The sequence below is a fragment of the Pinus tabuliformis genome, chromosome Q (assembly GCF_031772625.1).
Source record: "Pinus tabuliformis cultivar Carrire ecotype Pingquan chromosome Q, CPIR1, whole genome shotgun sequence".
Classification (NCBI taxonomy): domain Eukaryota; kingdom Viridiplantae; phylum Streptophyta; class Pinopsida; order Pinales; family Pinaceae; genus Pinus; species Pinus tabuliformis.
The window spans coordinates 1,123,286,692-1,123,358,780 of NC_142296.1; positions in this window are offsets into that span (position 1 = coordinate 1,123,286,692).

The window sequence follows — 72,089 nt, forward strand, 5'->3', positions numbered from 1 at the left end:
AGCACAACATTGGCCAATATTGCACATTCATCACCATATCATCAGTTAAATAGTCAACATGTCACATCATCTATTTTCCATGTCACCCACTGCCACATCACTATTACACAGTCACCCTCCATCTTCTAGCTCATTTTTCAACACTGAAAATGGATCAAGAAGAATAACGATAAGGGTGCTTCATCTACAGGATTACTGTTTTGCAAAATACCTTGAAGATAATCCTGTAGATGGAAGATTGAATCTTGTAGACATGCGTTTTCGTTTCATAAAGTATTTGTATATGATCACGTTTCTTTGAATCTTGTAGGTACAAAAGCCAACGACATCACAAATAGGAAAATTTTATGTCATGACTCAGCTGAAGAAGATTGACAGGATTTTTAGATACAATAAGGGCACAATCCTGCAACTGAGAAATCTCATGACAATCTTCATTATTTCACCCAAATTTCAAATCAACCTAACTTTCTCATACGACATCAGATTTTGGCAATTCAAGCATCATTGGAAATATCTCGACGAGATATACATATTGAGAAAGCTATCATTAAAGTTTGAAATAGAAAAAGAATGAACAAAATGCTGACAAGACACAAACGGTAACCTGAGGCACTAGTTTGTATATAGGTAAAAATTCATTTGGTTTTCTTTCGTGAATTTGTTTTATTAGTACCGATTATCATTTTTTTGTGTAAATTTCATTAATAGAGAGTTTTATTGCCTCTCTCTTTTGATAATCTTACATTCCATTGCAGAAGAAGTACTAGTTTTTTTTTGCAGGTTCCAGGAGGAAGAATAGATGACCATAACCGAACATTGTCTCTCTCAAAGACCACATTTATTTCACAAAACCATGATCAAAGAAACATCAAAGCATGAGCATATGATGTCAGATCATATCCAACACTGGAGAGCTTTCAGATGCTAGTCTCACCATCACATTCCTCCTTTTTCAGTAAATAAACATTCATTTCATTTCCACTTCTTCAGTCAATAAAATTTTCATTCCATTTTCCTTTTCATGTTTTCATATAAAACCTTGATCCACTATTCATTTTCCTTCACAGTCATTATACATTCCTGCCTCTCTTTCACTAAACTTTAAACCCAACAATAAAACCATTAAGCTCCCCTACAAAGCTGATTCATTTCATTTTCCCTTTTCGTTTTTCAAATAAACCTTGAATCCACTGCAAAACATTTTCATTCATAGTCCTTCAAAATCATTTTTTTATGCTCACATTAGATGATGGAGGATTCATTAAGGCCTTCCTTCTACAAGTCTTGGCCTATCGACATCATCATATTATCTAGGTTCAGGGCTAGAGTCCTTATTAGTACCTTGAGGCTTGTATGCATCAATGACAAGTTCTCTCGCTGAAAATCATGGGAATACATCAATGTCCCTTGATCGTTAGATCTTGCAAGTGGCTTGACATCAGAGCATTTATTCACACTTTACAAGATGTACATAGGTACCTTGGCACTCGTTGACATTAATGGTGAGTTTTCCTCGCATTGGTTAGCGACATTCATCAATGGCCGGTAATCCAATGACTTCTCTTCATACTCAACAACAACACATTTATTTGCATGACTAGAATTGTACCATCGGGTTTTGTAGCAGGTGAAGACCATATCATTTCAGCATTTTGCAGCAAATACAACAAATTTAGTAGTAGCAATAAAGAATCCACTTTCACCACCTCATCTACCATTTATGCTACCAAGAAGCAGATGAAATTCTACATTCTATTCCATGATCCAGCAACAGCTACAACTTCTCTACATATGCACAGTTTGTCCACTTCCTAGGTAAGTAAAGGTATGTCCTTTTCTAGATTTTAATCATAGAATTCCTTGAATACTAAAATTATAATTTTTGGAAAATACTTCACCATATTTCCTTTCTCATTTGAAAAAAATTGTAAACACCTTTAGTTGGGGGGATGGGAGATCCATTTATGTTCACTCTTCATATCACTTCATTTCATCTAACATACTTGTCCTAATCATTATAATTTCATTATGGTTCAAAAGTTATATGATTTGCAAATAATGTCTAGATGATGAGCATATTATATGGCTGATTTAAATATGCATTCTTAAATATGTTCAATAAATCTTGCTGTAGGTTTTAACCCCCTACATAAAGTACCTGCATACAAATTCTAAAACATAGAAAATAAACAATGCGAGAGCATAACACATAAAACACAGATACAGAGAGATTTTCCCCTAGATCCCAAAAATGGGACTACCAGCTTGATTTTTCATTATGTTCCTTTCATCGTTACAATACATATTTATACATGTTGAAGCATCCAATACCATGGACCGAAAAACCATCACATCCAAAATCATGTGTGAAAAGCATGCACAAAACCATAGGTAGGTCTGTCCAACCTAATATAGGGTCCAAAGCCAAAATTTTTCGGGGCGCTACCCCAGACCCCATAGAGTGGGGTTACCTGCACCCCTCAAACCCCCTGTGACTCCCCCCGCTACGCAATCAACACAACGAAAGGGGGGCTCTTCCCCCTTCTAACCCCCCGGTTAACTACGTGGGCTAGTCGTGAAAAGAATATAACACAACCCAAAATTCTCCCACTTGTTGTTTTCTTTCCATAGGGGCCACAAGAGAGCTTAGTCATTTATCTAGCCCTGCAATGCCCATTGTTTTTCTACACCAAGAGAACTTCTCAGAGCTCACAGATTTTGTCAATGCATCTGCAGTATTCTTCAAAGTGTCAACTTTTACCAGCAACACCTTTTGTCTTCTATCATATCCCTTACAAAGTGATATTGAACATTAATGTGATTTGTCTTTGAATGATATGCAGGGTTCTTTGCCAAGAAAATTGCACTTTGGTTGTCACATTCTATCCTTATAGCTCCCTGTACTAACCCCATACTTGAACACAATCTCTGCAACCAAACTACTTCCTTGCTTACATGAGTTACTGCCATGTATTCTGCCTCTGTAAATGATAGTGACACTATGGATTGTTTCTTACTCATCCAACTGACTGCACCTCCAAATAGGTTAAACACATACCCACTTGTAGATCTTCTCTGATCCAGATCTCCAGTCCAGTCTGCATCAACAAAGCCACAAATATCCAACACTCTGTCCAATCCTGGTCTTCCTTGGTAGCACAAACCATAATCACTAGTGCCACACAAATGCCTAAAAACCCGCTTCACTGCTGTCTAGTGCTCCTTCCCTGGTTTTTACATAAACTTGCTCAATACTCCCACTGCATGTGTCATGTCTGGTCTAGTACAAACCATCATATACATCAGGCTACTAACTGCACTTGCATATGGAACATGGGACATGTCCTCTTCCTCTTCTTGTGTCTTGGGACACTGTTCAGCAGATAACTTTACACCTACAGGAATAGGAACCTTCACCGGTTTACTATCCTACATATTAAACCTCTGCAATATTGTCTCGACATACTTCCTCTGGTTTAGCCAGAGCTTCCTCTTTGTCCGATTTCTTTTAATTTCCATGCCCAAAATATAGTTTGCAACACCAATATCTTTCACGTCGAATTTGGAGGACAAATAGGTCTTCAAATCTTGGATAATTTCTTTGGCATTTCCAACCAGCAACATATCATCCACATACAAGACCAGATAAATAACACAGTCACCAATTAATTTAAAATACACACAGTGATCTGCTTTGCTTCTAGTGAATCCAAGTCCCCGTATAAATGTATCGAATTTCTAATACCACATCCTTAGTGACTGTTTTAACCCATATAAAGACTTCTTTAACTTACATACCAGTTCTTTCTTACCCTTCACCGCAAAGCCTTCAGGTTGCTTCATGTAGATCTCATCTTCTGGATCCCCATGAAGAAATTTTGTCTTCACATCCATCTATTCTACCTCAAAATCAAAAGCAACAGCAACAGATAAAAGTAATCTAATAGAAGTTACCTTGGCAAGAGGAGAAAAAATATCACCAAAATCAATTCTCGGCACCTAGGAACAACCTTTGGCTACGAACCGAGCTTTGTATTTCTCCACCTTTTCTTCTGCATTTGTCTTCTTCTTGAACACCCATTTGCTGCGAATGGGTTTCCTTCCAGTCGGCAACTCCACCAGATCCCAAGCCTCATTTATGTGCAAAGATGCCATTTCATCAACCGTGGCCTCCTTCTAGAGTTTTCCATCCTCTAAATCTACTGCTTTCTTTATAGTTCTGGGATCATCATCAGTAATAGATAAAGCAAAATTTGAACAGAAAGTATATGGAATATACCTTTCTGGCTGCCTTCTTTCTCAAATTGATCTTCTCACACCTGGAGTTTATGGCTCTTCATCTTCTGATTCCTCCTCTACTATAGAGTATGATTCTTCCTCCTTTAGCTCAAACTCTATCTTCTCAAGTTCCTTTGGTTGGACTTCATGTTTAATAACATCTTTTACCTTTCTGAACACCACATCACGGTTGTACACAACCTTCCTTGTTACTGGGTTCCAAAGCTTATAACCCTTTAAACCATCCTTATACCCAATAAAGATGCACTTTTCATATTTACTATCCAACTTGGTTCGTTTCTCCTTTGGAACATGTACATATGCATCACATCCAAATACCCTCAGATGTGAAAGAGAGGGTTTCTTACTAGTCCATACCTCTTGTGGAGTCTTATCCTCCAATGCTAATGAAGGTGATCTGTTGACTAGGTAACATGCTATCTCCACCGCCTCTACCCAGAATTCCTGTCCTAACCCGACACCACTGAGCATGCTTCTTGCCCTTTCCGTCAACGTCTTCTTCATTCTTTCTGCAACTCCATTTTTCTTAGGTGTGTATGGAGTAGTCTTCTACCGTGCTATACCACACTTCTTACAAAATTCTTCAAATTCCTTACAGCAAAATTCTCCACCGTTATCTGCCCTTAGCAGCTTTATCTTCTTCTCTATCTGGTTTTCCACCAGAGCCTTAAATTGTTTAAACCTATCAAAGACTTCATATTTCTTCTTAAGGAAATATATCCATGTATTCCTTGAGAAGTCATCTATAAAGGATACATAGTACATAGACTTACCCAGTGATGGAACCTTCACAGGTCCAAACACATCACTGTGTACAAGCTCTAATATCTATTTCACCCTCTTACCACCAGAGGGGAAACTCACCTGATTTTGCTTCACATATACACAATTTTCACAGAAATCAAATTCCAGAGGGCTATTACTCATAACTTCTACCATACCTTTACCATGAAGTATTCGAAGGCCCTTCTCTCCAATATGTCCAAGCCTTTGATGCCACAGCATGGTCTTCTCTCCAGAGACCACTAGATTTTCTGCTCCACTTTCAGGAACCACAAAATTGTTGCACCCATCAACAACAGTGCTAGCTTGCAACTTGTACAGAGTTCCAATTCGAACTCCCTACATCAATACCAGTGCCCCCCGAACCATCTTGCAGGTATCCTTCTCGAACACTCTTTTTACACCTGCATCATCCAACTTGCTTACAGAAATCATATTTTTGGCTAATGCAGGAATATGCAGAACACTCGGAAGTGTTCTAACCCTTCCACCTTGCAACTTCAACTTTACTTTTCCGTGACCAACGATTCTAGTTTTCTTGTCATCCCCCAAGAAGACATCACCACCATCATATTTCTCATACTCGCAGAACCACTCTCTATGGGGAGTGAAGTGAAAGGATGCACCTGAGTCAATCAACCATGCCTCATGATCTACATGTGTACTTGAAGAAGCAAAGTACGCATCCCCACCTTCATCTGAGGTGGTTTTAACCTCTGCAGAAAGAGCATCATCAGATTCCTTTCCTTTATCAGGAGCTTTAGATTTACACTCCCCTTTTTAGTGCCCTTCCTTTCTGCATTTCCAGCACACCACCTTTACAGGTTTTCCTGGAGATTTAGATCTCCCTCTAGATTTAGACCTCCCACTCGATGACTTATTTTTGTTTCTATTCTGGGACCATCCTCGTACAAATAAGGCATCACCATTCTGGCTCTCCATATTTTTCCATCTCATTTCCTTTGTCAACAAGGATGAGACTATTTCATCAAACTACAAGGCAGTTGCATTGCTACCTATTGCAATAACCAGACTATCCCATGAATCTGGTACAGAACACAACAAACTGATGCACTTATCTTCGTCTGAAATTTTAATATCAACAAATAATAACTGACTTACCATAGTATTAAATGCGTTTAGATGCTTTGTCACCGAGTCTCCATCTTTCATCCTTAGGTTATATATCTTTTTCCGTAGGAACAGTTTATTCACCAGAGACTTAGATTGGTATAAATTCCCTAACTTATCCCACAAAGCCTTCACCGTAGCTTCCCTTGATACATTCAACAATACTAAATCTGAGACACATAATCATATTGTGCTCTTTGCCTTCTGATCCAACTTCTTCCATTCTTCATCGGACACTCCCGTTGGTTTAGTACCTGGATCTACCGTGATCCACTGATCTTTATCCACCAACAGATCCTCCATCTTGAGTTTCCATAACTCAAAACTCTGACCATTAAATTTCTTGATCTCTATCTTTCCACTGCTCGCCATCTTCTTTCACCACCAAAATCAATCCCACAAATCTCCCACTGAGCAAGGTCTACTGCAGGCCCGAGCAAAACCCCTCAGCAACAAAGGTGTCCCCTTGAAGCCAAAACAACTATGATACCAAATGTAGGTTTTAACCCCGTACATAAATTACCTGCATATGAATTCTAAAACACAGAAAATAAAAAATGCAAGAGCATAACACATAAAACACATATACATAGAGATTTTCCCCTGGATCCCAAAACTGGGACTACCAGCTTGATTTTTCATTATGTTCTTTCAATGTTACAATACATATTTATACATGCAGAAGCATCCAATATCATGTACTAAAAAACCATCGCGTCCAAAACCATGGACCAAAAACCATCACGTCCAAAACCATGTGCGAAAAACATGCACAAAACCATAGGTAGGTCTGCCCAACCTAATATAGGGTCCAAAACCAAAATTTTCCGGGCATTGCCCCGGACCCCATACAGTGGGGTTACCTGCACCCCTCAAACCCCTTGTGACCCCCCCGGCTAAGCAATCAACGTAACGAAAGGGGGGCTCCGCTCCCCTTCTAACCCTCTAGTTAACTACGTGGGCTAGTCATGGAAAGAATATAACACAACCCAACACTTGCTGCAACAAAAAGAAACAAGGTATTGAAACACAAGAGCCAATACCAATTAAGATTTGGTTGTCACACAAGAACCAACCAAACATGTTGCAATTCAATGTATGACAAGGAATACTTTGCAAAAAGAAATGAAATTTTCAAATGCAAAGTTTAAGGAAAATTGATATAAACCAAGCTCATTCAAAAGAAAATCATGATTAAGCAATGAAGTAGATTGCATGAGGACATGCAATAACGTCAGTTGGGGGGTATGTAGAGTCTCCAAAATGTCTTCAAAATATCATCCACTTTCACCTTTATCGCCACCATTTCACTCACATGTCGTAACTCCATAACCATATAACCTTTCATTAGCCTCCATTTTCATAACTATATGGGTTCCATTTGTGTTTTCCAAAAGTTAATGATTTATAGTATTATAAGTGAATTAAATGGTTAAAACATAGAAAAATGGCATATACTTTCTAATACTTAAAAGTGGCTTGAGTTTCATGACATGTGTAGGTCATTTGGAAACTTCCAAGGCACCCTTATGTGGCCTCTAATGATCAAATCCGAATTCCCTTCAAGATATGGAAGAAGATTGGATAAAGGTCAAAGAGGATATGTGTCTCATCATTACCTATTTGAGTTGTAACTCTATGAGGTTTTCTACGGATCTAGGGAGAGAATAATGGATCTCCATTAATGAGGTAGCTTCTTATGTTTTTGTATAAATAGGAGAGCCTCCTCCTTTCAAAGGCATGTGTAAAGTTGGGGAAATGCTCATGTTTTGAATATGGAATTTGGATTTGGCACCATGCTCATGAGTGATGTTCACTTTGATTTGGTTATGCTTGCATTTGGAGCCTCTCAACTTTCCATCCATCATGCTTTTGGATTGGCCACCTATAATGTGTGATATTTATTGTTTTTCATAGATTAAGATTTATTGCTTTCATAGATTAAGATTTATTTCTTTCATGTCTTTTCCTGTGTGAGAGGTTAAGAGTGATTGTTTTTATTTTCTTTCATATCTAGAGGTTAAGAATTATTGTTTTTGTTTTCATTTCATATCATGTGGTTTTGATTATTCATTTCATAGGATGCTGATTTGATAATGCACACATGATCCCTTAGAGTAGATTTCATTTCATGCAATTTCATTTCTGAAAGAGTGGTGTGCTTTTCAATTCCTGCAAGTGTGGTATATTAAGATTTCAATTCCACGCACTATACTATAATTTATTTTGAATTGATTATTGAATTAGAATAGATGAATTTGGTTTATCGTTATTTGGTTTCGTAGTTAGGTTGATCTAAATTGGAAGTTAATTTCTAGCATATACGGTGCACGCATGCTTCGTAAGTTTTACGAAACCCCCAGGTTGACAATTAAATGATAGGTAATTAATTTGCCTCAACATTTTGGCGCCGTTGTCGGGGAAGTGTGCATAGAAACTAGCTTTCAGCTTAGAGATCATTTTTTTCAATTTTTTTTCTAGATGCATGATTAAAGCATGTAGATGCATAAATCATTTAGTTGCAAATAATTTTTATATATATAAAAAAACCTTCAATCACCTACGACCCCCACTATATCATGTGGTGTAGTAAGAGCCACACATCCACATCATGAATTCTTATTTTTGTAGGTAGAAGAGATGAAAAAGGAGGATGAAGAAATGGATGGAGATCCTTTTGGATTTCCCATTCAAGAAATTGATGTAAATGTTCAAATGAAGAACATCCCTCCATCCGTACTTCCTAACTTTAAAGGTACGAGATCAGAAGAGTTGTGCGTGGATGTCTTCTTTCAATGGTCAAACTGTCTATGACTATGTGTTTTTCTATGTCATTTCTTTTGCTAAACATAGGAGAACATAGTATCGAAAATAAGCTTAGTGTTGTATAAGAAACATCAATAGACTCTTCGTTCCAACTATAGAAAGGCAAAATTTGGGAATATGATCTTGCAACAACATCTCAACAAGCCACACCACCTAAAACAACCCTTCATCAATTCATTAATAAAATATCCTAAATAAGTTAGATTTTATGTCAAATTACAAGAAAAACTAGATAATAAGGATGACATAAAAATAAAACTTACTTTAGTAAATAATGTATGACGAGGTGACAAGGCATGGATTTTAATGTCAAAATGGCAGGAAAAGATAGGGAAAACAGGTGCAAAATAATGTCAACATTGCATCCCAACATATACATCAAACTATAATTACAACCATTTTCATTTAGTGATCAAATAACGATATAAAAATCAAGCTTGCATAATATCGAGTAGTGTATGTAGATTTATGGATGAATTCAATAACAAGGTGGAAGTTTGACAGAGATATTAATGAAGATACAATATGATGCATTTGTAATAAAATATATGATGTATTTGATTTCCCATAAGGAAGATACATATAGATATTCTCTAGTATGAAAAAATAAATTATTTTAAACTAAACAAACATGAAGCATCATTAAAACAAAGATGATAACATTTGACATGAGTTCCAACCACAAGAAATAAATAAAAAGACAAGTTCATCTAATTTTTCCTCTATCACTACTAATGTATTCAAATGATATTAAATAATAGACTTAAAATTGTGATATTGAAAAAAATACGAAAATGATATAAGTTGGCCTTCAAAGGATGTGATGGGGTCTCACATAGAAAAATGTTAACAAAAATACTTGGAATGAAGAATTATAAGAGACTTTAATTCAATGTTGATATTTCCTAATGAATAATCAATTTGCTTTTCAATAAGTTTCCTTTTCAAGCTTACATTGTTTTTGATATGATCCCAAGGAGGCATATATGGTGTTAAATGTATGTTATGGTCCCATATATTCCTCCACTGGGGTCATATTAATTTTCCTCTTCAAAATTGACCTTTTCCACCCCATATTTGAAATTTTGTTATTCGTTATAATAGGGTATTCCATATAGGATGAACACCTTAAGTAAACATTGACAAAACTAGATCAAATATTATAACACTAATATTTTTACATGGTTAAAACCCCATAAGATGGAACTAGTCCACAACCCTAAGCAACATAGCCACTTGAGAAAATTTTATTAATGCAAAAGAAAATTTGTACATAAGAGACTTTCTCACAATTTGTTGATGACACTCCATTCTCTTTAAATATGTATCACAAACCAATAAGGTGTTAAGCCATGGGTCAATATCATTAGTATCTAGGAGAATATGAGTTGTCTAATCACTCTATGGTTAGAACATATTGTGATTATCATATTACAATGCAATGAAACTGTACTACAGAAACACACTAAGAAAGACACGTTTACATAATATACACATTAGTTCTAGTTGAAATTAGCCAATTCCTAAGTGTGTAAATATCTAAGCAATTACACTATGATGGAGTGATCTCCAATAGTGGCATTGATTTTGTTGAGATTTAATTAGGGCAATGAATAACTTAATTCTCTTAACTTGGTAACTGTTTGTGTTAACCTTTTTACTTATTAGCTTTTTTCTTTACTATTCTAATGTGTAATACATAAAACAACTACCAAAATAGTAAGAATAGTGACACAGTATATAGGCTGCAAGCCAGGGCCAAAACACCTCCTCTTGAGGGGAAAACCAATAAATCTCTTCTCTATATTTCAGATATTCTGATTGATGATTACCATGACCTAGACTCAGAAAAATACCCTCCAAGATCAAGTCTACCATGGCATCCAACGGCAATATCTCTGACCTCCTAGTAGATCTGAAAATTCTTCTCCCTATCAACTGCTGCTACTTCTCTAGGAGACTTCGATCTCCCTCTAATAGGGTTCCTCTTAAATTCACTTGCCTTGATTTGATTCCTAGGGCTATTAGTATTCGCCAAGAGACATTTGATTTCATTCCCTTCGCTTATCCTTCAAAATTGAACCCCATAAGATAAGTGCAGAAGAACCCTAACTTTGACCTTCCCAGAAGAATAGATAAGGCCCAGAAAAATTCGAATTCTTCGACTTCCTCTTCTTCGCACTTCCTTCTTGATTTCTTATTCTTCTGCTTCTTCACATAAGAGATGAGTGAGTGAGTGATCCAAATGGAGGACGAGTTCCTCTCATATATAGGCTTCTTCAAGGTTGGAAGTGGTTCTTCATTTAGGCCTGACTTAACAACTCATCAGGGAAACTTGATCTTGGAGGTATTTTGACACTTCAAAGAAAAAATAAATTTTTCTTTACACTTTACAATGTTCCCATAGGGTCTTCAATATATGACAATGACTCTTATACTTAGGACAAACCCTAGAAGAACTCAATGGGTGCTTCACCTATAAAATAAAAGAACTTGAGCATGAAACCCATGATCGCATAATAATAATAATTTCTTTTTTATTTTATATTTACAAGAATACATTTCATACTTATGAAGGCCGAACCTAGTTCCACATTTTCCAACACTCCCTCTTAACTAGGGAGATATTCATAAGAGGTACATGGTCATTTTCAATCTGAAGAGATATCATAAGAACAGTAGGATTGGTAACCCATTTGTCTAGCGCCATATTAACCATCATTGTTACATAGCAAGGCCTTGACTAACAACTCTATGTTCTCCATAAGATCAAAGAACAATGCTGGTGAGAACAATGATATATATAGACACCATCATCATTGTCTCCCAAGGTACATACCCAACCAGGGTGTTCACAAAGTATGACCTCTCATTGGACTATTCTTATCTTGGGTAGCTAATCCTCAAAGAATATCGGTCCAAGACTACTCTTGTCTTGAAGGCCCTACCACATTCTCAAAGCATATTGAATGCTAGACAGTTACCCAATCCTCCATTCTTTCTTCCCAAGTGAAGACAATAATTGTTGTAGTGTTTTTAGAGCACAAGTGTACCAAAAAGCGCCCCCTTAGCAGTGGATTGTTACCTGAAAATGATCATAGTCAAACATGGTGTTGTTAGTGGATAGACTTAAATAAACACAACGTTGTAAATAGTGGAAACAATGCATACATCAACATAAACTTAAACAAAAAGGTGCATGAATAAAACAATGCTCAAATGGAGAAAACACATCAATAATATATGGAAAAATATCCCTTTATTGATTGTTGGTGGTAGAGGTTGAATACAATTAGAATCTCAGACACTTGAAGAGAATTCTTTGAGCTAGGGAGCTCAAAAATCCTCAGCAAGGGGGTTTCTTTTCCTCAATATATTTGCAAGTTTCTCCTCTCTCTCAAAGAAGTGTGAATACTCTCCAAAGGGTGAATTAATCTTCGCTCACTAAGATGTTGGGTTGCTTAGAAGAAATTTGGCCAACATGCTAGTGATCTTCACTTCCTTGGTTTCAACAATATAATGGTGGTTTTCTCAAACAACAATTTGGCCAGCATAACAATGTCTCTTCTTTTTGGCTCTCCCATGGCCTATTTATATAGAGTTTTTTGAATCCCTCTTCCCTCTCTTGGTACATGTATGATAAATACACATGAGTAGGACAAGAGGATTCCATTGAGGGTTTCACTTCTCCAAGGCGACTCGAATTTGATTGTACTAGGCCAATTTCATATCAAAAAATGGCTCCAAGTGTGTAGAGTGGTCCTAGACTGTTGAGTCATCTTTTCTGCAACCGCGTGACCTTTTGAGGATATGCCACATGCGCATGTTTATCAAAGAAATATACACGTGACCTTAATTGATTTCCTTTATAAAATTTAGACCTTAGGAGAACTTTTGATTTTGAATCTTCATAATGTATTCAACTGGAAAAATGTCCACTTATGCATTCTGCTAGACACTTTTAATGTATTTTGGATTGTACTAGTAGGTGTACTATTTTTCGATGTTAATAGTTGCCCCCTGATGTATGAGGTTAGGAGAAAACGTATAGCCAAAATATATCATGTTTTCATTTCCTTTGGAGAGTCTAATTAACTTTTCAAGAGAGAGGACAACTTGTTTTGGAGATGAGCAGAGGAAAACCCCTTGATTGAGTATGAATGATACCCATGCTCTGGTGAAAAAAAAAAAAATGTCATGTCTATACGAGGTAGGCATGTCCCATGATCATTATTATGGATAATCAGAACTTATTACAATGGGACAAAAACTGATTTTTTGTCCAGCTAACGTGGTGGTTGTTGACGTGCTGATAGAGGACGATGAAAATTTGTTGATGCCCTCAAGGGCGCTTTATGGTCAAATACGTGAAATATTGTTTTCGTATGCATATCTTGGTGAAGCACTTTGTTGATGGGTGTTGTGGTATGCAAAGGAATTTGGCAGTTGGTACCTCCCCCACATCATAATATAAGCACTACTGAATGAGATGCTTAGTGATGTGGGGGTCTTCGATTATGTGAATGAACTGCAACAGTAACTAAGTATGGCACCACCTTGACATGAATGATTGAGTTGATGTTGAATGTCAAAGCTACCGATGACATCACTGGGAAATAATGGTTTCCAATGTGCCACTTGAGGATATCCCTATTAATGGAAGGAGTATCCAAGATACTACCTCTTTCCTGGAATATATCTATTGAAGTCGACATGAAAGGAACGTCATCTACTTGACATGGTGAGTTGGGAAATCAATGTGAAATATGAACAAATTGTAATAACTTGGGTTAGATAGTCATTATATCGAGGCCTATCAATATTGGAGGATACAGATAACTATTCTGAGGTCAGAGTTTTATCTGCAAACGACTGTGGTAAAAAATATGCTTTCTGATGATCCTGGAGTCGATAGGATTTCTAGAATGGGTGTAAGTATTTTTGATGGACATGAAAATGGGGATGATTTGATGATGAGCTATGACTAAAGGTGATTAGAGATTGTAGTCAGGTGAGGGCCATGAATTGTAAAAATCAAAATGTGGGTGGGAGATTTTTTTCTTTTTTTGAAAAAGTCTTTGTACATTTGCAAAAAGAATAGGGGTTGGTTTGGATATACAACCACAAAGATGGGTGCCCCATGATGATAGTAACCTGTGTGAAGGTGTAATGTATTTGCTGAGGGTGGTGGCCCCATTGGTTGGTCTCCATGTCAGGTAGATGAGGCGGGTGAAATGGTACACATGGTCTACTATAATATGGGTAGATGGTAGGCCCAATGTACGATGCATAGGTTCATTCGGTTATATCCGTTTGTGATCAAAGATGGAAGCCTGGGAATACTGGAGGAAATCATGGTGCAAAGAAGAGGAGTATGAGGTTGATCTTAGATACATGTGTGTAAAATGACTCTCGGGCCTAGGGGAATGAACATATATACCAATAGTGTGAAGGGGAATATGAACTATGGTGATCGATGTAGGTGAGGCTCTATCAACTGACATGGACACTTACCATGTGTAGGTAACAGTTGATGGTAAGTGTGGTTGAGATGGTGAACCCTATGGTTAATGTCAGAGATGTGATGGTAGGATATTCAAGGTAGTGGAGGAAGCCTATCACGATGAGTGGAGGATGATACTTTAACTATCAGTTGCCACCAGGGGAATGAACTTTTTGTGAAGGTGTTGATATCATACAAATTTGAAATAAAATACCCCAAGTGAAAACATTCATCTATCAAAATATGAAAATTGGAAAGAAGGATGTATCAAAAACAATGGAAGGTGCACCTAATTGGTTCTTTGAATGAGTGATGCTGACGTTGCTTTTGCCTCACTGGGTAAGCATCAGGCAATGTGTCGGTGTGGTGCTCCATGATCGAAGGGTTGATAGCAAGCCTCTCAGAATATCACCATGCAGAAATGTCCCTATATTCTCGAGACATGTCTTTGTAGGAGGTTACCACTTTTGGGGAGCATGTTTCTCCCAACGAGATCTCTTCAACAGTGCCAGGTTTGTTTGAAATATTCACCTTGATGGTAGGTGAAATGTTAGACATATTCCCTTCCTCAAATCCATCAAGTGTTGGGATGGGGTTTTTGAACCAATCCACTTTCCTGGGGGGAGAAAGTATTTTTTTTCAATGGTACAAATGTCATGGGTTTTCTTGTTGTTAGGGGATTTTTTTAATATTTTATTTTATTTTATTTATTTATTTTTGTTTTTTTTTTTTATTTTATTTTATTTATTTATTTTCTGGTAGAAAAAAAGAACGATGATGCATGACATACCAAGGGCATTCGGGTTTTGTCATGGCCTCGAGAATATCTTCATCCGAGTGGAAAATATTATCCAAGGTTGACTGGGAGTGGACCGAGTCTTCAGATGTAGACTTAATTGTGTTAGTGGAAAAGCACAAATATGAATCGTTGGTTGAAGTTTTAGAACCTAAAGAGGTTGACAAGGTGTAGATTGGATGGTTTTGCATCGTCAGAGTTGGTACCACTGTTGGAGTGGACTTTGCAGTCTCGACACAAAAAAATGATGATCAGACTGCATGAATAATGGTTCCTACGGATGAGAAAATAAATCATATATGATGTTGTGTGTTGTAAACATTGGGTTGTGGAAGAATCTCAGTTATTGGTGGTTGCGTCTTTTTTGGAGGAAGCTCTCACTCTCTCGTTGGTGTAGAAGGGAAAAGAGTATCTTCTTCTATGGGATGTTGATGTTGAATCCTAAGCTACTGAAATGTGTGTAACATGGGGCAAGCTTCATGGGTATGAGTAGTATTAGTAAAAATTCTTCATACTGGTCTCATAGTAAGAGGTGTTGATGCCTGGTTACCACATGGAAGATCTCATATGTTTTGGTGGTATTGAAGGGGGTTAATATAATAATGGTTTGACCCCATTGCTAGGAGTTTCTTTTCTTCAAACATGCATAGAATGGACCTTGATGCTTCATTCTCGGGGGGCAGTGAATTACTTGATGCTTCGGTCTCTACTCCAGAAAAATCTAAATTCTCCGTGATAAATCGCTGCATGAATCCTAGCATTGGACGTAATAGAGAAAGATGGGACAGTGTCATACATGATGGTTGCTGGCACAAATTTGGCAAGTGTGATGCCTATACCATGATCTCATTGGTTGGGTGACATGAGGAACTAGATACAATCGGTTAAATGCCTTCAATTCAGGGCATTGGTTGATTTAATGTTCTGATGCATCACACATAGCACAAGTAGGTGATGTTGAGGTATGTGTCTACTGAGATCGCCTCCAACCGTGGGTGGAGGTTGACAGACCTGTCACATGAGAGGAGCAAGAGGTTTCTTTTCTTACGACGTAAAAAATATTTTTGGAACTATCCTCCGTGGAGAGTAATGGGGACCTGATTTGAGTGAGTGCTACTAACACGTCTTTGTATCAAGGAATTTTAAGGAAAATATGGGTATAATGCCCTTACTCATTGGAGATGGCACATGTGTGATGGGTGCATAATGCTTTAATATGCGTGGGTGTGTGTTACACAACATTTTGTCACTATCCTTGTACTCCTCGTCCATGATCCTAGAGGACCTCTATGGTGAACTCGACATGTTTTCTCATCATGAAGAAACTCCCAGGAGGTCCCTCTTCATGAGTAGAATAATTCCCCTTTGCATCATTTCCCAATAATCTTCCTTTTATCCCAGTTTACAAGACTGACGTCTTTGACCAGTTTCCTCCTTGCGTCATTTTGCAGAGATTAAAACTATCCCTATCATCGTATGGAGCGATTGAGCCCTTTTCCAGTCACGCCGATCCTCTTTTGACAAGTTTTTTAAATATGCAGTCAAAGCTTCCAGCTCTAGAAGCTTCGTAACGGAAGTCTGGTAGATGGTTGAGTTGGATGGAGCCAAAGAAGTCAATTTGGGCTCCTTTCTCCTATTAGGATGGAACAAAATCAAGAGATAAGACCTTATCCAATGATGAGAGGAACCATCTCATATCCATCCAAGCTATATAAACCTCTTTTTTCCCAAGCTAAACTAGTTTTTGGAGTGAGTTTGAATAATCAGCAAGACATCTATAACTTGTAGCTTTCTAGTGTATATTTGAGGGAGAATAGTGTGTTTTGGTTTGGTTTGAGACTAGAGGGAAAAGGCCTTAAAACTTCCATTGTTGGGGTTATCCATGAAGTTCTAGTAGAAGTGTGGGAACCCGGATACGTCAGAGGAGACCAACAACATCAAGGCATCAGTTGTAATCTCTTTCTGATTTATATGAATACAACTATTGATTGATTTCCTACATGAAGTGTTGTTTTACATCTTTATGGCTTAATGTTCCTTGACCTATTAAGTAGGCTGAATACAATATTGTATGCTATCACGTTTATTGTTGTTGTTTGTTTGCTTGTTTCAAGTATTCAAAGAACGGAAATGGAAGATAGCTAGAGTGAGGAAGAATGATCATCACCAAGAGGAATAGCATATTAAGAGGTAGGCCCTCTTAATTGATTCTAGCTTAAGGAGATTTTCCATAGATTGTTTGTTTGTGGCTAGACTCACTCTCTCAGGCTAGAGGAATTGTTTGTGTCCACACTGAGAATTTTCCTACATAGCAAATTGGCGACTCCACTGGGGAACCAATCCTTCTGTTTGATTGATTGTCATTTTATGGTTTTGTGTGAACTTATCTAGTATAACCATTCCTCTTTAATGTTCTCTCCTTTGCCTGGTTTACTTCTCTAAGCCTAAAATTTACATTGGCAAGTCTGGTTTTAGCCTTTGCAATTTTTACTTTTTTCCTTGAATCCTCGGTCAACGCGTTTATTTTTTTGGCAGTCACGCCAATCAGTGTGAGTTTCTAAAAACAGTCGCGCTGACCCCCTTCTGGCGCTTGTTGTCAGTTAAGCAGTCACGTCGATTCTTGTAGGTGAAGATTAGGGTTTACCCTAGATCATAGCCAGTGTGTCTTGCCCTTCTAATTTCTATCTCTCAGCTTGTTTTGACTGTGTTCTCCTTGGTTGGAAAGCTCTTTTAGCTTGGTTTGTATGCTTGCTTGATTTGAATTTTCTTCGCTTGGTTTCTTGAGATCTCAGATGGTGTATAAACCTAGGGAATCTAGGTCATCACCCATTCACGTGTTTGCGTGCTCAGCAAGTCAAGTCATTAGTCAAAGTTGCTCCTTGCATTTCATTTGATTAGTCCTCTTGTTGAATTGATTTCTATTTAACAAATTTGAAAAGTTTCGTTTGTTGTTTGAACGTCTCTTCTCAAGCATAGATCACATTGCTCATATTGTTATTGGTTGAGTTTTGCTTCACTGGTTTGAAAGGAATTCTCTTTTGTGCTTTGCATTTGCTTGTGATTGATTATATTGGAAATGTTTCATTGAAGTGTGAAGTGTTCGTGAAAGATTCATTCCATCATTTCATTGAAAAATACTTAATTCTGGTTTGCTGAATCAATATGTTACATTAGTTAGCATCATTGAAGACTAGAGTCGCATCATCATTTGCATTGGAAAAGAAATGAATTCTCTTTACCAGTGAAAGATAGGAATTGGAAAGAGTTTTTCATCATTTTGTTTTCAAAAGAAAAATAGTGAAAAGGTCATTTTGCTTTCGATTTCTTGTTTTGTTGCATTTGAGTGTGTTTTCTACTCTCATTAGTGTAGACAATTCATCGAATCGAAAGGGTCTTGTCTCATTTAGCTGCATATATGTGCTTTTCAAGTCACATCGATAATGTTAGGATATTCTGACACATAGGAAGTAGTTAAGGATAACTTGGTCTAGTATAGAGTTAGGTAAAGTGTGTTTCTTTACTATGTATTTTTGTAACTTACAATCTGATGGTCACGATATGTAGTGATCTGACGGTTCATTCTCTCCTCGGTATTACCGACACTTGATTCGTGGCTTAACACCCGATTGGTCCATGATCTCTATTTAAAGAGCATGGAGGGTCATTTGTAGGGTGACCGTCCATGAGAGAAGCTTATGTAAATTTTCATTCTTTTATCAATAAATTGCATGAAGTGGCCGCGTTGGCTCAGGCTGTGGACTGTTTCCCTATATGAGGGTTTTAACCACGTAAAAAATACTGGTGTATTGATCTATGATCTGTTTGTGAGCGGTGTCCTTTGGTGTTCTGTCTGAGGAACTTACCCTGTAAATTCCTACATGGTATCAGAGCTATTTGAGGGCCGTGTCCATTGGTGATCGAAATCTAAAGCCGGTAGAACTGCATTCGACTGTCGTTTCCCAGATCTACTATTTCTGACTGCTTTCAGGCCGAGAGGATTGCTCTGTTGTGTTAGGAGCATCTGTTCCAGTGAGGAACCCCTTTCGTTTCACACGAAAAGGTTTCTGGTAGCCCTAGCTACATCATTTTTAAGATCTGGAGGTATACAATGTTTATTTGCAGTTTACAGTTATTTTCTCTCTGTTTATTTCGATTTATTTAGCTTTTTGTTTTTTTATTACCGGATCTATACCTTTCATTTGTACATATTCTCTTTGCCCCGTGACTTTGTGCGATCTGGGCAAATCAGAAACAGAAAGGAAGGATTTTTCTCATGCGTATTCTCTTTTCTGTCGCACCTTAGTGTGATCTCGGAAAATCAGAAACATTGAGGAAAATAGCTAGTTTCTAGCTAAAGCTAACTTCGAGCCGTAAGGTTTGTTTTTTTTGTATGTCCATGTTGGGTTTTGTGTTTTTTTTTTGGTAAGGAAAAAGAGCTTTCTCAAGTAAGGACGTAGCCCAAAGCTTCAGCGACAAAAAAAAAAGAAGAAAAAACCCTTCCTCTTTTCCAAAAATTACTAAACTATTAGTTTAGCTCACTTGGTCCAAAGCTACTTTATGATAGTAGAGGTCTTGAGTTCAAGTCTTCTTTTTGTTGAGCTAATTAGATTAAGTTTGGAAAGGGGGCGGATTTTTTTTTAACATTATCATTCATTTCTGCACATTCCCACACTTCGTCGGCATCTTCATCAAATTTTCTACAAAAAGCCATAACTTCTTCATCTGGAAGCCGTTTTCAGAGCCGTTTTTTTTAACCAACCTAATTTCTCGAGATCTTTCCATTGGAACACTTAGTTTCAGCGTCTATAGCTTCAGTTTCTGTTAAAATGGAAAGTCCATGCCAAGTTATTCTTGACAGCACCAACTACTTCCAATGGTGGTCCTACATTGTGGATTTACTTAGAAGTAAAGGTCTCTACAGAATAGCCTCAGGCCAAGAAACCAAACCGAAAGATGAAGATAAGGCAGCTAAATGGGAAAATAGGCAAGATCAAGCACGAGGGTTGATAGGGATGTCTATTTATCCAGATCTTAGATTCCATATTGCAGAACTTGATACTCCTGATGAAGCAATGAAATAGATTACTAAAGTTTTTGGAATTAAAAATGAACTTAAAGCCCATCAACTCAAAAATGAGTTGCTTACATTGGACCCCAATAATTTTTCTTGCATTGAAGATTTTTTGTCCAAATTCAAGACCCTTAGACTTCTCTTGGAAGGTGTTAAGGTTAAGAAATAAGATAGTAACCTTATCTATTCCATTCTTACTAAGTTGGGACCAGCCTACTCTATGTTTGTTTCCACCTTCCATTCTACAAGAGAAGCCTTCATTTCTCAAGGACAAGCCTACAAGTCCCCTTCCTTTGATTCCTTTTGTGATTCTTTAATAAGAGAACAGGAAAAACTCTTACACCTTGGTCTTCTTAATCTTGGAAACTCTTCTAAGAAAGCGTTAGCCGCCCAGCAGCAACCAAATTCAAAGAATCCTAAGAAGTTGTATCCTAAAAGGATTGGTCCTAATCCAAACAAGGGTCCTAAGCAATTTCAGCCTCAAAATGAAAAATCATTTCAACAAAATGATAAGACAAATAAAAACAAAGGGAAGAAGACTGATATACATTGCCACTTTTGTAATCGAGATGGCCACTTAGAATCCAAATGCTTTAAGAAGATGGAAGCCTTGGAAGCAACAATGAAGAAGCATAACATCCATTTGGAGCACTCTTCAATTTCAACTTCATCTTCAGGAATAACACTTTCTTCATGTGGTTGTCAAGCATCTCGGTCTGGCTATGCACTAAATGTATCTTCTTCTTCTCATTCTCATGAGTGGCTCATTGATTCTGGAGCTTCTTATCACATGGAAAAAAACAAAGCCATGTTTTCTTATTTAAATGATTGTAACACCAAAAATATATATGTTGGTGATGATAGATCTCTTAGTGTTGTAGGGACTAGAACTGTTCATATAGACAATGGTCAATTTAATGATGTATTATGTGTTCCAACCTTATCCTGCAACCTTCTATCTGTATATCAGATAACTCATTCAGGTGAAGGTAAAATCATTGAATTTTCACCTCACGATGTTGTAATTAAGGACCTAAGAGATCCTAGACAGATTTTAGCTACTGGCATTGCTGATGATTCTACAAGGTTGTATAAGTTTCACAACTTTGGGTCATCAAATCTTCCCTCAGTATTTGTTGCTCACAACGATGAAGTGAGAAAACTTTGGCATGAGCGATTTGGTCACTTAAACTATCGCTCTCTTCAGAATCTATGTAAAGAAAATATGGTGACAGCTCTTCCAACAGTATCTTGCAGAGATGGTGTTTGTTCCGGATGTGTACTCGGAAAACATCATCATGATAGTTTTGAAAAACGTGCCTCTTGGCACACCTCAGCCCCTTTACAGCTTGTGCATAGTGATTTATGTGGTCCACTTGCAGTTGTTTCATTCTCTGGCTACAAGTATTTCTTAACTTTCATTGATGATTTCTCCAGACGCACTTGGGTATGCTTCTTAAAACTCAAGAGTGAAGTATTTAACATGTTCTTGGCCTTTAAGGCCTTTGTTGAAAAATAATCTGGACATCAAATTCTTAAGCAAAGATCTGATAATGGTGGAGAATATGTTAACAACAAATTCATCAACTTTTGAACTGAGAATGGAATTCAAATGCAACATACTGTTCCATATACTCCACAACAAAATGGTGTAGATGAAAGGAAGAATCATACCTTAAAGGAAATGGCTAATTGTATGCTTCAATCTAAAGGACTTGGTCTTAATTTTTGGGCAGAAGCAATTAACTATGAAAATTACATAATAAATCGCACTCCTACTATGGTTTTAAAGAATATCACTCCGGAAGAAGCATGGAGCTCAATTAAACCAAATGTAAGTCACTTCCTGTTTTTGGAAGTGAAGCATTCTAGATGAGAAACATAAAGCTTTAGAACCTAAGAGTGAAAATGTATTTTTGTTGGATATTCTGAAGATGTCAAAGGATACAGACTTATTCCACTTAAGTCCAAGAATGTTATCATTAGAAGAGATGTAAAGTTTGCTGAAAATATATCGGCCTACGAGCCTAGTTCGGCGGATGTGCCACCTCTCCCTATCTCTTCTACTTTTGAAAATATTTCTTCTTCAGATGATGAAAGCGAGGATGAAAATCCTCCCCCACCTTCTCAGGATCCTCCTTCAGCTCCTCAGCTTCCAAAATGGGTCCGTGCTACTCGGGATGTAGCAGGTGATCTTGCCGATGATCCTACAGATCAATGATGTACACGTTCTCAGTTCGATAGAGCCTCTTCTTTACTGGCTCAATCTTCAGCGAATTATGATCCTGACACCTTTGCAGAAACTTTAGGCCATCCAAATTGGGACGCAACTATGAATGAAGAATATCATTCATTATTGGCAAATGACACATGGGATCTTGTTCCTCTACCAAAGGGACGAAAACTTGTTATATGCAAATGGGTTTACAGAACCAAGTATGGACCAAATGGGAACGTTGATAAACATAAAGCTCGTCTTGTTGCTAAGGGTTTTTCACAAGTTGAAGGCATTGACTATATTGAAACCTTCTCCCCTGTTGCCAAAATGAACTCTATCTGCCTTGTTCTTTCCCTTGTTGCCTCTTTCAAATGGGAATTCCATCAGATGGATGTTAAATCTGCCTTCTTGCATGGGGACTTACATGAAGAAATCTATATGGAACAACCTATTGGCTTTATACAAACAGACTCCAGCCTTGTATGTCGGCTTAAGAAATCCCTTTATGGTCTCAAGCAAGCTCCTCAGGCTTGGTATGCCAAAATGGATAGCTTTCTTTTACAATTTGGATTTTCTAGGTGTCATTTTGACAATACTGTCTACACCAAGAAAGTGGGCAAGTCTCTTATCATTCTTGTTATTTATGTTGATGATCTTATCCTCATTGGTAGTGATCCCAACCTTATCAACCATGTGAAGTCCAGCCTTAAAAATAAGTTTGAAATGACAGACTTAGGACACTTGCATTATTTTCTTGGTCTTCAAGTCTCACAATCCAAGGAAGGTATTTCCCTTTCCCAGTCCAAGTATGCCTGTGATCTTCTACGCCATTTTCACGTGGAAGACTGTAAGCCAGCCCCTTCTCCCTTTTAATCTAGAGCCAAACTTTCAGTCACTTGTACTTCCCCTGAAGTTGATGCTACCTTATACCGTCAACTTGTAGGAAAGCTTTTGTATCTAACCCATACTCGTCCTGACCTTTCCTTTGCTGTTGGCCTTGTTGCTCGGTTTATGAAAAACCCACATGAAAGTCATTGGAAAGCAACTAAAAGAATACTTCGTTATGTTCGAGGTACAATTCAGTTTGGGATTCATTACAATGCCAAAGCATCTCCTCTATTGGTTGGTTTCATTGATTCCAATTGGGCTGGTGACCCTGATGATCGGAAGTCTACTGGGGGTTATGTGTTCACTCTTGGTTCAGGACCTATTACATGGGCTTGCAAGAAACAAGGTGCCATTTCTCTTTCTTCAGCAGAAGCAGAGTATCGTGGTGCCGTAGAAGCTAGTAAGGAAGCCTTGTGGCTTCGTCAGATCCTGTCAGAGTTTGGCTTTCAGCAACAGCATCCGACTACACTTTTGTGTGATAATCAAAGTGCCATTCAACTATCCAAATATCCAGTCCAACATCAGCACAGCAAACAAATTGAACTGCACATGCACTTCATCAAAAAGCTCATTCACGACCATGTTCTTGAAGTGCAATATTTTTCAACAGATAATCAAGTTGCAGACATCTTTACAAAGGCTCTCACAGAGGCGAAGTTTACTAAACTTTGATTTATGGTTGGAGTTCAGGAAGTTGTAACTAAGGGGGGATAGGCTCTAGTGCCTCCTTCCTTCTCCTATTGTGTCATATTTGTACATCCTTCAATCCTATCCCAAGTTGTTCTTAAGGGGGGATGTTAGGATATTCCGACACATAGGAAGTAGTTAAGTATAACTTGGTCTAGTATAGAGTTAGGTAAAGTGTGTTTCTTTACTATGTAATTTTTGTAACTTACAATCCGATGGTCACAATATGTAGTGATCCGACGGTTCAGTCTCTCCTCGGTATTACCGACACTTGATCCACGGCTTAACACCCAATTGGTCCATGATCTCTATTTAAAGAGCATGGAGGGCCATTTGTAGGGTAACCGTCCATGAGAGAAGCTTATGTAAATTTTCATTCTTTTATTAATAAATTTCCTGAAGTGGCCGCGTTGGCTCAGGCTGTGGATTGTTTTCCTCTTTTAGGGTTTTAACCATGTCAAAAATACTGGTGTATTGATATGTGATCTGTTTGTGAACGGTGTCCTTTGGTGTTCTGTCTGAGGAACTTACCCTGTAAATTCCTAAAGATAAGGTCTGAGCACTGAGACATAATTTCAAGATAAACTCTAAAATGTATTCAATTAACCCAAGGTGCGTTTGAAACCTAATGATCACATTTTAGAAGGTCTAGGCTAGAGACATGTTCCAACGTCTTTGAAACCTTGCAGCTATCATTCGCTTCGGCACTAGACATCGCTAGTACGGACTTGTGCTCCCCGTACCATCGCATATATAATGGGAGAGCCCACTAGGTTGCAATCCTTTTTCCATAGGAAGCTAAGTTTGCCACCTTGTAAACGTGATACACTAAACACAACATCCGGGGAGATTGCCTGCCCGTACTTCTCAGTTCAACGGGAGGTATTCTATATTTCACGGTTACCTAGTAATCCTTTTTTCCTAGATCATTCTGAGTAGTCATTTTGATATTTTTGACTTCCTATATATAAAAGATCACCTGAGCGCTTCTCCTTTCGAGCTCGTTTCAAACCATAAGTGATAGAGTCACCTTTTCTTCTTTCTTGATTCTTAAAACATGAAAGAGCACCAGTTTGTTTTTGAGTCTTAAGAAATTGTTGCCCAAGATCTTATAACATCCATGTTAGTATTTTTTTAGACCACATCATGAGTATACCTTTAAATACATTTTAAGGCCTTGAAATCAATCTCTCTTCTGGTTATTTAAGACAAAATCATTGTGGCTGAACCAACTGGTTCGCCTAGTTCCTCTTCATCTCCTCTATCTGAAAGATTGTCTGAGGAGCCTTTTCCTGAATTGTTGCAGTCGCTTGAGGACCAAGGTGTTCAGATTTGAATTGTTTAGAGTATTCAACCTTTTTCATCTCGTCCTCCCCCTTCAGATACTGGGTCACTTTCTGACATTGGCCCGGAATCTCCAAATAATCCTATCCAGACTCCTGAGAGTCTGCCGACTTCTGAAGGTCAACTTGGACTTGTTGTTTATCCTCTGAATCCTTTGTTTGATCCTGTTGTGATATCAACTCAGCATCTGTACATTCCATATGATCATCCAAGTATTCCTTTGGAATTATCCCCTCGAACATCTTCGATCATCCATCATTTCTTTTTTTCACCCATGGAATCAGAGGGTGAAATCCCAGTCTCCTCTCTGGGTCACTCAGAGCTTTCCACTCCACGCACCGTCAAGGAGAGGGAATATCCTTTCCCTCCCGAAGGTTTCACTTACACGGGAAGCATGCTGACTAGTTTTCATCTTGAGTTACCGCGTAATTATTTGACTTTAGCTCAGTTGGTTTCCGACATGCCTACTGCCTCATCACTATATCACAACCCTATTTGGACATCTGGTGCTATGCCTAGCACAAGTCTATTCATTCAGAACCAAACCTCCCAATAGATGGTGATTTTTGCAGTTAATTCAGTCCCGATGCAACCCACCATTCCAAATCCTCTTGTATTTCAGTCCAGGTAACCCGTCTGGTTCAACTGGCGATCTTGAGTCATGTCGCTGTGAGTTCTCTGATCCCTCCAGTGAGTGGACAGGTTGTGCCACCACCTAGGGGGAAAAGTTTGAATGTGTCTATGATGTCTGGTACGACCAATGTGAGTGGTTCACAAGCTCACATGGTTGGAATGAACCAGCCCTCTTCGAGTTGCCATTCTAAACCCTGTTGGTTTTGCTGGATCGAGCAATGTCCAGTACCAACAGCTGAACCCTATTGGTTCGTTTAGGTTAGGTAACATCCAATAATAGCAGCCTAATATGGCTCAGGTTCATTACTGACCTTCGTATGTTCCATATTGTTCACAAGCAATGGTTAATCTGCCCTACATCCCTCAGCCTGAACCTTATGTCCAGCCTGGTCCATTCGTTACGCATGGTGGGTATGGCCAGATACAGTTCGAGAACTTTCAAGGTGTCATTCCGGGAACTGTTTAAGTAACTTTACAGCAGTAAGGACAACTCCTGCAGCACTAAGGGAAACCTTCATTGTAACAAGGGCCATCCATGCAACAACAAGGTCAAATGATGTTGCAGCAAGGACAACTATAACAACCGCAGGGGAAACCCTCACAACAGTTGTAGCAAACCATGTAGCTGCAAATGCAGTATGCGCCGCAATCCTCCCAGCCTATGCCTTCGGAAGGTCAACCTCTGCAGCGGCAGGGACAGCCTTTACAGCCCCAAGGTTATCCCTTCTAGCAACAAGGTCAACCCAGGAAGCAACAACCCTTATACTCATATCAACAAGGTCAACCCTTGCAAGGGCAATGCCAGGGGCAAGTCCTGCAGCAGCAGGTGAAAAATCCTTCTGTCCAAGGGCAACAAGTTCAACCTCCTTTTGTCCAAGGACAGCAAGTCCAAAATCCTTATTTCCAAGGGTAGCAAGTGCAGAATCCTTACATCCAAGGGCAGCAGGTACCCTTTGTCTAGGGGAAATAGGTCGAAAACCCTTATGCTCCGGGACATCAGGTGCAAGATCCATATGTCCAAGGCCAGCAAGCTCAATAACCTTTTAACCCATATGTTTCTTATCAATAGCCCATGGCCGGATAGTTTCAAGGCTTTCAAGGTTAGAATCCTCCGTACGGGCAAGGTAACCTATACTGGGGGAAAAATCAAATGCCATATGGACAAAATCCTCCACTATGGGGACAAAATCCTTAACAGCAGGGATGGCCCCTGCCAGTTGGGCCCCCTTATCGACCTCAAACGCCTATCAATACCCAATTGATGTTCTTGGCTACACTAGAACTGCCAGATGTGTCTAGACTCATGAATGACCCAATTCTTCATTCACCATATTGGCCTCCAGTTCTATCCAATATTTCGAGCGATTGTCTGAAGTTTGAAGGAAAAGTGAAAGAGGATCCACAAGCCCACGTGATGACATATCAACTCTGGTGCTTCTCAAATTCTTATGTTGATGATTCCATTCGTCTTCGACTTTTCCAACGAACTCTTATAGGTTCTGCAGCCAAATGGTATTTCAAGCTACCTTGAAATACCTATCATGACTTTAATACTCTTGCCATGACCTTTCTCACACATTTCCAATTGCCGGTTTGTTATGAAACTGGCACCCATCTGTTAACGTCACTCAAGAAAGACACTGCGACCCACATCTCCAATCGCATCCATGAATGGAGACGTAGGTGCCGTTTGATTAAGTTTGAGATTGTTGATCAATTGTTGACTGAGTGGTTCACCAAATCATTTGTCAACAAAATTATTGAGGACATTGCTATGAGTGGATGCGTCACTGAGGAACAAGCCATCATGCGTGCCCAATATCTATACCTCGTCTATTCACAATCTGGCACGTTATATGATGTGTTACCCAATGTGCCCAGACCGTCATCTAATCTAATGACATCTAAGTCTTCAACTACACCTCCTATTGATGGAGTAATTGGTTCAGTGACTTATACCCCTACAAAATCTTCTTCCAAACAGAAGTCGGTCTCCAACACTGCTCCCAATGATCCTTTTCGCAATTCATCTGACCCTGGTAAAACCTCGGAGGTTCATCTTGTCTAGTCTACTGCAACAGATAAATCCTCTAAAGGTAAGAAGAAGGGCAAAGGAAAATTGTAAAGTCGATGCCCCGAAACGGGGTCCTCCTAAGTCATCTGCTAGTGATACTTCCCAACAGAAGCCTAAATATCCATGCCTCATCTGTGAGGAGGATCACTATACTAAGGATTGTCCCAAATGGTCCGAAGTTAGTCATTTGCTCATAGGGACCCCTGCTGTCCCGAAAAATCCCTTTCCATCCCAGTAGACTCAAATGGTAGACAAGCCTCAGTCATCCGCTACCTCAGGTTCACAAGGGTTCATGATGAGTACCCCAATTAACAAGGCTACCAGGTCAAAATATTATTAAACTCATACCCCAACAATAGGGAAAGAGAAAGAAGGTACCCCTTCTTCTTCTTCCTTGTCTAGTTTTGGTCTTCTCCATATAGAGTGACCTAATCTTGATTCTTCCATTCGACCACCTTCTCGAGGTGTGCTACGAAAGTCCCTATACAATCCCAACGCTCGAGCTGCTCAAAATTATAACATTGTTTAATATTTGGCTCAAGTGCCATCAAATATGTCTTCTCTCGAGGTCATTCAAAGTTGTCCTTCTCAGCGTAAATCATTACTGTCGGCTATTGGGGGTATTGATCCAGTTGACTTAAATTGCATCTATTTTGAGCTAGAAAACCACATTCCATGTTTACCTCATCAGATTGCCTTTCTCATTCAGGTGATCATAAATGAGAAAACCATTCATAGTACCATCATCGATGAAGGTGCTTCTACCTACATCATGTCTGTCACTTGTTGGAAGGCAATTGGTTCTCCTACTTTGAAACAGTCCCCTAACACTTTGGAAGCTTTTGATGGACGCGATTCGCGACCATTCAATGTCCTTCCCAACCTTGCCATTACTTTGGGGGGCAAGACAGTACACGTCAAAGTAGAGATCATTGATGCCAATATGAACTACAATCTTCTACTCAAATGGAGTTGGACCCATGCCATGCATGCTGTAGCCTCCTCCCTTTTCCATGTGATTCATTTTCCCCATCAAGGGAAGATAGTCACAATCAACCAACTATCCTTCTTTGCCTCTTCCTCCTCGGATGACAATGTTTTGTATGTCAAGCACACCGGTGCTCCTTATGAGAGTGTGGGGGCAGGACTCTTCAAAAATCCTTCCTTGATGGGAATTTTTCCCCTCCCACCTCCTCATGTTGCCTCTGTCAACATGATTTCACTCAAGTCTGATCCTCAGGTCATTCCTTCGCCAGATCTTGTTGATACATGGTGCGAGGTTATGCCATTAAGTCCCCTCGAAATTGATTACATGGAAATTGTTCTGGCTTCGCATTCTGTATCCTCTGGCCATTCTATTTCGAGTTCATCTCTCAACGTGTATTCTCACTGCCCATGGCTTGGTTTTGGCCCAGTAGTCATGTCCATGTGTCTTGAGAAGTTCTCTTCTTTGTTGCCTATTGACATGACAATTTCTACTGACATTGTCAAGATCTTTCAATTGAGGGCACCTTTATCTCTTCATAGATTTAGGTTTTTTCTCCCTCCCTGAGTTTTTACCGATTTCCCTTTCTTGCAATGGGATTTTCATCTTATGCCTCGTAACCCTCCCTCGCCCAGGGGGCATGGGGGCACAACCTTATATGAGTTCTACTCTATTATTTGGTCGAGTCAATGCTTACTCGTCATGACAATGGTAAAACTCTGGTTTTCATCTATGTTGATTGATTACCCAAGTCCGAGCATGGACTCTCTCAAAACTACTATGCTTAGGTCATATTGCATGGCTACTTTTGTATAATAGTGTGTTATTCATTTTTGTACAATGTGTTTTGGTGTGTTGTTTGCAAGTAGCTTTCCTGTTTATTATGTTTCTGCCCGCTTTGCAAATGTCAGTGTCTCCTCAAATTGGTTTCGCTTATGGTGCTTACCGTAGTACCTAGAATCTATCATCCGTGGCATGGACCATTTTTGACCCTGTAGTATACCTAGGGGGATAATATAGGGTACAAAGGGAGGTACCCAAGGGAATAATGTAATAATGGGATGGGCCATAGTAATAAATAAGGTGGTTAACCCGTATCATGTAAGAGACCACAAGTAGTTAGTAATAATGTAATGGGCCCATGGTATTAGATAGATGGTATTGAGGGAATCATGGTAATGACCCATGGTATTGTATGTATGAGGTCTATATAGAGGTTAGAGACTCCCCATTGAGAGATGTCAAGGAATTATTGTATGAACATGCATATGGCTTGTGGAGTATTCTCCTTCCTTAAGGAGTGAATATATGGTGTTGCCCTACCTTAAGGGTTTTGATCAATAGAGAAGCATTTCTATCTATTCAAATCTTGTTATTTCTGGGTTTATCTGCATTGTCTTATATTTTCATATCAGATTTATAACAAGTGGTGTCGGAGCTATAACAAGTGGAATTAGAGCTCTGATGCTAATTGTTATATCTCTAACCCAAAAATATATAAAAATACAAAGATACCCAGAAATAATAAGATCTGAAATATAGAAAATGCTTCACTTTATTAATATCAAACCCTTAAGATAGGGCAACACCATACATTCACTCCTTAAGGAAGGAGAACGCTCCACAAGCCATATGCCTGTTCATACAATAATCCTTGACATCTCTCAATGGGGAGTCTCTAGCCTCTATATAGGCCTCATACATAAAATACCATGGGTCATTACCATGGTTCCCTCAATACCATCTATCTAATACCATGGGCCCATTACATTATTACTAACTACTTGTGGTCCCTTACATGATACGGGTTAACCACCTTATTTATTACTATGGCCCATCCTATTATTACATTATTCCCTTGGTTTCCTCCCTTTGTACCCCATATTATGCCCCCTAGGTATACTACATTTATATATCTAAGCCAAAAATATATGAAAATACAAAGATACCTAGAAATAATAAGATCTAAAATATAGAAAATGCTTCACTTTATTAATATCAAACCCTTAAGGTAGGGCAACACCATACATTCACTCCTTACAGAAGGAGAACACTCCACAAGCCATATGCCTGTTCATACAATAATCCTTGACATCTCTCAATGGGGAGTCTCTAGCCTCTATATAGGTGTCATACATACAATACCATGGTTCCCTCAATACCATCTATCTAATACCATGGGCCCATTACATTATTACTAACTACTTGTGGTCCCTTACATGATATGGGTTAACCACCTTATTTATTACTATGGCCCATCCCATTATTACATTATTTCCTTGGGTACCTCCCTTTGTACCCCATATTATCCCCCCTAGGTATACTACATTCCACCCCCCTTAACATGTTTTTTCTCCAAAACATGGAAAGAACACAAATAATAAGATCTACTCAAAAGAGCAGTCCACTGGTACCATGCACATGCATCTAGCCATCCAAGAGAAAGGTGAACCCTCAATCTCATTGGTGCCTCGCTCATTTGAGATGGAAGTTGACCGTGGCAGCTCTTCTGTGTTGATGTGTAGTAGGTGGATCTTCGCTCCTCTCTATCTATCATGCAGGGGTTGTTGTCCTTGTGGCTAATTTGTTTCCATCTTGTTGGTTGTTTTCTTGTGGGCTGATGTGGGTGGCGGTATGCTGAAGTGTTAACCGACGATGTATCTTTCTTTAATTCACCACCTAATGGAGCCTGATGGGTATCTGGTACCTATTGTGGTGCCTGTAGTTGTTTCTTATTTTTCAATATTACTTCAACCACTAAGTCTCCCTCTAATGTAACATTTTATACTTCCACCTCTACCTATTTTTCTGGTACCTGGTTTGATGTTTGTGTGTGGTTTTCGACCATCAATGGCTCATCATCTGATGTGTCAGTCCTTGGAACATCTTCTCCTTCAACCTCGATGGACTCTCCCTGTTATTAATGGAAATATATGTAATGTAATTTTCTTCTTTTTATACCAGAGTTTCAAGAATTTCTTCTGCACATTAATATTGATAGTACCCACGGATTCCATCCAAGGATGTCCCAAAACAACATCCATCTTATCCATATCTAAAGTATAAAAATCACCATGCAACACATACTTATCCATAGAAAGTTCAAATCTTTATAAACTTGAACATCCTCATCATCAACTTGTGTGTTTTCAATGTGTTTTGCTGGAACTTGCAATTTTTTGCCACATTAACATTGATAAAATTATGTTTGCAACTAGGATTTATAGACACAACGATCTTCTCCTTCTGAATCAATCCATGAACCTGTAATAAGGAGACACTAGTAGAAAATAACCCCTTATGTGTCTCATTCTCTTTTTTTCTAGCACGAGACCATTTGTCTAAAAGGACTCTTTCAAATTCTGCATCTGAAAGTTTGGGAAACTGCTTGTAGTCAAGTAAGAACCACCATTTGGCAACCTCATCTTTCATATTAATCCCCACTGAAATCTTCCAAAGTGTCCCATATGTGAACTTTTGTCTCTGTATGAATTCTTCAATAGTAGGGCTGTCATCTTTTCTTGTAAAATATAGCCTCTCCACGAAGAGGGTTTGGGAAAAACTTACTTACAATTTTAAATGGCCACAATTCGGTCAATATTGCTCTAAATCTCTATTATGACATTTTCGAAAATGGAACAATGATTCTACATCTTCTCATGTGGTAGAAATCCCGATCTAGGCACTGGAATTTCTGATTCACGCTGCAACTATCCCGCTGTTACAAAAATTTGCTGAAAAAAATAGCTGATTTTAAATCAGCGATATCTCCCTCATCTGGACTCCGATTCGTTTTTTTTTTTGTTTGAAATTGGGTATTTTTTCACAAATAATTCAGATCTGCAATTAGATTCTGCAAATTTTGTACCAGGACATCCAAATCTGATATGAAAACTCGCCGCCCCAGAAATTTCCTGCAAAAAAAAAAAATTCTCCACTTTTGCCCAAGAAAGTGCTCTGATACCACTTGTTATAGCTCCAATACCACTTGTTATAGATCTGATATGAAAATGTAAGATAATGCAAATAAACTCAGAAATAACAAGATTTGAATAGATAGAAATGCTTCTCTATTGATCAAAACCCTTAAGCTAGGGCAACACCATACATTCACTCCTTAAGGAAGGAGAGCACTCCACAAGCCATATTCATGTTCATACAATATTCCTTGACATCTCTCAATGGGGAGTCTCTAGCCTCTATATAGGCCTTATACATACAATACCATGGGTCATTACCATGGTTCCCTCAATACCATCTATCTAATACCATGGGCCCATTACATTATTACTAACTACTTGTGGTCCCTTACATGATACAGGTTAACCACCTTATTTATTACTGTGGCCCATCCCATTATTACATTATTCCCTTGGGTACGTCCCTTTGTACCCCATATTATCCCCCTAATATGGGGTACAAAGGGAGGTACCCAAGGGAATAATGTAATAATGGGATGGGCCATAGTACTAAATAAGGTGGTTAACCCGTATCATGTAAGGGACCACAAGTAGTTAGTAATAATGTAATGGGCCCATGGTATTAGATAGATGGTATTGAGGGAACCATGGTAATGATCCATGGTATTGTATGTATGAGGCCTATATAGAGGCTAGAGACTCCCCATTGAGAGATGTCAAGGAATATTGTATGAACAAGAATATGGCGTGTGGAGTGCTCTCCTTCCTTAAGGAGTGAATGTATGGTGTTGCCCTACCTTAAGGGTTGAATCAATAAAGAAGCATTCTTATCTATTTCTATCTTCTTATTTCTAGGTATATTTGTGTTCTCATATATTTTCAGGTCAGATCTATAACAAGTGGTATCAGAGCTATAATATGGGGTACAAAGGAAGGTACCCAAGGGAATAATGTAATAATGGGATGGGCCATAGTAATAAATAAGGTGGTTAACCTGTATCATATAAGAGACCACAAGTAGTTAGTAATAATGTAATGGGCCCATGGTATTAGATAGATGGTATTGAGGGAACCATGGTAATGACCCATGGTATTGTATGTATGAGGCCTATATAGAGGCTAGAGACTCCCCATTGAGAGATGTCAAAGAATTATTGTATGAACAGGCATATGGCTTGTGGAGTGTTCTCCTTCATTAAGGAGTGAATATATGATGTTGCCCTACTTTAAAGATTTTGATTAAAAGAAGCATTTCTATCTATTTCTATCTTCTTATTTCTGGGTATATTCGTGTTCTCATATATTTTCAAGTCAGATATATAACAAGTGGTATTAGAGCTATAACAAATGGAATCAGAGCACTTTCTTGGGCAAAAGTGGAGAATTTTTTTTAATTTTTTGTAGGAACTTTCTAGGGCGGTGAGTTTGTAGATCATATATGTACATTTTGGGAAAAATATAGAAAATCGAAATGTAGATTTGGATTCTTTGTGAAAAAATACCCAAGTTAAAAAAAAATCAGCCAAATCGTAGTCCGGATGAAGGAAATATCGCTGATCTAAAAATCAGTGGTGTTGTAGACATTTTTCGAGGCGGTGAGTTTGCAGATCATATCTGTAGGTTCTAGTGAAAAATCTTCAAAATATAATTGCAGATCTAGATTGTTTGTGAAAAAATACCCAATTTCAAAAAAAAAATCGGCCGAATCGGAGTCCGGATGAGGGAGATATTGATGATTTAAAAATCAATTGGGTTGCAGACATTTTTTTGGGTCGGCGAGTTTGCGGCGCAGATCTATACATTCTGCTACATAATATGCAAAATATAATTGCAGATCTGGATTGCTTGTGAAAAATTACCCAAATTCAAAAAAAAAATCAGTTGAATCAGAGTCCGGATGAGGGTGGTATCGCTGATTTAAAATCAACTCTTTTTTTCAGCAATTTTTTTGTGACGGCGAGACAGTTGCAGTGCAGATCTGCAATTCCAATGCCTAAATCATGATTTCTACCACATGAGAAGATTCAAAATTGTTGTTCCATTTCCGAAAATAGGTCACATTAGAGATTCTGAGCAATATTGACAGAATTGTGCGCATTTAAAATTGTAAGTAGTTTTTCCCAAACCCTCTTCATGAAGAGGCTATATTTTACAGGAAAAGATGATAGCCCTACCATTGAATAATTCATACAGAGACAAAAGTTCACATATGGAACACTTTGAAAGATTTCAATGGGGCTTAATATGAAAGATGAGGCTACCAAATTTTGGTTCTCACTTGACTACAAGCAGTTGCCCAAACTTTCAGATGCAGAATTTGAAAAAGTCCTTTTAGACAAATGGTCTTGGGCTAGAAAAAAGGAGAATGAGACACATAAGGGGTTATTTTCTACGGGTGTCTCCTTATTGCAGGTTCATGGATTGATTCAGAAGGAGAAGATGATTGTATCTATAAATCCTAGTTGCAAGCATAATTTTATCAATGTTAATTTGGCAAAAAATTGCAAGTTCAAGCAAAACACACAGGTTGATGGTGAGGATGTTCAAGTTTATAAGGATTTGAAGCTTTCTATGGACAAGTATGTGTTGCATGGTGATTTTTATACTTCAGATATGGATAATATGAATGTTGTTTTGGGATATCCTTGGATGGAATCCGTGGGTACTATCAATATTAATGTGCAGAAGAAATTCCTGAAGCTCTGGTATAAAAAGAAGAAAATTACATTACATGATATTTCCATCAATAAACAAGTAGAGTCCAAGGAGGCAGAAGCAGAAGATGTTCCAGGGACTGACATATCAGATGATGAGCCATTGATGGCTGACAACCAAACAAAAACATCAAACCAGGTATCAGAAAAACAGGTAGAGTCCAAGGAGGCTGCAGCAGAAAATTTTACATCAGATGAGGATTCAGTGATTGAAGTAATATTGGAAGATAAGAAACCACAGCAGGTACCACAACATGTACCAAATAACAATCAGGCTCCATTCGATGGTAAATTAAATAAAGATACACTGTTGGTTAAACCTTCAGCATATCACCACCCACATCACCCAGCAAGAAAACAACCAACAACATGGCAACAAATCAGCCACAAGGGCAACAACCCCCGCATGACAGATCGAGAGGAGCAACGATCCACCTACTACACATCAACACAGAAGAGCCACCAGGGTCAACTTCCATCTCAAGTGAGCAAGGCACCAGATGGATCGAGTGTTCACCTATCTCTTGGATGGCTAGATGCACGTGCATGGTACCAGTGGACTACTCTTTTGAGTAGATCTTATTATTTGTGTTCTTCCCATGTTTTGGGGACAAAACATGTTAAGGGGGGTAGAATGTAGTATACCCAGGGGGAATAATATGGGGTACAAAGGAAGGTACCGAAGGGAATAACGTAATAATGGGATGGGCCATAGTAATAAATAAGGTGGTTAACCCGTATCATATAAGGGACCACAAGTAGTTAGTAATAATGTAATGGGCCCATGGTATTAGATAGATGGTATTGAGGGAACCATGGTAATGACCCATGGTATTGTATGTATGAGGCCTATATAGAGGCTAGAGACTCCCCATTGAGAGATGTCAAGGAATATTGTATGAACATGCATATGGCTTGTGGTGTGTTCTCCTTCCTTAAGGAGTGAATGTATGGTGTTACCCTACCTTAAGGGTTTGTTCAATAAAGAAGAATTTCCTATCTATTTCTATCTTTTTATTCTTAGGTTTATTTATATTATCATATATTTGTAGATCAGATCTATAATAGACCCCCATGGTGAGTTGAATGATCTTCAAGGTATTCATTTAGGTCGAACAATTAATAACATCGCTGAGTATAGCGCAGTTATCGCTCTTGTCATCCGAGAATTGGTTGTCAACCTTGATTCATTGCTTGTTGTTCTTCAACTTAACGGGCAATATTCCATTAGAAACCCTCAGATATTGAGAATGTATCTACGTATTCGTCTACTAGAGAGAAATTTTTATTACATTACACATCATTATATTCCTAGACACATGAATACACTAACAGATGCATTAGCTAATTATGTGTTAGATAGACATTTGCAAAACATGTAAAAACTAAAAATAAAAAACATTTGTACCATAGTAAGCAAGGACGTATAGCATATATATATATATATATATATATATATATATATATATATATATATATATATATATATATATATATATATATATATATATATATATATAATGTTTGTCATACATCAAAACCCCAAAAAATAATATGTGTGTTCAAAATACATCGGTGGCTCACAGGCCTTATACATCCGTGGCTTGCAGGCCTAAAAAATGTGGAATGCTAGACCTATGCACTAAACAACATGATGCTCATGATAGCATGTAACTGCTTGGACTACGTGAGTCAGCAGTTGGCGGATCCGATCTGATACCCCCACTGTATGCCTCTAATATTGGCATGGAACATCACCCATCCGAGCATACTCTTGGATCCTATGGGTTAATCCCTCAAGGTTCCGTGCGATCTCATCCTCATTGTCACTTCCTTCCTGATAAGGAGCAACCTCGAACTACCGAGCAATGTGCCTGGCAATCACGGACATCCCGGCAGAGCGTTTTGGTCCAACATATACATCTATAAAATCAAAATGTCATGAACACATATATCTCAAAAACAGTAAAAAACATCAAAAATTAAAACTGTTTGTTTTTTACCCCCGTCATCATAATCCTCCCCCTCTAGGAGTGGCATATCCAGATCACTGTGGAAGTTGGTATCACTGTAAGGCCAATCTTCCACTACGATCAGCTATCGTCGTAGCCATGAGAAGAAAGTAGGCTTATAGGACATCTGTTGGCCCCCGGTAATCCTGGGCATCAATGCACTCTAGTGGACCATCTATGGGTCTCATGGCAATGGTAGTTCCACCTCATCTAGTTGGTAGTGGAACAATGGAACCTGCTCAAGGAAGAAGGCCACCAGAATAGACCCATAGCAAAACTGCTTCAGGTTTCCCACCTTAGATTTTGATCACTGGGGGTTCATGTTGACTTTCATAGCTTCCGCCCAGTTGAAGATAGTGGGCACCATATAGTCGATAGCATACTGAAACTTTGACTTGTTGGTCTCATGCTGCGCTTGGGCCCCAGTCACTCTGTTGATGGTCAACAATAACACTCTCAGCACAAGATGTCGAAGAGTCATGATCTTGACCTTACCACTTTTCAATTTGAGTGCTTTCGGGCAATGTTCTACAAGTAGCATGGTCACACTTTCCCCGATAGGCCTTGGTCCATATAGATTGACCGACTCCCCTCTTCGGGATAGTCCTATGATGAAATAAATGTATGAAGTTTCCAACTCCAGTTCTTGGTCACAGATCATGAAAACTTCCCGATTCATGTCCCAGAGACTGATCAGATACCGTAGCAATTCGGGTTGAGCCCATAGACTTGGTGTAAGGAAGAATTTGAGGAGCCCACAGTTCCTCAAAGCATTCAAGCAATTTGGGTCAACCATTGCTTGAGTGTCAATATCCTCATGCTTGCATTCCTTCCAATCCACCATATTTCACGATTTTTCCCCTACAAAAACCATATAATCAAGTCAATAAACATCTTTGGCCAAAAAAATTTGGATTTAATTGGACAAATTTGGCAAAAACTTGAAAAAAAAAATGTTCACAACACCGACGTGACTGTTTTAAAAATAGTAGCACCAATGGAGTGCTTGATAGTCTTCATAGCCCCCGATCGGTGCGATTTCGTGCCCAGAAATCACACCGACCAAGGGCCAATTTTTTTTTTTTTGACAAAACCTCCTCAAAAAATCCAAAAAATGGTTAAAAACATGTAAAATATGCATGAAAATGGAGCTTAAGGTATTGGTTCTTACCTGCAACTAACGGCTCGACGAATGTCCTCTCATATCTCTTGCAATATGCTCTAGAAAAACTAGGGCACAAGTGGGTAAAAAGCTCTTCACACAAAGTTAAAATGGTAAATGGTAAAAAATAATTACTTTTTCCTTCTTTTATTCATTTTTCATGAAAGTATTTTTGACCTATTTTGCCTCAGAAGCTGGATAATGCATTTACCTTTTTGTGCAATGATAGGTGATGGATTATCGATGATGGTATTGGAGTCACATTTCAGCTCTTTTCTCAACTCGTAAAATAAAATGAAAAGATTGCCGAGTATTTTTTTCCTTTTGGACTCGTAAAAGAGAATAAAAATGGGGGGTTTGCTTTAAAGCTCTTTTCCGACTCTTTAAACATGAAAATATTGCCAAGTTCTTGTTTTGAACTCATTAAAGGCTTCGAAACATCATTCGCCCAGTATACATTTACCCATTTTTCGGGCTGGGATGAACCATTTACGAAAAAGGTACTCCTTGACTAAAATGGTCAAGTGGTTCTCTCAAGTATTTTTTTCTACTTTTTCGGGTTCGAGAGACACAAATCTATGAAAAGGGACCATGTGGAGTTTTCATTTCCGTGTCTTTTCAAACTCTCTAAACATGAAAAAGATATCGAGTTACACCTTTGTTGGACTCGTTAAAACATTAAACGACATTGTATTCATCGCCACGATGAACGTGAGATTCTCCTTCCTAGGGCTCATTAAACTTACTACGTCGGATTCGTCCGAAGGATGAACTTACAGTGCAAGAGCATGCTATCCCCTTCAAGCTCGCAATAAAAAATAATTTGGGTACCTATAAGAAATGGTGGGGGAAAATTGGAAATCCTATTAGTCATGTCGGAAGCTCACTCTTGAACACGACACTTTCTGCTTCGTGTCAGGACGGGATATCCTCTTTTTCATCATTGACCTTCCTGGGTTGGGTCGTTCATTTTTTACTTCCATTTAAACTATGCCACATCATCATGACCACCGATCCTATGGATCCAAAGCTGCCAAACTCCGTAGTTGTGTCATTGATATGTTCAAGAGTTATTCCTTTTGAAATTACACTTACTCCTGATTCTCTGTATCATCTAAAATCATTTGCATCCCTTTGTCTCGTGTCGATGATGTTGGATACATCATGGCCCTCCTTCGACATGGTCGCTTCCTATCGACTTCAGCTCATTATCGAGGATGCTGGATGAGAGACTCCCTTCTAATGTCTTAGAGCTTGCATGCCCTAATGGCAAGTTCTTTGCACTCGATGACAAGTTCACATCATTAGCTTTCGATCGAGTGATTTCACGGGTGTTCGACTTCAGTTCCTTTATTCACATTCCATAAACTATGTTGCTAGTACCTTGAGAGCCATTGTCATTATTGGTGGTTTCTATCGCGCTTGTTAATGGTTCACATCATTAACCAGTAATCAAGCGATTTTATAGCATGTTCGACTTCAAAACATTCATTCGCATGTTAGGATTTGTACTTTGATCGGTTCATTTGGAGCGCAATACCCTGGGCTAAGATTACACAACTCTAGGTTGCGAGGTGATGTGACATGATCATGTTGATATACATGTCTCTTTCATATGGATGGCTGCAACCATACCATGAATTGTTATATGTGATCCTTCTCATTATTGGATGGTTGCAACCATACCTTGGTTTCGTTATGATCCTCTCCATTGGATGGCTGCACCCAGGCCTTGGATCCATTTACATGATCTTTCTCTAGATGGTTGCATCCATACCATGATTCATGTATCATTTCTTAGAGTTTTCAATGATGTATATGTATATATGCTTTCTTGCAAGTTTTTTGATGATGGACTCTGATTCCTCGCATCGGCATGTAAATCATTTCACTAAGTTCGGCCTTCATGCTTTAGGGGACATCTATTACAAAACATTTTGTCACTATCCTTGTACTCTCCATCCATGATCCTGGAGGACCTATACAGTGAACCTGACATGCTTTCCCATCATGAAGAAACTCCAAGTATGTCCCTCTTCATGAGAAGAATAATTCCCCTTTTCATCATTTGCCAAGAATCTTCCTTTTATCCTAGTTTAAAAGACCGACACTACTGACCAGTTTCCTCCTCGTGCTAAATTGCAGAGATTAAAACTAGCCCTAGCATCGTACTGAGTGACTGAGCCCTTTTCTAGTCACATCAATCCTCTTTTGGCAAGTATTTTAAATATGGAGTCGAAGCTTCTAGCTCTAGAAGCTTCGTAATAGAAGTCTGGTAGATGGTTGGGCTGGATGGAACTGAAGAAGTGAGTTTGCACTCCTTTCTCTTGTTAGGATGGAACGAAATCAAGAGATAAGACCTTCTCCCATGATGAGAGGAACCATTTCCCATCCATCCAAGCTATATAAACCTCTTTTTTCCCAAGATAAACTAGTTTTTGGAGTGAGTTTGAATAATCAACAAGACATCTATAGCTTGTAACTTTCTAGTGTGTGTTTGAGGGAGAATAATGTGTTTTGGTTTGGTTTGACACTAGAGGGAAGAGGCCTTAAAACTTCCATTGTTGGGGCTATCCATGAAGTGGTAGTAGAAGTGCAGGAACCCAAATACGTCGGAGGACACCAACAACATCAAGGCATCGGTTGTAATCTCTTTCTGATTTATATGAATACAACTATTGATTGATTTCCTACATGAAGTGTTGTTTTAAATATTTATGGCTTAATGTTCCTTGACCTATTAAGTAGGTTGAATACAATATTGTATGCTATCACGATTGTTGTTGTTGTTTGTTTGCTTGTTTTAGGTATTCGAAGAAAGGAAACGGAAGATAGCTGGAGTGAGGAAGAAGGATCATCACCAAGGGAAATAGCGTTCTAAGAGGTAGGCCCTCTCAATTGATTCTATCTTAAGGAGATTTTCCATAGATTGTTTGTTTGTGGCTAAACCCACTCTCTCGGGCTAGAGGAATTGTTTGCATCCACACTGAGAATTTCCCTGCACCACAATGTGTTCTTCTTCTTGATAGAGGTTGGAGGGTTTACAAGCTCTTTTGGGGTTGGAAATAATACTGAGAGGGGGGTGAATAAAAACTATCAGATCAATAATTTAATTTCCCAAACAGATTTATATATGCTACTTCAGCTAAGTGAACTAACGTGTACACGCGACTGTACTTAAAGCAACTAGCATATATGCAGAGAACTTTTGATTTAGACAGTTTATCATGTATTGAACTTTAACTAGTATATCATAGATTTATTAGATAGTGCAGTAAAATCAAAATAAAGAATCACACATAAGCAACACACATGAACACCAAGATATAAGGTGGAAACCCAATGTGGGTAAAAACCACCTATTGCTGTCGTCTCTGTCTTCTTCTTAATAATAAGAAAATCTATTTACAATCTTGTACTGGTGCAGACTCACACCAGTACGCAGGCACCCACCTGCAGAAAGCTACTACCTTCTCTCATTCTCAAACTACTATTAGAAGGGAGCTACAACCCCCTAGTTGTTGTACTAGCCAATATGTTTACTAGTACGTAGGTGCCAGCCTACAGAAAACTCCACTCTTCTACCAAGGACCACGTTTCATGAATTTTCAGACTAGATACTCCTAGAACATAACACCACAATTTGAAGGCCACATTTCATTCAATTTTCATACTGGACCCATCAACAACATCATAACTTCAATACAATCATCAAGTACATCTGCATCAACCAATCACTGAAACTCAATCATCATAACCTAAATCTGATCATTCAGAACACTATCACCAGAATACAGTCACCAGAACCTAAAGCAAAATCCAGAAATCTGCAACAACAAACAGAAACAACTGAAACATACTTCATAAGGTATATGCTACTTCCATGTGTCGAACCAGCGTGTATACATGCTTTTATCAAAGCCAACCAGCGTACACATCTGTAAATATTAATTCATAATTTTGCAACTATTCCAGACTTTAGTTATACCCAGATCATAACATTTACAAAATAACATGTGTCAATATTCAGATCTAAACTATACATGATCAAACCATATAATGATAATTCATTTCAAGCCTTAAGATCCTGATCCATCATTAGATCTTATCCCTCATCTACTGCTAAGGTTCATCCTTGGTTCAATCAAGCAAAGCACCATAAGCCAATAACCCACATACTAGATCTCACACTTCATCAGATATTCGATACTTGCACACATTGGCCTAATGATCTTATCCTCCTTATATAGTTTTAGGCCTTTCTCAATACCATGGATCAAAACCACTTAGGACCAATACCTTGGACCAAATACCTAGGGTCAATACCTCGGACAAAATACCATGGATCAAAATACCTTGGACCAAATACTTCGGACTATAAACTTAGTTTTCCAACATATACGCACTTTTCCTTCTCTGAAAGTGCGTGTGTACGTATACACTACTTCTGTTCAATGAACCTGTGTATATACACAGCTTGGTCAAGGTGAACCTGTATATACCTCTCTTTCTTCATTCTTTGTAGTTTGATCTGTAATTATTTGCTGTTGACAGGCTACATCATGATCTTTCATCTGAGTGAGTTTCCATCAAGGACAACATCTGTATCATAATGCCAACAATCTCCCCCTTTGGACTTGATGGCAACAACAACACCAAGTCACTCTCCCCCTTTGACATCAAGGGCAAAGGGTGGACCAAGATAATTTCTCCCTTTGACATACATTATGTTGGTCATGCTCCCCCTGAGTACATGTTGAATTCTCTGATTGAGCTTCCCTTTTGTACATGCTGAGATGCACTGAAACCATCCATGCTCTTCCTGAGTACAAGCAGAGTCTGCAAAAAAATATTTTCTAAAAGAATAACATGACTCTATAACTCAACTATGTGAGGATGACCTTCCTATCACCAATGACTCATACATACATCCATCTCCCAACTGAGTGGGGATATACCAAATTTGACTCATCCACCCAACCAAGTGGGGATATACCAATTGTTTATACATGACAGAAACAAGAAATATTATATCATCCCCATGTAAAGTGGGGATACAAATTACATCATTTGTCCAAGAGGACTCATTCAAATTTATGAGAAGACATATTACTTCCTAGACTTTTACATGACTTGAGTAGCAAATGGTATAAATATCTGAAGCAATAGCTGGACTCAGCAACCATAATGCCAACAACGTTGAATGTATGTGAAAACTAATGCCCCCCTGAACCTGTGCTACATGTGCATTGTTAACAAGTCAATGATCAAGGCATCTTTGTTAGTCAGATAAAATTAATGAACAGAGCATATAGACATTAATCATCAATATCAGTCAGAGCACCAATATCAGATCCCGCCTCACTGTTTTTCTTGTCTGAAACACATATATGCTCCTTTACCCATAGAAACCCACGTGTGTACGTGACTATACTTTATGAAACACATGTATAATAGTCTTTCTCTGAAAAAGTTGGATTTAACAGCAGGATGATGTAGCAATGAATCCCAGCTTTTGCCTGAGATATTCAAATGTCTCTCTGGGTAGTGGTTTAGTGAATATATCAGCAACCTGTTCTTTGGAGGGAAAATACTCCAATTTGACCTTTTGTTCAAGCACTTGTTCACAAAGAAAATGGTATTTGATGGGTGTGTGCTTGGTCTTGGAGTGCATGACTGGATTCTTTGAAATACTCATGGCACTTGTATTATCACATAGAATGGAGATGGGTGGAGTACATGTGATCTGAATATCTTGCAAGGTTTGCATCATCCAAAGTAGTTGTGTGCAGCAAGATGCAATAGCCACATATTTTGCTTCAGTTGTAGATAGCGCAATTGAACTTTGTTTCTTGCTGAACCAAGACACTAACCTGGAACCCATATAGAATGCACCCCCGCTAGTGCTTTTTCTTTCATCAACACTTCCTGCCCAATCTGCATATGTATATGCATGAAGAGTGAGATCTGTATCTCTAGGATACCATAACCCAAAGTTCTGTGTTGAAGATATTTGAAAATTCTTTTGACTGCCTGAAGGTTTGATTCCTTTGGATTTGCTTGGAATCTTCCAACTATTCCTACTGCATGCATGATGTCAGGTCAGGTTCCTGTTAGATAAAGCAGACTGCCAATCATGGATCTATAAGTTGGTTGATGTACTACTGCTGATTCATCATTTGAGCTGATACTGCATCCTGTTACCATTGAGGTACATAGAGGTTTAGAATCTTCCATGCCGTACCTTTTCAAGATCTGTTTGAGCTATTTGGTTTGTGAAAGAAAAATACCATCTTTATTTTGTTGAACTTGTAGACCAAGAAAATAGGTAAGTTCACCAAGCAAGGACATTTCAAATTCTTGCTGCATTACTGAAGGAAAATTCTGACTCATGGATTCTTCATTGCTACCAAAAATGATATTACCAACATAAATAACAATAATTAGCAATTTATCAGTGTCAATATTTGTATATAGATTGCTATCTGCTGAAAATTTTGAAAAACCTTGTTGGTGTAAATATTTGTCAAGATGGTAATACCAGGCCCTTGGACTCTGTTTCAGACCATAGAGAGCCTTTTTGAGTTTGCATACATGTTTTGCATCATTTCCAAGAATGAATCCTTCTGGTTGTTCAATATAAACTTCTTCTTCTAAATCTCCATAAAGGAAAGCAGATTCTACATCCATTTGGTATACTTTAAATTTTTGAGCTAGAAAGAGCAAGAAACATCCTTATGGCTTCAAGTCTAGCAACAGGTGCAAAAGTTTCTTCAAAATCTATACCTTCTTTTTGAGCATACCCTTTACAAAAAAGTCTGGCCTTGTTTCTAATGACTTCTCCATTTTCATTCTGCTTGTTTTTTAATACTCATTTAGTTCTTATAATATTTTTATCATGAGGTCTAGGAACTAATTCCCAAGTATTATTCTTTTCAATTTGCTCAAGTTCTTCATTCATGGCCTTGACCCAACATTCATCTTTGCATGCTTCATTTACATTTTGAGGTTCGGTGGAGGATAATAATGCTAGATAGCTTGAGTTTTCTGTAATAGTTCTTCGTATTTGTACACCTGCCTCTTTTTCCCCTAAAATTTGAGTTTCTAGATGATTTTTATGAACATACCTGGACGGAGTCTTTTCTTCTACCATTATTTCTTCTTCTGGTGCTCCATTGGTTTCTTCTTCAGTATCATCGTGATTTGATGTGGGAAAATACTCCCCATCTTCTTCATTGTCATAATCTTATGTTTTTGTTTGTTTTGGATTTTTTCATGCTTCATCAACTACAACATCAATACTTTCAACAATTTTCCCAAGTCTTCTATTATAACATTTATATCCCTTGCTTCGAGAAGAGTAACCAAGAAGAATACCTTCATCTTCTCTGGGGTCAAACTTACCAAGTTTTTCATCAGTCCTTTTGATATAACATTTGCTTCCAAAAACTTCTAAGTATTTTACAGTATGAGTCTTATAATACCAAAGTTCATGTGGAGTTTGAGTGCTATTTACTCGAAATTTTGCTTTGTTGAGAATAGTTATGGCGGCGAATGCAGCTTCACCCCAGAAGGTTGTAGGGGTTCCAGATTCATCTAGCATAGCTTGACCCATTTGTTGAATAGTTATGTTCATTCTCTCTACCACTCCATTTTGCTGAGGAGTCCTTGCGGTGGAGAATTTCCTTTTTATTCCATGTTGTTCACAAAAGTCAAATAATTCATTCTAGGTAAATTCCCCTCCTCGATCAGATCTGAGGCATTTGATTTTTCGATCTAATTCATTTTCAACCAAAGATTTGAAGGCTTGGAACTTTTCAAATGCTTCATCTTTACGCTTTAGCAGACCTATCCAACACATTCTAGAAAAATGATCAATGAACAAAATAAAGTATTCTTCTCCACGAGGTGACTTTTTCCTTGATGGTCCACATAAATCAGTATGAACAATTTTAAGAGGCTTACTAGCTGACCCTTCTTTTTCAATGAAGTGAGCACTGTTTTTCTTACCAAATTGATGTGGTTTTCATATTGTATTTTCAGGGACGTTGATATCTGGAAGATCACGAACAACCTTGAATTTGCATGCTTTTCTTATTTGAGAAAAGTTTAGATGTCCCAATCTTTTATGCCACAACCAGTTTTCATCATTTTTGCTTAGATAACATTGTTGTTGTCCTCCCTTGAGTATTTATAAGTTATTTAGAGTTCTTGTACCTTTGATCAGGGTCTCCCCTGTATCAAGTTCATGAACAACACATCCGTTTGATTGAAACACCACTTCATTTCCTTGATCACACATTTTCCTGACACTCAACAGGTTATGCTTTAAACCATCTACATTCATAACATTTTCAGATTTAACGTTTTCTTTCAAGAAAACAAATCCTTTACCTTTTATGACAGCAGGAGTTTCATTTCCAAATGAGACATTCTTTTCCTTTTCTAAGGCATTATATGATTGAAGTTTTTATTTGTCACCTGTCATGTGTTTTGAGCATCCATTGTCGATGTACCATTGATTTTCTTGTCCTTCTGGATACAAGGCTATACCACATCTTTATGGTTGAGATTCTTTCCTTCTCCATATCTTGGGATTTAATGGAGTTTGCTCCTTTTGAGAAGATGGCTGAAATTTTCTCCTGCATTCAGATTCTTCATGACCAAAGTTGTTATAGATTGAGCATTCTATTTCATTTTCAAGAAGAGAAAAGTTATTATAGGAAATTTTCTTGACCCATGTTACATTCCTTTGATTTCGTGCTTCTCTAGTCATGATGGTTTTGTAAGCAACATATTTAGCAACTTTGTGTCCAAAATTATGACATGAAAAACATTGCCCATTAAAGAAGTTCCTGCGACTATCGAACCTATTGACCTAGTGATTGTAGTTTCTATTGATATTCATCTTTGTATCAAATTGAGTATGATTTACCTAAGATTGGTTGTGGCTTCTATTCATCCTTGGAATAAATTGAGTCTTATTTACCTGGTGATATTCTTTATGCCTTTGCTGACGATTGTCATACTATTCATTAGTCTTTGCTGCATCAAGATAACTTTTAGTGGAGGTTGACGGCTTCTGTGATTGAGATACTTCTTCAGTATATCCAAGACTTGTCTTTATCAGAGGAGAACACTGCACTTTGATAATTTAATCTAAGGTTTCTAATCCTTTAGAAAATCTAAGATTGAGAGATTTCATTTTCTCAAGATCCTTTCTTATACCCACAATTTGACATTCTAGTTTTTCATTGTGTTTTTGTTTTTCAGCAAGTTGGTATGTCAAGGTATCTATAATCATATTATTTTCTTCTAAACATATTTTGAGTTTAGAAATTTCTTCACGAAGGTTGTCTTCTTCTAAAGCATCCCAAAAATTATCATCGTTATAAGCCATTAGAAGTCTATAGTCATTACTATTTTCATCTTCATCACTATTTGATAAACCATCACAATCTTCATGAGTATAGTAACTTATTTTATTTACAACTTGTTTTCTATTCCATTTTGCATATTCCTTCCCTTTTTCATATTTATCTTTATGAGGACATTTGGCAGCATAATGACCGATTTTGCCACAGGCAAAGCATTTGAAGGGTAGCTTACCTCTAAATCTTCCGAAACCTCGTTGAAGCTTCTTGACAAAGTTTACCTCATCTTATTCTTCTAAAATATGTCCTGATTCATTGTGTTCTTCCTTTCCTTTTGCTGAAGCTTTAAATGCAGCTACTCTCATATCTAATGGACCTCCTTTTCTCATCTCAAAGGCAGTTAAGATTCCATGAAGCTATGTCATAGTGATAGTCTACATATCCTATTTTTCTTTTATGGAAGACACTTTTGATTCAAATTTAGCAGACAAGGATCTCAAAACTTTCTCAACTAAGGTAACTTCCTTTATAGCTTCACCTAGATTCTTCATTCAATTAACAACGTCATCTATACATAAGAAGTAACTAGCTATACTTTCATCACTATGCATCTTAAGAGTTTTATACTGAATTCTGAGAGTTTGAAGTTTAGCACATTTTACCTAAGAGTCTCCTTCGTAGCTCAGAATGATTATGCCCCATATTTCTTTGGTTGATTTGAGCTGCATGACTTTGATAAACTCTGATTGTGACAAACTTCCCAATAAGGTATTGATAGATTTGGCATTGGTTTCATATTGCTTCTTACCTGTCATATCTGTAGGAATTGTTGTTGGAAATGTATATCCTCCTTCCACAATTTCGCAGACATCTGTTCCAAGTGATTGTAGATAGCTTGTGGTTCTTATTTTCCAATAAACAAAGTTGATCCCATCAAAGATTGGCGGTCTAATGGATTCCACGCTTTCTTGATTACTCATGATGATGGATCTCCCTTCAAGCGATCAAGCTTCTTCTGAAGGACCTGCTCTGATACCAATTGTTGGAAATAATAATGAGAGGGGGGTGAATCAGTATTACCAGATCAATAATTTAATTTCCCAAACAGATTTATATACGCTACTTCATCTAAGTAAACTAGCGTGTACACGCGACTATACTTGAAGCAACCAATGTATATGCAGAGAACTTTTGCTTTAGACAGTTTATCATGTATTGAACTTTAACTAGTATATCAGAGATTTATTAGACAGTGCAGTAAAAGCATAATAAAGAATCACACATAAGCAACACACATGAACACCATGATATAAGGTGGAAACCCAATGTGGGTAAAAACCACCTGCTACTGTCGTCTCTATCTTCTTTTTAATAATAAAAAAAATCTATTTACAATCTTGTACTGGTGCAGACTCATACCAGTACGCAGGCACCCACATGCATAAGGCTACTACCTTCTCTCATTATCCAGCTACTACTGGAAGGGAGCTACAACCCCCTAGCTCTTGTACTAGCCAATATGTTTACTAGTACGTAGGTGCCAGCCTATATAAAACTCCACTCTCTTCTACCAGGGACCACGTTTCATGAATTTTCAAACTGGATACTCCTAGAACATAACACCACAATATGAAGGCCAAATTTCATTCAATTTTCATACTGGACCCATCAACAACATCATAACTACAATACAATCATTAAGTACATCTACATCAACCAATAACTAAAACTCAATCATCATAACCTGAATCTAATCATTCAGAACACTATCACTAGAATACGATCACCAGAACCCAAAGCAGAACCCATAACTCTGCAACAACAAATAGAAACAACTGAAACATACTTCATAAGGTATATGCTACTTCCATGTGTCGAACCAGCATGTATACGCGCTTTTATCAAAGCCAAACATGTACACATATGTAAATATTAATTCATAATTTTGCAGCTATTCCAGACTTCAGTTATACCCAGATCATAACATTTATAGAATAACACATGCGTTAGTATTCAGATCTAGACTATACATGATCAAACCATATAATGATAATTCATTTCAAGCCTTAAGATCCCAATCCATCATTAGATCTTATCCCTCATCAACCGCTAAGGTTCATCCTTGGTTCAGATCAAGCAAAGCACCATAAGCCAATAACCTGCATACTAGATCTCACACTTCATCAGATATTCGATACTTGCACACATTGGCCTAATAATCTTCTCCTCCTTATATAGTTTTAGGCCTTTCTCAATACCATGGATCAAAACCACTTAGGACCAATACCTTGGACCAAATACCTAGGGTCAATACCTCGGACCAAATACCTTGGACCAATACCATGGATCAAAATACCTTGGACCAAATACCTCGGACCAAAAACTTAGTTTTCCAACATATACGTGCTTTTCTTTTTGTGAAAGTGCATGTGTACGTATATGCTACTTGTGTTCAGTGAACCTGCGTGTATACGCAGCTTGGTCAAGGTGAATGTGCATATACCTCTCTTTCTTCATTCTTTGTAGTCTGATCTGTAATTCATTGATGTTGACATGCTGCACCGTGATCTTTCATCTGAGTGAGTTTCCATCAACGAAAACATCTGTATCATAATGCCAACAGGGGCATGTAGCAAAGATTTGAGCCCTTTTAATTCAAGGCACTTATTGGTGGGGTGCCCTACGGTTTCACCCAAATCACATGGTTGAGGGGTCCTAGAGGACAAGGTGCTTGGGGCTTCTGCCTTTTTACCTTTTTTATTATCTATTGGTTTTGGTTTAGCTGGTGCTAGTACTGACACTGCTTGTGGCTTAGGGGGTACCGGGGTATGTGATGTATGGGGTGTCTTATTGTCCTCAGGAGGAATAGGGAATACCCATGTTGTAGTGTAACCTGTGCTAGCTAGCATGGTCATGAGGGACAAATACCAGACTGGTATTATAAGGGCTAGGTGAAGAAATGTGAGTGTTGCGATGACTTGGTGTGAAACAAAACCTGGTGGTGGATATAAGAAGGGGGTATTGGTGATAGAGTTAGTGTTATATAGAATTTATACCTATGGATAAGTATATATTCCATAAGTGGGTAGTTACGCTTATAGAAAATGAAGTAAATATGTTTAACCTTTTCCTACAATAAACAGATAATATAAAAGAACCTACTTGTGATCCTTTTCTTCCTTTGATCTCCTTTGAGTTGCTCCCATCGCTCCCGCTCAAACTGAATTAGCTCAATTGGTACCTACCAACATAAACAGAAGACAGCAACAATCAAAGCATATCATCTATTTATTCTAAACAAATGGAATAGACAACATTTGAACATACATTCATCATAGATATAGACAAAAGTATTGGAAAAGGAACAAACAACTTTATTGATTAATAGAAGGAGAAGTTACACCCAATGTGGTTCAATTTTGTGTCACTCATCCAGCTTAGTCCAAGCCCTCATCACACCAATAGCAACATCAATCCAACAACATAACATTACTTGACAATGATTTCAAGTCTCTAAAAGAACAATATTTCTCTATAATATCCAAGCCCCTTGGCTCTACGATGGGAGGCCAATTTATAGATGAATGCAAGTGGTCTTGTCATTAATATGGCACTGAATGGTTTTCCATAATTAGATGATTAGTTTCGATGTTCAAAGGGATGAGAGGATAGAGTATTAGATGATCCAAGGCTATCCTAAGTCGAGCTCGTCTTGATAGGTTAGGAATTGGGTTCCTTCTAGAAGGCTCTAGAAAGGAGGAATATACTTAGGATCCAAAGAACATTTAGAGGGTTCTCGCCCAACGCAAGCTTAAGTGGGATTAGGTGCTCTGCAACACAGCCTTGAATGGGGCTACCTACTTTGCAGAGAAATTAGCCCTGACCAGGGGTGTGCTGGTGACCCAAGGAAGCACTTCAGCAGGGTTTGAAATCAAGAAACTCTCATGGATAAAAGAACTCAATGAGGTGGAATGTCTAGGGCATGTAGCAACTAAATTAGGGTTTGATAGAACCTGTTTACACTGATCTGATCGTCGGGAGTGATGTGCCCAAATATACTTGTAACAGCTACCCCCTAAGGCATGAAGTAAAAAATGACAATGTTGAGTGATATGCTTTATGATGTGATGAGGAAGATCTGAAGTAGACTGATCTAGGATGTTTTCGCTTATAGATGTATTGAAAAGAATTGCATATAAAATTGCAGCTTAACACATAAATGTGCACATATGAAAAGAAGAAGAAAAAACATAAAAAGGCACAAAAGAGAACAACAAGGCTTGATAACGGAGTTCGTCCAATTTGGACTACGTCTCCAGGCCCAACTCAACAATGGTAAGGCCTTTCTTATTAAATGGCATGAATAAACAGAATTACATTCATCAATCTGTCCAGAAATAGGCTTATACCTCCAATCTGCCTGATGGCTATGAAATGAATGCCTGAGATGGAGTGGTATGCAACACCAAAGCTTCATGTAGCAATAACAAGGGCTGGAGTCTGTAAACTGTTCAAAACATATCAATAATTTCTCTTGGCCTCTTGCGAACAACATGCTGCAACCATAAAGATGCCTCCTCTATGCTATTCCATTAATCCTCTTTTATAAAGGATTCTCGGACAAAATCCCATTTAAAATGGGGCTTGCCCGGTTAACTATGGAGGTTGGTAGAGTGGAAGTATCGACAGGTGCAACCACTTCTTAAAAGGGTCCTTTTATCATTGCATGGATAAAGGCTTAAAATCCCAAAAAAACACTAAAAAAGCGCCTCAAAACCATATACCCGAACCTCAAAATCATGAAATCGGGCTTATTTTTCCTATCGGGTCTACGCTGAAGTCGCAATCGGCATTTCGCTGGTCCATAGGTCCTGTTCATGGGGAAGGGCTGACTGCCAATCGTTGATCGCCGATATTGGCGTCGGCCGATCACGTCAATCCCGCTCATATATAATGCTCTAATGTCTCGATAATGGTTTCGTTAATCGGTGTATCACTGATCTGACTGTCTGCTCATCGATATATCATTGACTGCTCCCTGCCACCACCAACATATATACATATACGACCGCCGATTGCGATTGCCTCTGATCCGCCTATTCGATCTAATCGAAGATCAGTGATTGGGGGTTCCATGGTACAAACCTTAACTCTGCCCACATGCAACCTCTAATTGCGATTTACCTTTAAGGCTTTAAGACCCATTTTCAAAGGAAATTCCTCATTTTCTTAAGGATTGAAGAACCCTTCCTTTTGCAATAACTTCATCATCCGGACTCGGACTGAAGTACCGTTTATGCCATTGGAATCAGAAAGACAAGATCTATGCTTTGTTCTTGGGTTGACTTCATTCCGATCACTTTGACTTTTGAGTTTTTCCATGCCATTGTATCTAAATATCCACCTGTTGAGGGTCCTGGAATCGGGTCAACAACAAGGGGGATACCCACCCGGTCCGGAACCTGGTTGGCGGCTCCTTGCCCTTTTGGTGTAGCAGGTCCGACTAGGGATAATGGGACTAGCTTCCCAATCCAAAGGATGTGTGTGTGTGTAGATTTTGATGATGCTAATTTAGAGGTAATTTTAAGCTAATTTAATTCTAAACTCTAAACTGACTCTATGCTATTGTAATCTAACAAAAAACAGCACATCTAATCTATACTAACCCGGGGTAGAATTCTTTCATTATGCGATCTAAAAAGATTTCATACAATAACTGGTAATAAAGATCATTCAGCTATAATAAGAATATAAATCAATTAAGATAAACCATTCTGCATAAGAAGTTAGGCAAAACAGTTGTGAACAGCATATCGCATAACAATTTATTCATATGTCAAGCACAAATAAATGACTCCACCGTACAAAAGTGCCAAATGGTAACCCACACATTCATACATTAACATATAAACAACTCAGCTGTATATCACTCTAAGAATATAAGCAGAAATTAATCAAGAGATAAAAGTACCATTTATGACTGATTTCACTCACAAACTTCAAGCAATAACGATTTATCTCTACTTACTTCTAACATCTACTAAGAGTACAGAAGTGCAACATCAGTAGCAGACGTTAAAATGTAAACATAAATGAATCTCGATCCATCTATTCATCAAAAACCCCCTCCGAGGGTGCAAAAGTGCATGTTCTGAGGACAAGTTTTTTGACAAATTTCCGGACCCTTCTCCAAATGCCATGAGAAGGGTTAAATACTACTAACTAACTAATCTTAATTACACAAATTTAGGAAACGGCATCAAATGACCACCCTTTTACTAAAACAAATTTATTTCTAAAAATTGAATCTAATTTCTAACCGTTTCTGTATCTGCTCCTTAGTGCTGTAAGCAATGCAAGGTTCGCCTGGAAAGAGTTGGCTGGTTGTCTTTTTCTTTTGCTCGAGCGATAAAAGTAGAAATAACAAAAGCTGGCACCTCTTTCTGACAAACTAGAAGATATTTTTTAAAATCTTCCTTTGGCTGGGTGTATTTGCTGTGTGTATACTTAGTATAACCCAGATTTCTTTCAAACTGATTGTGCTGTTGCTATTTCGGTTTCCGGCCGTGCGAATGACTCAATGAGTTAGGGATTTCGTTGCCTAAACAATCCTTCGTATTAAAAATTGCTTCCGTTCTTTGTTCCAAGCTTTTCTGGAGCGTCCTCCCTCTTTAGCGTTTTTCTTTTTGCTTTACCCAGTCTGAGCTCCAGGATCTTTTGCAAACATGCTGCTTTTGTGCGCCTTTGACTCTGAGTCTTGGATAGTCTATTTTCATTAGTGTCTGTTGAGTGATACTTTGGAATCCGCGGCTCTGCTGCATGCGGCATCCATTTGCGAAGGCATCTCCTCTCTGTTCTTCTAGTATTGGCGCTTTCCCCTTTTCCTTAGATGTTTCCTACATATAGATTTATAATAGTTGCTGCCTTGTAGTTTACGCAAAGGAAAAGAGAAATGACGAAAAGATTGACATGAAAGCTTTAAGTTCTAATGAATGCATAATCATGACACTCATAATGACTTGACTCTTCGAAAAACGCAACATGATCATCCTTGGATACTCAGGCGTGCAATCATTAATTTCCCTTAAGGTGCGCACTCAATTTTGGGTTTACAGATCATGCCGAAGAAACTTTGCAATGAGTGGTTTCTGCGATTCGCATCGCAGCAATTAATAGTCTCATTCATCGCAGATCGCAAATCGCAAGATCGAATTTTGTAAGATCGCAGATCGCAGATCGCATTTTTCATTTGATCACTGTGCGCTGCTTATGCGACGTTGCGATATGCGACGTCACATATCGGCCATCAGCGATTCCTTATGCTTTCTATTTAAGAGCACTTCCAACATGTGCGATGCAATGAATGTCGCATCGCTTCTTTGCAGCTTATTTATGCGCATAGGAAAACGCTTCACTCTCTCTTTGCGATGCGATATAGCTTTTAGGGAGTTAAATACAAAAATTTTGATAAAAAATATTTTTGGGATTTTTTGTTAAGGGTCCCCCTTTGCTTGATGTTATTGCTAATACCAAACAAAGAGGGGGGTTGTTGGTGACCACAACAATGGCGATTCACTGTGAAGAACCAGTTATCTCTGCTTTTCTATTGACATTTCCACTTCCGAAACAGAAAAAAATTTCATATGTCTAAATTTTGTTATGGATAGATAGAGTAGATTACCCCTTATCCTGTCAATGATACTTTGTCTCAACCTTTCTTTTATTCCAATTGTCTGCTTCATTAGGCTTAGTTCTTGCATTCATACCAGACATTACTCGGTCCTTTTTAAAGATAAAATAAAGTCTTCTTTGCGTACTGGCTTTAAAATATGCTCATTTGTCGTAGGTAGAGCCTCTGCTGCCTGCAAGCGTCCATAGCCTGGACAGGGTTACCATGTTATCCAGCAATGATCCTTTTTCCTGCTTGAGGTTATTTACAACATTTCAGAGAAAAATCCTTTTTGACACTTTTTCCTTTTTTATTCTCTAAAGAACAATGTCTTGGTTTGGTGGCCAAATTATGACACAGTCATTCACTTGATTTACACTTTTGTTGAACAAGCTGGCTCGTGATGAGACCCCTTGTCTTTTGATTGCAACAATCTTTGAGTCGTTGCCCTGTTTTGATAGACAGTATTGGCAAAGTTAGCAAGTTATAATATCTGTGATCATGATAAGCTGGCTCGTGATGAGACCTCTTATTCTTTGAGATATAGTGTTTTCTCGGATTGTTTCTCTGAATGCTACGGTTTCCTTTAGCAGGGAGGAAGTCATTGTTTTTCCTTAAGAAAGCTCTGGACGACAATAATAGAGTTTGAAAACAATAGCTTTACAGAGAATATTTATTTTATTATTGATGATACCTTTCATTGTGCTGATATAAAACAATTTTTTACCAAAGGTTGTTTTCATCAAAGTTTTTTGAGAGGTTGAAACTAATATCAAATCCAGGTTAAAGTTAACTCTATTTGTCAATAATAAAAGTCAGATTTTTCGAAAAGTTTTGCTATTTGTACAAGTGAAATCAAAATCTGATAGAGAGTTGGTGTGCTCTTTCATGAATCCTTTTCAATGATCATTTACAACCGGTTTTATTTATAAGAAAGAGAAAAACAAAATAAAAGAAACTAAAACTATCCTACAAAAATAGAAGAATGATCTTCTATGGAAAATACATTTTAAGAATCTGTCCATTCACAGGCAAAGAATCTCTTCTACCTGCCAAGTCCTGCAACACAAACGTCGATGGGCCTATGACTTCTACAATCTGAAAAGGACCAAGCCACAGCTTCTGAAATTTCGTATGTTTGCCCTTTTCTTCATGAGCCTTATCCCATTTCAAAACTAAATCTCCCATCTGAAAGGTTTTTCTGGTCATTATGCTTGAGTCAAAAGAGGATTTTATTAGCGCTTGGTGGTGAGCATGGGTTTTCTTAGCTTGTTCTCGTCATTCTTCTAGTTTGATTATCTCCATTTGTCTCAATTGTAAAGAGGAAGTAGATACTTCATCGATGTGTTGTACTAAAGGCAAAGAGGGAATGACTAAGTGAGTTGGAAGAACCACTTCTTTCCCATAAACTAAATTAAAGGGAGAAGTGCCGATTGAAGTTTTCTTCGTGATTCTATCTGCCCATAAAGCATTTACCAGCGCTTTGTGCCAATTCTTTTGGTTTTGGTCGACTGTTCTTTCGATAATCTTGATTAGGTTTTTGTTTGTTGATTCAGCTAACCCATTACCTTGCGGATAGTAGTTGGCTGAATACTTCAGTTTGAACCCTCTTTTAAGTGCAAACTCAGTCATTGTATTTCCAGAAAAGTATGATGCATTATCAAACATTAAGGCCGTTAGAAATCCAAACCTAGTGATGATAAATTGATCTATGAATTCAATAATGTTTTCAGAATTAACTGTCTTGAGAGGAACTGCTTCTACCCATTTAGTAAAATAATTTGTCGCCATGAGGATATACCTATGCTACTTAGAAGAGTGAGGAACGATCTCACCTATTATGTCCAAGCCCCATTGGCTGAATGGTTGCTCGATGTTAACCGGCTGTAGTGGCATGGACGATTTCTTTTGTTTCCCTGCAGCAGTTTGGCAGATTTGGCATTTCCTTACATAATTGTATGAGTCTTTGAACAGCGTGGGCCAATAATATCCTGCATGTAAGATCTTATGCGCAGTAGCTTCTCCAGCATAGTGTCCACCTGCTGGTCCATCGTGGAGTTCCTGCAAAACCTTTTCGGCTTCAGTTTTCTCAAGACACCTAAGAAGTACAGAATCGTAATTCCTTTTAAACAGAACATCATTTATGAGCTGGTATTGTTTAGCTTTCAATCTCAGAGCTCTTTTCTTGGTGTGATCCAGATGTGATGGAGCATACCCATTCTTAAGATAATAAATGGTGTCCGCATATAATGATTCTGCGTCGTTTAGGCTTACCTCATACGTGTGTACCTCTTCAGATGAGTTCTCAGGAATTTGTGATGCTCCAGCTAACATCTTGCAGAAGCCTTGACCTCTTACGATGTTTGCTGGCTTGATCTCAAGATCGTATTCTTGTAAAGCGGTAATCCAATTTGCTCTCTTTTCGCCCACATCCTTCTATACCAACAGGTTTCTTACCACTGGAAACGGTACTACGACTTTGGTATGGGCCTTAAGTAGGAAAGGTCTGAAATATTTGATCGCTTTGAAAACAGCATATGCTTGTTTCTCCACGTCTGAATAATTGAGCTCAGCACCTTGTAAGTTCGAGCTAAAGAATGCGATTGGAGCTTCCGCCTTCTCTTGATTTGTTTGAGTTAAAATCGCAGCATATGATTTCTCTGAGGCAAAAGTGTATAAGATAAAAGATTCTGAAAAATTTGGGGTAGCTAAGATGGAGCGTTGATGATAGTTTGTTTGATCAAGTTGAATGCTTCGTGCTCATCCTGACCCCATTTAAAATTTGAATTATTTTTTATCATATTTTGTAAAGGAGAAATAATACGTGAAAAATCCGGGACAAACCTTTTTACAAAATTGATTTGTCCAAGGAAAGATTGCATGGCCTTTTTGTTATGGGGCATGGATATTTCGGAAATTTCTTTGATTCTGTCAGGTTCAATGTGAATACTAGATTTTGACACTATGAATCCAAGCAATTTCCCTTCACTTAATGCGAAAAAAGATTTCTTTGGGTTAAGTGAAATCCCATACCTTAAGCATCTTTGAAAGATTTGTTTCAAATCTTTGAGATGGTCGCTTCGCTTCTTGGAGTACATTGTTATATCATCCAGGTAAATCACTACTAATTTATTGACTAAACCTTTAAACGCGATGTCCATGGCTCTCTGAAAGGTAGCGCCGGCATTGATCAGACCAAATGGCATCTTCCGATATGCGTATGTGCCCCATTTGGTTTGGAATGTGGTTTTCAACTGATCATCAGGATGTACCAGCACTTGATTGTATCCTGAAAATCCATCCAGGAAAGACATTAATTCTGAGCCCGCTACTGCCTGTAGTATTTGCTCCATAGGTGGGAGGGGAAATTATCTTTCTGACAGGCTTTGTTGAGATTCCGGAAATCAATACAGATTCTAATATCTCCGTTTTTCTTTCTAACGGGCACCATATTGGATACCCATTTGGAGTGTCTGACGGGGAAAATTATTCTGGCTCTCAACAATTTATTTAGCTCAGTCTTTATCTGATTTTCTAAGTTGGGGTGGATTTTTCTGAGCTTCTGCTGGACAGGTTTTTCATTGTCAATCATAGGGATAGTGTGTTGAATGATAGAAGTGTTGTATGTCTTCAGCTCATCGTAATTCCATGCAAAAACGTTTTTGTATTGTCCTAGAAGACGGATATATGCTGATTTTTCTTCAGGGGCTAGGTCGTGGCCCAGATTAATGTTTTGCGGCTTCTGATCGGTTCCTAGGTTCACTAATTCATAATTCAGAGTTGAACTGTAGAGTTTAGAATTGGCAGACCTTTTAAAATGACTTTTCAAATCATATAAATCTTCTAACTTAACCACCGATTTAGGTATAGCATTATCAATGCTATTTTGCTGAATTTGGTGATCATGATGGTCTTCGTCAATTATTTGATTTGAGTAGGATCCTTCAGAAGTGAGGAAATTTACAATGTCAGGATCATCGTTGAATACTCTCCAGTTGGTGATGTTGTCAGGGATGGATGGTCTAAAGATTAATTCTATTGAGAACCTATCGGGACTAAAATCTTCGGAGGGAATAAGTCTAGAGGCTACGTTAGTTAACAGGTCTGCGCTCGCATTTTGGAGTCTTGGGATTGATGAAATATTGAATGCTATGAAATGTGAAGTCAAATCTTGTACTAAAGATTGATAGTGCTTTAAATGACTTGACAGGTAGTGTATGGTGTTACGTACCTGTTTGACGACAATTTCAGAATCTCCAAAGACTTGAAGGTACTTAACATTCAACCCGATTGCTTTGTATAGGCCTTGCACCAAGGCTTCGTACTCCGCTGTATTGTTTGTGCACTTGAACTCAAGTCTGCATGTAAACATGATATTGTTTCCATCTGGGCTAATCAGAACGCATCCTGCTCCTGCTCCCTCGTTAGATTTAGAGCCATCAAAATATAATTTCCAAAATAAAGATGTATTTACAGAGTTATCTAAAAAATTAAAACACTTTGAATCATCAGTTTGGGAAAAATTTTCAACTTGGGACAAAACTGAATTTTCTAAGTAAGGTGAGGTGTGAGCATTGAAATTGCCGAGGAAAGAATCTACCGAGTAATTGCCTATGATATTGTTGTTGTATGCTATTGCTTCATTCTCTCCTTCCAATTCAGTCACTATGTACTTTTGGTGCAACTCTCGTTCAACCTTTATTTGATTGGGTTTACCGTTGTAGGGTAACCACATGTGCGACCAGTCGGTTGAGAAATATCCGTGGAGTTTTTCAGACCAATCCCTGCTAAGAATTAAACCATAGAATTCAGGGATATCAGCTACTAGAATGTCAATAACTTGACATACTTTCGGGTTAGACGACAATCTTATGGTCACCTGGTTAAGTTCACCAATCACTTCGACTTGAGATCGATCAAGTTGAACTATACGCACTGCGGATTTCTGTGGCTGAACATTCAATTTGGCACATATTGATCTGGGTAAAATATTCGTTGAAGCACCAGAATCGACCAAGCAATTGTGCACGTTTTTATTGAAAATTTCATAAGTGAGAAGAAAAGGAGGAGTATGGGATCTTGACCTTCCTCCAATCAAGGCAATGTCATTCGGATCAATCTTATTGATCATGTTGGTTGGAGGTCTTCCCATGTTATGGGAAGCTACAACTGTAGGTAAAGATGTAGTAGGCATGACATGTAATTCTTTCATCATTATTTTCTGTTGATGTTTCAATTTGCTCAATTCGTAAAGAGTGATATTAGCTCTAGTCTTTTTCATGTCATCGATAATGTTATACTCCATTTCATCCGACACTATCAGTGTTCTTGATGGAGGTGCTTGATCTGATTGGACAGGGCTAAATTGGGTCGCTCTAGCAGTTGTTTTCTTTGTTGCGACCTTATCTTTTGTTGCAGGGCTTGCGCCCTTCTGTTTAGGGGTAGTTTGGGGAGGATCAAGTTGATTTTTGCTTCGTGTGCTAACTGGAAATGCTTCTTGATCCTCTTCTTGTGGGAGGATGAAATCCCACATTCCTTGTAGTTCCACAACTTCTTCATCATCGGTCTACCCTTCAGTGGTATTCTCTTCTTCTTCTTTTTCTTTAGATTCGACGTTTGAGACAGCATTGGGTGGTTTCACCTCCATGGGAGGATTTCTTTTAAAAGATCTATAGGGCTTTTTTGAAGAAGTTTCTGCTACTTGTTTTCTTATGTCAATCATCTCATTGGACATGGCCTTTAACACCTTTTGTAATCCTTCCATATCGAAAGGATCTTTCGTTTGCTTCTTCTTGGTGTCTTCTTTGAAAGAGATTTTCTTAGATTTGCGTTCTTCTATTGCAGATCTCTTTTCTAGGGCAACTACGCGTTTTTCTACTGCTAACGCCTCAGTTAAGTTTTCAACTAAGGTCGTCTTGTTTGCCCTATCTACAAAGATAGCCAAGTTTGATGGTAAGGCCATGATGTACCATTGACATCTTACTTCCTCGCTGGGTTGAGAAGCAGCGGGAATTTTGTTGAGGATCTTATTGAACCGTAAACTGAAATCTTTAATGGGTTCTCTAGCCTCAGCTTTAAGATTAGATAGGTCATTGATCAATGTCGTTGTTGATCTGTCATCGCCAAACTTGGTGAGGAATTGACTTTGAAAAATGTCCCAACTTGTGATGGACCCGGAAGGTAACGAAAAGTACCATGACCCGGCTGTTCCTTGCATTGTATAAGGAAAAAGTCGGACGATAGCATCTTCGTTAGTAACTCCGTTGAGATTAACAGAAAGCATGAAATTATTGATATGCTCTTCAGCTAGTATGCCTATTTCTGGATTGAATTTAGGTAGCCATTTCTCAGGATGGGCCGGTATTGGGCTCAGGGGTGGAGGCATTAAAACCGCCCCAGGATTGTTCAATGGAGACTGGGCCATCGTTGAGCTGCTAGTTAATGAAAGTGCAGAAGATAGTCCCTGATGCTGAGAAGATGAAGATATTATGATCTTTGATGATTGAAGAGGAAGGGTTGTGGAAGATGGATGAGTGATTTGGGATGAGGATGTGGGTGGTTGACTTCGCGGTGAGGGGGTTGAAATGGACGAAGTAGATGAAAGAGTCTCACGGTCAGACTCTGGTGGTGTTTTCCTTGCTCTTTTCCTAGTAGGGAGAGGGAGTTCACTTGGTTGAATACCGAATTTTTCACTCTTCAATCTGGTCAGGGGATGAGCAGGATTGTACTGCGAAGTCACGCTGTTGTTAGATTTATCAGACCTATGAGAAAAAATAGAGAATCCCTGGAGTTTACGAATCAAAGTTTGAATTTCAGGGGGTTCAATGATGAGTTGGTCTGATATATTAGAGTAGGTAGCAGCGGTGGATACTCGAGCGACTTCTAACTCCGGGTTTAACCGTACTGGAGAAGTCGGGGGAGTTAATGAGGGTGATTTACTCTCAGAATGGCATTTAGATTTTGACTTAGTTGCCATTCATAGTTCGTGCCCTCCTTCTAGCGCCAAATATGTTGAGGGCCCCGAAATCGGGTCAACAACAAGGGGGATACCCACCCGGTCCGGAACCTGGTTGGCGGCTCCTTGCCCGTTTGGTGTAGCGGGTCCGACTGGGGATAATGGGACCAGCTTTCCAATCCAAAGGATGTGTGTGTGTGTAGATTTTGATGATGCTAATTTAGAGGTAATTTTAAGCTAATTTAATTCTAAACTCTAAACTGACTCTATGCTATTGTAATCTAACAAAAAACAGCACATCTAATCTATACTAACCTGGGGTAGAATTCTTTCATTATGCGATCTAAAAAGATTTCATACAATAACTGGTAATAAAGATCATTCAGCTATTATAAGAATATAAATCAATTAAGATAAACCATTCTGCATAAGAAGTTAGGCAAAACAGCTGTGAACAGCATATCGCATAACAGTTTATTCATATGTCAAGCACAAATAAATGACTCCACCGTACAAAAGTGCCAAATGGTAACCCACACATTTATACATTAACATATAAACAACTCAGCTGTATATCACTCTAAGAATATAAGCAGAAATTAATCAAGAGATAAAAGTACCATTTATGACTGATTTCACTCACAAACTTCAAGCAATAACGATTTATCTCTACTTACTTCTAACATCTACTAAGAGTACAGAAGTGCAACATCAGTAGCAGACGTTAAAATGCAAACATAAATAAATCTCGATCCATCTATTCATCAAAAACCCCCTCCGAGGGTGCAAAAGTGCATGTTCTGAGGACAAGTTTTTTGACAAATTTCCGGACCCTTCTCCAAATGCCATGAGAAGGGTTAAATACTACTAACTAACTAATCTTAATTACACAAATTTAGGAAACGGCTTCAAATGACCGCCCTTTTACTAAAACAAATTTATTTCTAAAAATTGAATCTAATTTCTAACCGTTTCTGTATCTGCTCCTTAGTGCTGTAAGCAATGCAAGGTTCGCCTGGAAAGAGTCGGCTGGTTGTCTTTTTCTTTTGCTCGAGCGATAAAAGTAGAAATAACAAAAGCTGGCACCTCTTTCTGACAAACTAGAAGATATTTTTGAAAATCTTCCTCTGGCTGGGTGTATTTGCTGTGTGTATACTTAGTATAACCCATATTTCTTTCAAACTGATTGTGCTGTTGCTATTTCGGTTTCCGGCCGTGCGAATGACTCAATGAGTTAGGGATTTCGTTGCCTGAACAATCCTCCATATTAAAAATTGCTTTCGTTCTTTGTTCCAGGCTTTTCTGGAGCATCCTCCCTCTTTAGCGTTTTTCTTTTTGCTTTACCCAGTCTGAGCTCCAGGATCTTTTGCAAACATGATGCTTTTGTGCGCCTTTGACTCTGAGTCTTGGACAGTCTATTTTCATCAGTGTCTATTGAGTGATACTTTGGAATCCGCGGCTCTGCTGCATGCGGCATCCATTTGCGAAGGCATCTCCTCTCTATTCTTCAAGTATTGGCGCTTTCCCCTTTTCCTTAGATGTTTCCTGCATATAGATTTATATTAGTTGCTGCCTTGCAGTTTACGCAAAGGAAAAGAGAAATGACGAAAAGATTGACATGAAAGCTTTAAGTTCTAATCAATGCATAATCATGACACTCATAATGACTTGACTCTTCGGAAAACGCAATGCGATCATCCTTGGATACTCAGGCGTGCAATCATTAATTTCCCTTAAGGTGCGCGCTCAATTTTAGGTTTATAGATCATGCCAAAGAAACTTTGCGATGAGTGGTTTCTATGATTCGCATCGCAACAATTAATAGTCTCATTCATCGCAGATCGCAAATCGCAAGATCGCATTTTGTAAGATCGCAGATCGCAGATCGCATTTTTCATTTGATCACTGTGCGCTGCTTATGCGACGTTGCGATATGCGACGTCGCATATCGGCCATCAGCGATTCCTTATGCTTTCTATTTAAGAGCACTTCCAACATGTGCGATGCAATGAATGTCGCATCGCTTCTTTGCAGCTTATTTATGCGCATAGGAAAACGCTTCACTCTCTCTTTGCGATGTGATATAGCTTTTAGGGAGTTAAATACAAAAATTTTGATAAAATATATTTTTGGGATTTTTTGTTAAGGGTCCCCCTTTGCTTGATGTTATTGCTAATACCAAACAAAGAGGGGGGTTGTTGGTGACCACAACACCACCTAGATCAATCCTCCCCATTAAGGAGATTTTGGGCCACCAAAAGATTTTCATTAGTCAATTGGAAAGTGACGGTACTGTGCCCTCACTTTCTCTTTCTCTAGCAATTTGGCTTTACTGGGATGCATTCCCTTCAATCCAACTTGAAGGTATTCTACATCTCCTCGCCATGAAGACCTGGTTCTTCTGTCGAGGATGATGTCTTCGGGCAACTCATTGAGATATTCAGGTGCAAAATCATCAATGGTAGGAACTGTGCCCACCTCATCAGTGTCCATGATCAAAGGTGGTTCATACACCTTCAAGTTCTCCACATTTACTACTAAGTACATCTTCATATATACTGGCAAGTCAATACGAAAGGCATTATTCCCAATCTTCTCCAATATGGTGAATGGTCCATACCAGATTGGCCGCAACTTCTTTCCTTCTCCCTTCATCCTGTTTTTGCTGATGTGGAACCACACCTTGCCGCCCACTTGGAATTGATGGTCAACTCGGTGTTTATCATGTCGAGCCTTATAATGGGCTTGACTCTTTCCAACTACTCTTGCACTACTTGGTGAATCATTTGGATTCATTGAATGAACTGCTAAGCTTTGTCTTTATCATTATGTTCACTGGAGCCATCCTCCCTTCCAAAGACCATGTCTAAAGGGTCCTTTGGAAGGTAACCAAAGCATGTCTCGAATGGTGAACGTTGTGTCGATGAATGCATTACTCGGTTATAGGAATGTTATATATAGGGGAGATGTTCATCCCACAACTTGGGATGTTTCCCACAATAGCCTCGTAATAGGTGTACCATGGTATAGTTAACAACCTCTGTCTGCCCGTCGGTCTGCAGGTGAAATGTCGTGATTTTTTTTAGTTTGGTGTCCATCATCCTCCACACGCTTGTCCAGAACTCCCCAAGGAAGTGAGAGTCTTGATCCGAAACAATTGATGTGGGTAATCCAAAGTGGACCCAAACATACTGAAAGAAAAGAGAAGCAGTCTGCTTTGCAGTAATCTGCTTTTTACAAGGCATAAGAATACACATTTTGCTAAAACGATCAACGATGACATACAAATAGTCGTGACCCTTCCCAGACAAAGGTAGACCTCCTACAAAGTCCATTGACACACTTTCCCATGGACGAAACGGAATAGGGAGTGGTGTGTAGAGCCCAAGTTTTCTATTAGAAGGCTTTGAAATAAAACACATCACACAACCCTTTACCTAGCGAGTCACAATGTTTTTCATATGAGGCCAAAAGAAAAATATTTGTACATGACTTAAATTCTTCTCGACACCAAAGTGTCCAGACACAAGAGAGGTGTGGTCCTCTCGAATTACATGCACTCTCTCTCCTGTGGGAATACACAATTTACCAAGGTGATACAACAATTTCCCCTACAAGTGATAGTTGTCCACTTGTGAACCATGGGTTAGTTTTGCATAAATCTCCTTAAAGTCATCATCGTTAGCATATTGTTCAGTATAACTTTCGAAAGACAATGAAGCATTATGCAAAATAACAGAAGAAGAAATAGGAGGGCGAGATAGCATATCAACCACTTTATTGCTAGTGCCCTTCTTATACTTTATTACCAAATGAAACTATTGAAGAAAGCCCATCCACTTGAAATGACGAGTTTGCTGCAACTTGGTTTGTGACTGAAGGTATTGGAAGGGCTGATGATCTGTATGGATGATGGTCTCCTTGCCGATTAGGTAGTGTTTCCAATTTTTCACACTTTGCACCGAGGCATAAAGCTCCTTGTCATAGGTGGGATAATTTATCACAGCTTGAGAAAACTTCTCAGAATGGTAACAAATTGGCTTCTTTTGCTGCATCAGTACAGCTCCCATGGCATAACCACTGGTACCAGTTTCGATCTCAAATGACTGTTGGAGATCGAGTAAGGCTAAGACTGGCGCGGTGCTAATTTTTTTCTTCAATTTTCGAAGGACTTCTACTGTCTTCCTCCCCATTGGAAGACCTGCTTCACACTTGTCAATGTGTGCAAAGGTGCTGCAATAACAGATAAATTAGCAATAAATCTCCTCCAATACTAGACTGCACCTCGAAAGCTATGGACCTTAGTTACACTAGTAGGCTTAGGCCAATTTACAATTGCTTCAACTTTAGTGGGATCAATTTTTAACCAACCATGACCAATAATATGACCTAGGTAACCCAAAGAGGTTTTCTTGAACTCACATTTTGACAATTTTACAAAGAGTTTTTCTTTCTTTAGCACATCAAGCACTTTCTTTACATGACTCATATGTTCAAACCAACTCTTGCTGAAAACTAGTATATCATCTAAATATACAAGAACAAACTCATCAATAAAAGGCTGAAATATATGATTCATAACCCGCATAAAGGTGGCTAGAGTGGTGCAAAGCTCAAATGGCATTACCATCCATTCGAGCAGCCCATGCTTGGTTTAGAAAGCGGTTTTCCACACATCCTACTCCACAATTCCGACCTGGTGATAGCCACTACGCAAATCCAACTTTGTGAAATATACAACATCTTTTAATTGATCCAATAAATCATCTATGCGTGGGAGAGGATAGCAATTTTTTACTGATATTTTGTTAAGCGCGCAGTAGTCCATGCACATCCTCCAGTTTTCGTCCTTCTTGGGCACTAAAACAATCGGCGACCTGCATGGAGAGGAGCTCGGCCTGATCACGCCTTGGTCCAGTAATTCCTGTACTTGATGCTTGATCTCCTCCATTTCGACCACTAACATTCTATACATGCCGATATTCGGCAAAGGGGCATCATACAATAAGTGGATCTTGTGTTGGATCTCCCTCTATGGAGGTAGTCCCCGCGGCTCCTGAAACAAGGCATTATAATCAGCAATTAAATCCATCAATTCTTGTTTATGCTTCCCATTGCAGCCTTGGAACATGTTCATGAATTTGGCTTCCTTTTCCCTGATGACCATAAGCATGCATGCCTTACTGGAGTTCACCAACCGTTTCATCTACCCAGTGCTTACAAGGTTGGAATTAATTTTGTTTTGATGAGCCTGCACTATGTACTCTATCCCATCCTTAGTGATGTGGTATTTATTCTCATGGCGAAAAAAAGACAACTTTTTGTCATACAGGTAGGGACACCCTAATACCATGCCATAGATGTCTAGTGGTATAACATCCATCTCTACTTCATCTACCAACTTAGAAGCAATCACAAATTTTACCTTGCACTACTAGGTTACATTCAATTTAGCTTTATCATGTATCCATCCCAATGTGTAAGGCTTTGGGTGCGGTTTTGTTTCTAAGCCAAGCTTCTTTACCAGGGATTCTACAATTAAATTTGCTTGGGACCCCATATCAAACAGAGTTTCTACTTTGGTATGATTTACTACAACTCTGATATGAAATAATTCAATTCTTTTTCTATCATTTGAAAGGGACTCATCTATAGAATTGGTGCTTCCATGTGATTTAGAATCAACAAGAGGTGTAAGGGTACCTTTTGTTCCTGCTGCTATGATTAGCGCTTCATCTCCTGAATCTAATCCAAGATCTTGCTGTGCTGCTGCCACTGTTTTCTACTTCCCTTTTCCTCCATACTTCTTTGGGCATTTTTCTGGGTGCTGCTTCCAACAATGATCATCATTGTGGCCTTCTTTCTTGCAATGATTGCAATAAGGCCACTCTCCCTCTTTGGCTGCTGTTGTTTTCTTCTCCTTCCCTTTCCATTTCGCTTTGGATTTTCCATTGGGAGGCTTGAACGGTGGCTTTCTGGATTGGTCCTCTCTTTCATTCTTGCCCCTGTTCTCAATATGAATTGTTTTCACACTAGCTGCGTCAATAGTGGTTGGTTCAAACAACAATAATGAATGCCAAATATAACTATGCAATGAGCCAATATACTTAGTTACAACTTCAGGTGTATCTAGTGCAATACCCAAATTCAGTGCTTTCTTGCTAAATTCTTCTGTAAAACTATGAACATCTTTCCCTTTGCCTTGACTTAAATATTGCCAATTCATCAAAGCTTTATATTTGTATCCTAAGGGATAAAAATGTTCCTTTAATGCAGAAGTAAAACCAAACCATGAGGAAAAGAGCTTACCCATATTTTTATTGCTCTGCAATTTACTCTCCCTCCAAACAAGAGTTGTACTACCTAGCCGTAGAGAGGCCGGCTAGATTTTCGCCTCATCCTCTATGATTTGTTGAATCCTACAATAAACCTCAATCTGCCTAATCCAATTGTAAATCTTTTCTGTGTTACTTTCACCATTAAACATAGGAGATCAAATTTAACATCTAATTTAAAAAAAGGTTTCTTAGATGCATCCTTTGGATTTCTATGATTATGGTGGTGTGGGGAAGAAGAACCTTCACGACCAAAAGGAGAAGGAGGGGGTTCTTTTCCATCATTCCCATGTGCTGAACCTTGTCCTTTTGGATTCCTCTCTTTAGCTTTTTCCAATCTTATAACCAGCTGACTGATATTCTCTGCCATTGAATAGAAAGTCTTTCTGAAATTGCACTCCTCTTCAATATGAGCTTCCTCTTCAACCATGTTTCTTCTTCGAGGTGCACGCCCTGCCTCTGGATCAAAAGGTTCTATATTCCCTTCGCCTCTTTGAAGCCTGCCTCTTGTTAGCATACATACATGCAATTCACACCTAAAAATCCCTTCTTTGATACCACTTGATTTAGGATGTTTTCGCTTATAGATGTATAGAAAATAATTGCATATAAAATGCAGCTTAACACATAAATGTGCACATATGAAAAGAAGAAGCAAACACATAAAAAAGCACAAAAGAGAAAACCAAGGCTTGATAATGGAGTTCATCCAATTTGGACTACGTCTCTAGGCCCAGCTCATCAATGGGGAGGTCTTTCTTATTAAATGGCTATGAAATGAATGCTTGAAATAGAGTGGTATGCAACACCAAAGCTTCCCGCAGCAATAACAAGGGCTGGATTCTGTAAACTGTTCAAAACATATCAATAATTTCTCTCGACCTCCTGTGAACAACGTGCTGCAACCATAAAGATTCCTCCTTCATGCTCTTCCATTAATCCTCTTTTATAAAGGATTCTCGGACAAAATACCATTTAAAACGGGGCTTGCTTGGTTAAATATGGAGGTTGGTAGAGTGGAAGTATCGACAGGCGCAACCACTTATTAAAAGGGTCCTTTTATTGTTGCATGGATAAAGGCTTAAAATCCCAAAAAAACATTAAAAAACTGCCTCAAAACCATATACCCGGACCTCAAAATCATGAAATTGGACTTATTTTTCCTATCAGATCTACGCTGAAGTCACAATCGGCATTTCACTTGTCCATAGGTCCTGTTCACAGGGAAGGGCCGAACACCGATCACCGATATCGGAATCGGCTAATCGCATTGGTCCCACTCATATATAATGCTTTGATGTCCCGATAATGGTTCCATCGATCGGTGTATCACCGCTCTGTTGGAAATAATACTGAGAGGGGGGGTGAATCAGTATTATCAAATTCTTATCAATCTATCTTCCTTATTTATACTTTGAATAATTCTTCAAATATTGATCATGACTTTGTATGTCAGTATCATAAAATAATGAGCAGGAACAAGAAAAGCAAATAGTCACACAAAAGAAAACCAGATATAAGGTGGAAACCCAATGTGGGTGAAAGCCACCTGCTGCAATATGTCTCTATCTTCTTTCAATTAGAAACTCTTTTGCAATGATTTTGTACTGGTGCAGTCCTTTTCCAGTACGCAGGCTACAACCTACAGAGAGCTACAACCCTCTCTCGTTCTCCAGCTTCTCCTGGAAGGGAGCTACAACCCCCTTAGCTCTTGTACTAGCCAAGATACTAGTACGTAGGTGCTGGCCTACTGAAGGCTACAACCTTCTCTTTCTTCCAGGGACCACGTTTCATAAATTTTCAGACTGGATCCATGAACATCAATCAATCATCAAGTATATCTGCATCAAACAATCTTCTTTTCCCAATTAGCACTGAATCAAGTAAACACTTCTCTGACAGTTGTACCCAGAACACAGTAACAGTAACCACACACCAAATTCTGAAACCAGAATACTGCAGCAATAGACAGAGGCAGCTAGATCATAATTTAAAGATATACGCTACTTCAACAACCTGAAACCTGCGTGCAGATCTATAAAGGATAATTCCTTCTTTCAAATATTCAGACACTAATTAACCCAGATTATCAGATTTATAGATCAAGCATGTGCCTCATATAACAGATCAAAATCATGCAAAGATACTATTATTCAAGCATAAATATTATGACCCATCAAAAGAACTTATCCTTCTTTATGCGCTAAGGTTCCTCCTTCATTCAGATCCAGATCTGCACCATAACCCAATCACAAATATTTCAGATCTAGCACTTATTAGATATACAATTCATTCGATGATACGTTGCCAAATGATCTCCTTCCTCTTTTATAGTCTTAGGCCTTCCACAATACCACGATCCAAAACCATAGGATCAAAAAACTGTTGGACTAATACCATGAACCAACCATGAAAGTGCGTGAACTTTTCTCTACATGAAATAAACTTTTCTCTGCATAAAAGTGCATGAACTTTTCTCTCCATGAAATAAACTTTTCTCTGCATAAAAGTGCGTGAACTTTTCTCTACATGAAATAAACTTTTCTCTGCATAAAAGTGTGTGAACTTTTCTCTACATGAAATAAACTTTTCTCTGCATAAAAGTGCGTGAACTTTTCTCTACATGAAATAAACTTTTCTCTGCATAAAAGTGCGTGAAATTTTCTCTACATGAAATAAACTTTTCTCTGCATAAAAGTGCGTGAAC